Genomic DNA, 72,089 nt, shown 5'->3' on the forward strand with positions numbered 1-72,089 from the left:
ATAATGGAAGAAAAAGTGTTTGTAGACGTTGTTGGGTTTTGTTCTTAGTTTAGGGCTGAGCATTAGGGCTAGTTAAATGTTTTTTCACGTGAATGAATTTTCTTAATTTTTATAACGTGAAAACTCAGTGAGCAGGTGGTAAAATACTCCGACTATGAGCATTATATAAGGCATTGAAGGACACTGCCCACTGGAGGCAGCCTCAGTTGTATCCTCTGTCTTGAGGACGAACTTAGATTTTCAAATACAGTTGGGTTTCATATTCTATCTTTGTTGTCATTCCATGGCATCATGTCAATCTACCATAAAAATTAAAGAAAGTATCTATTGGTCAGGGAAAAAGAAAGAAAAAAATAGAGACAAAATTGCTCTATTGAGAAGATAAATCAAGTTTATGAGGGAATAAAAATACGTAGTATGTATGTGGCAAAGCTTCTTACATGAGGGCTTTCACATTCTGCTGGAGTGTGTAGACCAGCTCCAAGGAAGTCACAAGAAAAATAATTTGTTTCATACTTTTTTAAAAAAAAAGATTTTTTAAATTTATTTGACAGAGAGAGATCACAAGTAGGTAGAAAGGCAGACAGAGAGAGAGGGGGAAGCAGTCTCCCTGCTGAGCAGAGAGCCTGATAGGGGCTCGATCCCAGAACCCTGGGACCATGACCTGAGCTAAAGGCAGAGGCTTTAACCCACTAAGCCACCCAGGTGCCCTTGTTTCATACTTTTTGCAAGAGGCTTAGTTTTACAAGGATCTGACAAAAAGTGTGTGGGCAGTTGAGAAGAGATGCAAATGTAATCATCAGAGAGCTAGTTCCCAATGTTTAGTGAGCATTAGGTTGAAATTTTTCTCATTTAACTCTTAAGGGGGAGGGGCTGTAAGGAAAGTTAAAAATAGTGCCAGTGGTGGGAGGAAGTCCTCTTAGTATTTATTCAAAATTTTCAGTAATGCAGACTCAGTAAGTTCTGGAGAGCTAATGTACAGCATGGCAGCTATAGTTAATAATGCTGTATTTTTTTTTAAGATATATATATATATTTAAATTTATTTACTTGACAGACAGAAATCACAAGAAGGCACAGAGGCAGAAAGAGAGAGGAGGAAACAGACTCCCTGCAGAGCAGAGAGCCTCAATGTGGGGCTCGATCCCAGGACCCTGGGATCATGACCCGAGCCGAAGGCAGAGGCTTTAACCCGCTGAGCTACCCAGGGGCCCCAATAATGCTGTATTATTACTTGAAATTTGCTAAGAGGGCAAAACTCAAGTGTTATCTCTCTCTCTCACACACACACATACACACACACAAAGAAAATGGTCACAATGTGAGGTGATGGGATGGGAACGAGTTGGATTATGGAAACATCAAGTTGTACACCTCAGATATACATAAATTTTATTTGCATATTATATCTCATTAAAACTGAAAAAAGGGGAATATGAAAACATACAAACAAAAAACAAAAAAATAACTTATTGCGGAACTGAAAATGGCATAGATTTTCTTGTATGTTGTCTTCTAAAAGTTTCATAGTTTTGTATTTTACATTAAAGTCTATTAGCCATTTTGAATACATTTTTTAAAAGGTGGAGGAAAAAAAGAAGTGAGATTTTAAATGAAGGACAAATCCTTAAAAAAAAAAAAAAGGAAAGGAAAGACAGGACAGATAGTCAGATAGTCTTTTGTAGCTCTGGGGCTTCTTTACTTTAGGCTGGGGCCAGAACAACTGATCCCACGCTCTTGTTGGATTTCCCAGGCATGACAGGATGAGCTGCTCAGACAGCCGACTTGGCTCCATTGCTTGTTTCCCTGATGTGGACTGAAATCCAGTATAGCTGGGTTGGCTTCTTTGCAATTATTTCATTTGTGTCATAGGTTAAGTCATAATGCTCCACCTATGCTCCACCTTTTGGTCTCACTCTGGTGAGAGACACTCCCTGGCCTTCTAACATGTATCTTTTCGGGTGACATCAACTCTGGAATTTTTAAAAATTATTTTTTTTTGTTGTGGTGAAAAACCACTTATAAAATTTCCCACCTTAACCATTTCTAAGTATATAGTTGAGTAATGTACATTCACATTGTTGTATAAACAATCTCCAGAACTTCTCCATCTCACAAAACTAAAACTCTACTACTATTACATGACAACTCCCCACCCCCTGTTTTCGAGCCCCTCAGAACCACCATTCTTTCGATTTCTATGAATTTGACTATTCTAGATAATGCATACAAGTGGAATCATAAACTATTTATCTTTTGTGACTGACTTATTTCAATGAGCATAATGTCCTCGAGGTTCATCTGTGTGGTACCATGTGTCAGAATTTCCTTCCTTTTAAAGGCTGAATAATTCATTATGTGTATATGCTGTATTTTATTCCATTCATGCCTCAATGGACCCAACTCTGTATTTTTTAGGATTCAGCAGTTTGAATAGCAGTGCTTTTCTATGAATATTTCACAACTATCTTTCCCAAAGCCTTAGTTGTCTTACTATCTGAGACGTCTTTTCCTCGAAAAGTACTTGACTGATGTTAAGGAAGTATCTACTTGAAAAAGGCAAAAGGAGAGCTGAATGTTCTTTTATGGCCTTACTGGTACATTTTTTAACAGGCCCATCCAAGGACTAACTGATTCTCTGAGGGAATACACCTTATTTGACAAACTATTTGCTATTGACTAAAGCTCAGACTCTAGGAAGTGACATGTTTATTGGTAGAATTCTGTTCAGTAGCCATGCAATGCAAATGATTTCAATTTAGTAGAAAAGATGACCCAAAAGGTTGTACTTTTATTGCTGTGTGTGACATTAAGCAATGTTCTATATAATCTAGCAAATTTATTTGTTTTTTAAGATTTTATTTATTTATTTGAGAGAGAGAGAAAGAGAGTGAACAAGCCAGGGGAGAGACAGAGGAAGAAGCAGATGCCCCACCTAGCAGGGAGCCCGACATGGGGTTTGATCCCAGGGCTCTGGGATCACAACCTGAGCTGAAGGCAGACGCTTAACCAACTAAGCAACCCAGGCAACCCTAGCAATCTTACTTGGATATGTGTTCTCTAGTTCTGTTATATATTCAGTTCCTCAAATTCTCTTTGCACTGGCTTCACCATTTTGCTTGTTCTCACATTAATGAATTAAATCCTTGCCACAGGCTCATGTTATGTTTATATGGGAGCCATATTTATAACTTAAAAAAAGTTACATTTTCTATCCAGAAATGGCCAGAACAGCCAGTGTAAATTACACATTCTTTCATTTCAGTGAAGTTTTTTTGCCAAGCTATAGAGAAGCCTGATTGTGTCAGAAGAGTAGGCATGAGCCCTATACCAGGATTAGGTAGAAAATGGCTTCCCTTCCCTTCTCTTCCCATCTCTTCTTTTCTCTCTTTCCTCTTCTTCTTCTTCTCCTTTTCTTTCTTTCTTTCTTTCTTTCTTTCTTTCTTTCTTTCAAGAAAACTAGTCAACAATGCAACAACACTTGAGCCTGTGTGTCCAAGCATTTTAATCTAACATGAGGGCAAGGTACATCTATATGTTGACACTTAGACTGAATCAGAACTACTAGATATCTGTCCATCACAACTTAACTCTGCAGCATGAGCCAGGAGGCTGGGGAGGCCTCAAGGTGTGTTTCCCAAAAGTCGGGGTGGGAAGGCTGGCTAAGCTCACAGGTTTCAGGAAAGATAATAAAATAAACAAAAAGCTAAGTTTCCTTAAACTCTGCATTTCCATAGCCACCTGCAGCCAAACTTCCCTAATTTGGAGATGTGCCCCCTTTCTTGCTAAGGGTTTACTATATGACTCTGCTCTGTTTTGGCAAAGTGTAAGTGACTGTAGAAAGCAAGCCAGAGACACACTCAACCCCTTTTTCTTTCTACCTAGGGGTGTGTGTGTGTGTGTGTGTGTGTGTGTGTGTGTATTATTGCACTGCACAGCTACAGCACAGAGCATGGAATTTTAAGAACTCTAGAAATCAATTTATATGACATTTAGTGAAAAGCAACTGGCTCAATTTAAGAGCGTTTCCCCAAAGGTCAGGGAGTTCCTCTCAAGGATGGAAGTGATATCTTAGTTGCCTTCCTTTCTAATATCTGATACCTAGATGAGAGAGCAGTATGAACTATTCAGGGCTTTATTGAATTCTATAAATTTTGTTGCTTCTTTTGCCCCATGTGAGAGAGAATACTAAGATAAATGGTAATTTCTAGACTAAAATTGAAGGAAGATTAGAAAAGCAAATTATGTATTTTCAGTGGGTATTTCAATGCTTCAGTAAACTCTGTTAAAAGTCTCCCATACAGGTTAATCATTGCCACACTGCAAACTCCTCTTTGAAAAATTTAAAGAAAAAATTTAAACTATTGCCTTCCTCAGTTTTCTCTATGTGTGGGAGCTCCCCTCTGTGTAATGATCTGTTTGAATTGGACTCTAAATTCTTTAGTCAGCCAGTGTTTCATTCTAAATGGAACTAAATTTGGCTAAATGGAAAGGTTGGTGGTCTCACCCCAGGGCTACAAAGATATCTCCCTGGCATGTGATTTTTCCCTGTTTAGTCAATGGGGTGACAGATGAAGAAATTTCTCCACTGAAGTTGATGAGGCTACCACCTATTTCTGGAAAATCTTTCTTAATCCTGGTTTTACAATTTTATGAACCTCTGCTTTACATGCAATACTTGTGTTTAGGACGATTTCAATCTTTGAACAAAATTAGAACAACAACATTTGTTGTTGTTATTGTTGTTTTTTGTGGTCGTTTTATTTATTTATTTTTTAAGATTTTATTTATTTATTTGAGAAAGAGAGAGGGAGAGAATGTGAGCCAGGGGTGGGGGCAGAGAAAAAGGGAGAGGCAGGCTTCCTGTCAAGCAAGGAGCATGATGTGAGGCTCAATCCCAGGAACCCAGAATCTCATGACCTGAGCTGAAGGCAGACACTTAACCAACTGAGCCACCCAGGTGCCCCAGAGTTGTGGTGTTTTGAATTCTTACATTGATATCGTAATATTTCAGGAAGAACCCCAAGTGATCCTGTAATCCTTCCAGATGTTTTATTTTAAACCTGAAGAAAACATGGTCAGTATCAATAAATGTTTACTGATCATCACCTGGGTAGGATTCCTGTCCCTGGCACTTTAACAAATCTGTTCCAAGTGGTCTGGATTTCCAAGTTGCCCCATTATTTGGTTTGGGAGTCAGATACTTTCCCAGTGGTGTCTTCATTATTTCCTAAGTTCGAAAATTAAATTTACGATTTTTTAAAAGACATTAACTGTGAGACAGGAGTGCTTAGTAGTTTTCATCTAGGAAGTGCTTACTATGACCTAGAAACTGTGGTGAGTCGAGTGTTTTACATACATTTCCTAATTTGAATCCCCACACCGACCCACTGAATTGGGGGATGACTCTTGTGATTCCCACTTTAGAGATGAGAGCACTGAGGGTAGTGAAGACGTGCCATTTGTTCCAGGTTGCACAGCAAAGCACAGAAACGGATTGGAATCCAGTTCTGCCTGATTCCACAGCCTCCCTGCTGCACCACATCATTCGTTTTTTTTGATAGCCTCTTGTAAATTCTCATTCGGGGCCATGATATCTCAGAACTTACGTGTCATTTGATTATACATTTTAAACCTTAGGAAACCAGGTGTGCATTGTTGAGTGTTTCCCAAGTGCTGACTGACTCTGTTCTTCACGTTTTACACGTCTCTTTTGCATGGTCTGGGTTTCCAAGTTACTTCATTAACTGATTACGTTGGTCGGACATGTTTCTGAAAGAGACTTTAACAGTGAAACTTATTTTAAATTCCCAATTATTCAGGGTATTTTGTTTAAAGATGAGAACAGCTGGCAGTTTTAATTCCATAAGTGTTGAAATATTGTGGAAAAGAGAAACCCCAAACCAGCTTGCTAACAAATGGCTTAGTGAATGAATCAGCAGGATTGTGCTCTCTCTGGTTCTTTCTGGATGTTTCCTATGTGTCCCCACAATCTGGGTGTAGTGTGATGAGTTATTCTGCTGAGAAACCAGAGTTGAAAGAATAAACAGGGTTGACAGAATAAACAGAGTAAACCCTGAGTGTGGGGGGAGGTTTGCAAGTCAGCCTCCCTGACTCACATGCCCGGCCTTTTGGGAATGTGCCCAAAGCTTTCCCTTCATGAACTGGTGGAAATGGCTTAACTCAGCCAATTTGTTTGATTTCTCATTGACTAGAGCAGCAGACCTGGGGGAGCCTAGAAAGCGGGGCAGTGAACAAATGTGCAAGTGGCCATGCTGCAGAAAGAGAGGAAGAGAGTGTCACACAGCACACACACACACACACACACACACACACACACATACATACACACACATACGCACATGCGATTAGCTAACGGAAAAGAAACGGATTTATTGTTGTTGATCATTATGGCTGACACCTCAAATTAAATGGAACATTTGTCTAAAAAATTTCCATTTTATATTTGTCAAGTGATCTCCTCTGAGGAGCTGTAAAGGCACACACCACTCCATGAGAACTGAGCGATTCATTATTAAATGAACAAGTTGGATTAAGGGGGCACCAGAAAGAGAAACTGAAGAGGGAGTTGAAAAAAGTGCTGAAAAGCAAATGGAAGCACAGACCTTGTGTGCCAAAGGGGGCGGAGGGGTCACTTAGCAGTGGGCATAGCAAAGGTAGGAGCTGAGTCTATAGCAGTGCTCCTTTTTGGGACACCCTAGGGATGGGGGCGAGTTTCCTTGTGGAGAGGAGCTGCTATCTGGGAGTGAGTTCTTAAGCCTTAAGAGCCCTTGTCAGTGTGTAGCCCTGTGCTATGGACACGTTCCAGGTGATTCAAGAAAATTATAGAAGTTTCATCATTTGTGTAGCTCCACAGCTGCATTTGGGAGCCTGGTAGGTGATGTCCCAGAGGTAGGCATGAGGGAGGGTAGGGAGCTGGTGGTCAGTAACAGGGATGCCTGTGTCTCCCAGGCTGCTTTGGAGATCACCCACAGTGACACCAGCCCCCAACCATGGGCCCCCAGTGTGCACTTGTAACATGAGTTCAGACAGATATGTTGACCCCCAGGACAGCTGCAGCTTGAGTTAATAGCAAATAATTCAGCCCTTTGGTGATGCTTTCCTAGAAATCCAGCAATGTACTCTACGTGGATCCAGTCCAGGAATTCCCTTCCTATCTGAGAGAGCAAAAGTGCATCCTTTGGCGTTTGATCATCCGCAGCCATTGGATAAAGCTTCAGGCACCAGTTTCTCTACGTTTCTTTTTCTTCTTGTCCCATGTATCCTCAAGGTTCTTCTTAGAGGGCTGTTTGTGAGACTTAGTAGGGATCTCCCCCCACATTTAGGATTTTTAGCAATTGGACCTTTCCTTGTGGTGTAAGGAAGAGATTCCTGATTTCTAATCACCAAGAAACAGAGCTACAGCTGAGACACAATGACACGTGAAAGTCAAGGTTTTGGGGGAAAGGGGAGAAAGGATGGGATATGGGTCCCAATTGGCTGACTTAGGGTCCTTTTTTCCTTTTTAGGTGTATGCATTCTTTTGATCACATATCCCAAACAAGCAGGAGGCTTTCCAGGTAACATTATCTTCTTGGCACTAAGACCCAGATTATAGAGCATGATATTACTAACAAGAGCCTCTGGACCGAAGAAGGACTTTTCTGGTACAGAGCGCATGGAAATGGAGAGCAGCAACATAGGAAGGAGCTGCTCTTTGCATCTTTTAAAGGTACTCTAGTAATTTTTTCCCTACATTCTTTTTCCCTTAATAATGTGCTTCCCTCCTGAAGCTGAGCCTCCCTTTTCCACGTGAAGTCAGTATTTCCTTCTGCCTTTATGATAGCCTTAGAGACGTTCTCCTGCTGGACAGAGATGGATTTCACATTAGGAGAAGAGCACTTCAGAACACCATAGAATGGCCAGGGTTCTATTTATTTACTTTAGAGGTGGTGGCAGCTAAGGAAGAAGGTTCAAAAGATACAAAGTTGTGCATGAATTATGATGTGATATGTTCAGCTTTTAGCTCACCACTGGGCAGACCTTCAAAGTTAGTTTTCAATGGACTTTTCTCAGGGGGCCACACCATCCTTTTCCAAATGTGAGTTTGAGGATGCTTCCCATCTTACATCACTCACAAATAACTGCCAGAGGAACAAGAAACAAAAACTATACAATTTATAGTTCACCCTCTTTGATGTAAGGTGGGATGGGGGTTGCAAAGCAAGGGCTTCTGAATAGAATGTAGTTGGATTGCTATAGAAAGCAAACTCTTATTTCCTTGAGAAGAGAGCAAGCGGCATTAGCTAATTAAAAATATTAGAAAGCCTTTGCTCAGATTCAGTTGAGCTTGATTTTTGGGTCATGGTGGGGGAGGGGAAGAGGAAAGAAACCCAACAGCCTGTGCCAAGGGTTTGCTGAACATGTTTAAAAAAAAAAAAAATGCTGACGGGCATTAAATTAAGTAACAACTGAAGATTACACAAGAGTAAACATTGCTGCTAATGTTTGACTAAAAGCTAACTGAGGGCTCTAAGTGACTCCAGTTAATTTACACATCATGCCAATAACAGCCCCAGGGGAAGGGGGGGCTGCTAAAGGTGGGGGAGACTTTTATAGCCAGAAGCCACATTTTTAAATTTAGAAAAAGAAAACTAGAGCTGAAGGGACTGCTTAAGAAACTTCAGGGAAGGAGAGACAGAAAAAGAGAGAAAGGGGAATTGTGTGTCTGTGCCTGCTGGGCTTGGGGGGACGTGTAACTTTTAAATAACTCTTCTAGGAGGAGGGAGTGTGCTAGGATCAAAGAGTTAACTGTTCCTGTGGGACAGGAGTCTTAATAAATTCTACACTGTGCCAAGAGGTCCATCCATCCCAAATGAAAGAGTGTAAATTCCCCCGTGAGATCAAATAAAATTGATTTAACTTTGCAACATTTCGCTTCAAGTTAAAGTGTACAGCAAATGATGTTAAAATTATAGTCCCTGTTCAGCACAGCCTCTTCTGATATACTTTTAGATGGCTTTAAAATGGGATGTGTCGTTTATTTAGTACCATAGCAGTTGATATCCTTAGATGGGAGTTTCATCATGTGCTTTATTTTTCTGGGGCATTGGGGATGACCATAATTGCCGAACAATTCAATGGAATGGAATGGGCCAACTCAGCACTTTTTGCTACATTTTTTGCGTGATATCTAAAATCTTCTTTCTCGTTGCAGTATGTTTAGGAAAGTAAGTCATTTAACCCTCCTATTTCCTGGGCTTGAATAATTCTCTTAATAAGGCATAAAACGTTTGCCCTCTTTACATTAACATGTCATTGTGAAGGAAATAGCTTGGTTTAGAATGTCAGGGTTTAGGTCCTGTTGTCTGATGCTTGACAATCTTCAGAGGATACTCAAGGAAATCCAGCCTCTCCAGAGACCCTCTTTCTTCTCACGTTTTTGTCTTCTCTCAGGCAAAGGCAAAAATATCTGCTGTGCTAGGCCAGTCTTGAGTTTAATCTTGGAGTCTCAAAAATAAACAGTGGTAAGGTCTGGATAACATTGATGGACATTTCTGGGTTTGCCCAGATGAAACTTTAAAAATGCTAAAAGCCACCAAAATCTCGGCTCTTTCCCTTAATTGTCCTGGATTATCAGACTGGAGAAGTGGAATGGGCGGGTATGTTCCAGTACTATTAAATCTTGTGCAAACTTTACTGATACCAGCCTTTTGCCTCTGGCAGCCCATTCTGCTTTCCAGCATTCTCCAGGGACCCTCACAGCATGCCAGAAATCAAATACCCTGTCTGCTGGGGCAGCTCTGATGCTAAAGAAGCTAGAAGAAAAAACAAAAAGCAAAAAACAAAAAACAAACAAACAAACAAATGCTGTCTCATCCTTTCCACATTGTCCGTTTGACTCACTTTATGACTTTTCTTGCCAGATCCAAAACTTGATGGCCAACCTGACTAAGGTCACCAGCCCCATGGAGCTATTTTAAAAAATTAAAATCACTTGGCATTTTCAGTTCTTGTCATTTGTGAGTTTGCTCAAATATTCTGATGAGCAATTCTCAAAGACGAAGGTGGGCTAACCACAGCAAAACTGAAAGTGGCACTTCACAGTGACTAGAATCAGTAGACATTGGTTTGGTTCCTCATATACTCCAGACCTGATGTTGAAAACAAAGATGAGTCTCCCCCATGTCTACTGGGTTGGTTTGTCAAGGAAACTTAAGGGATGTCTAAGGGGGATTGGCCTTTCATGAACAACTCACTGTAATTCACAAAGCGTTTGACATGAATTGGTGATTACAGATATGGTCACACTGTATGAACGAACAGCCTGGTTATGATGATGTGGCATTTCCTGTCCTTATCGTCAACAGAAAATAGGATGTCAGGTTACAGTTATCTGGCTCTTGTGCTCTTCTACTTTGACCCCCAAAGAGTAATTTATGTAATTTCTCGAAACTCTGAATCATAAAGGCACGGAGTGGTGAATGGTGGTATAATAATGAGAAGAGCCAAAATCTATTGTGAATTGACTATGTGCACTAGTCTACTTACTATGTGTACTACTGCTCCAAATCCCATGACCTTGGTACTACTGCTCTCCCACTGCAAAGTCTAGGAAGTGAGGCCCTGGGAGGTAAGCCAAGGGTCTATAGTCATCCAGCAGTTGGCAGAGGAGGCTGGATTTAGTCACAACTGTCTACATCTAGTCTTAAGCTCCCCCAGGGGGAGGAGAAGTCATCATTGCATCTCCAGGCATCCACATGTACATGCTTATCATTTTAGTTCCACTGGAGCCCATTGTCTAAGCCATCTAGGCATGTCCCAACACTATATACTAGAGGTTGAGGAGAGATTGGATTTCCTGAAGCCACATCAAACTCCATTCTCCATGATGCCTAAAAGAAAATCCGCCTCTTTCCATCTCTTCCCACAATTTAGAACATTTTTTAAAAAGATTTTTATGCACTCAGAGAGAGAGAGCATGTGTGTGAGCACATGAGTGGATGAGGGGCAGAAGGAGAGAGAGAATCTCAACCAGATTTCATGCGCACAGAGCCCGACTCAGGGCTCAATCTCAAGATCCTGACATCATGACCCGAGCCAAAATCGAGAGTTGGATGCTTAATCGGCTGCATCACTCAGGCGCTCATACACGCACTTCATTTTTTATTTTATTTTATTTTTTAGACTTTATTTATTTATTTATTTGAGTGAGAGAGAGAGAGAGAGAGTACAAGCAGCAGGTACAGCAGGGAGAGGGAGAAGCAGACTCCCACTGAGCAGAGAGCTCAACGTGGGACTTGATCCCAGGACCCTGGGATCATGACCTGAACTGAAGGCAGATGCTTAACCGACTGAGTCACCCAGGCACCCTCATTAGAATAGAATATTTTATTGGAAAGGACTAATAGTTACACTGAGCTTACGACACATCAGAAAATATCCAAAGTACTTAACGTGTATTATTCCTTTTATTTTTAAAACTGTAGGAAATGGGTAGTGTTTTATTGCCATTTTATGTTTGAGTAAACTAAGCACAGATAGGTCAGTCATGTCACTTGCTTCAAGTTACCAAGTTAGGGGGACACAGAGATAAACTGCCTCCCAAGCAGCAGCCTGGTCCCATGGTCCATGGTCTTAACACTGCTCTCTGTCTCCAATGAGTGGAGGGCTAGCCATGAGAGTCAGGCTTCAGGCAAATACTGTGGGCCGAGTTCTAGCACAGCTGATTGTGGAATTGGCCGTTTTATCACTAATGAGAGCAGCATGGCCTGAGTCCCCACCCCTTCCAGCGGCATGTTCCAGGACAAACACCAGGGAAGGACCCACAGGGGCCCAACTTAGTCTCCCAGCAGCTGAGACGGGGGTGATTTTTAACTCTTACTTTTCTTCTCTAGGCCTTGGTTCTCCTGCCTCAGAACAAAGGCATGACAACAATGGCTTCTTTTATTAGTGGTGTTTTCCAGTTTACAAAGCAATCTCTCACACATTTCCTCATGCGATATGAGCCTCACCAAAGTTCTACAAGGTGTGATTGTGCAAGAAAGATCTTTAAGAAGCTTGAAGCTAAAAGGACATAAAACTTTGCTTTTTGATTCTGAGCCAAAACACGTTTCAACCATATCCCTAATTCTTTCTGCAGTAGAAATAATCCGTAAGAGCAAGTTTGCCTGTCATGCGGTGATTTCCATGGTAGAACATGACCCTTTTCATAAAACCTTCTCCTTGTTGCTTACAGCAGGTCCCTGTGTAGTAGTGCAGCTGGCCACAGAAGCCAGCCACGGGAACTGGTGAAGAGCACGCACGTGCTCACTCGTGTGTTCAAGCACGTGTGTAATTTGTGCTTGAATCCACTTGTCCTGGTAAGCATCTTCTAGCTGTAGGTGGGGGTGGGGGGCCAGCACTAGTTATGTTTAAAAGCACAGAGTGGAGCTGGAGCTCACAGGCTGGGCAGCAAGGACAAGCAACCATACAGAGAAGTGTGCTTCAAATAAGTCGGGCTGGGAGCCTGGGTGGCTCAGTGGGTTAAAGCCTCTGCCTTCAGCTCAGGTCATGATCTGAGGGTCCTGGGATTGAGCCCCACATTGGACTTTCTGCTCTGCAGAAAGCCTGCTTCCCCTCTCTCTCTGCATGCCTCTCTGCCTACTTGTGATGTCTCTCTCTCTCTGTCAAATAAATAAATAAATAAAATAAGTTGCGCTTTGGTTTCCACCCTTGTGATTGTACAGAAGTGTTGCTGCTTCTTAAAGAAAAGAAATGAGCAAGACCTGTTGATAGTGAGAGGGGACAGCCTGGGCACTTTTCCCAGATCTGAATCTGTGACCTGCAAGCAGGCTCTTACCACATATTCTCAGGTCATGGCTGGCCAGCTGGTAAAGTGATCCTAAGAAAAGCTAAAATCCTGTGCTCCAACCAGGTGGAGGGAAGTCTGGGGAAGGAGGGAAAGAAAATGGCAAAAAAAAAAAAAAAAAAAAGAAAGAAAGAGAAAGAAAAAAAAAACATGAGAAAGGCAAACCCACAAAGCATTCTTCTAAGAAGGCTGTAAGCTCAAGTTGACCAGCAAGGCCCCAGAAGGCCCATATGGGCAGGTTAATGTCCCTAAAATCAAGCAGGAGCCAGTAATAATGGGGTCAGGCGAGTAGAAAGTTCCAGATGCTGAGGAAGTCTGCACAGTGCACCACTAGGTGCAGCAGTCGCTCAGCATAGAGGCCTGGCTCCCCAGCTCTGGGCACACACTCTGGGGCCAGAGAGACAGACTCTGCTTCTCATAAAGCCTTGTCCTCCCTCTGGGACAGGTCCCTGGAGAATCAGGAGGGCTTTACAGTAAAATCAAGCATTATCTCTACTTACTGGTTTCTGGAGGCCGGGTTAGAAGCCGGTTGCCTGGTGATTGCCTGCAGCTGGCTTGGTCTTTGTTGGCAGGGACCAGGGCGGAGGAGGAACTGTTTCTATGTGCCCTGTGAGCCGTGACCTAGGAGTTGTGTGGCAGTTGTGAGACACAGCCGCATCTGCTGCGGTGACCGGGGCCCAGACTTGCAGCCCTGTGTGTTATCACTTACCTTCCTTTGGTGGTTTGGGTCTGCACCTCTTTAGGGGAACAAACTAAATCTGACCGGTTTCCGAGCTTGGCGGTCACTGCCAAGGGCTTGCCTGCCTGTTGCGCTGCTCTTTCTTTTTCTAAAGTAGTAGTGCCGGCTTCTATTACACTGGTTTCTATTTCTGTAAAAAACATTGTAGAACTGCTTTCCTCATCGTTCTCACTAAAAATTAATGTTCCCTTCCCTTCTGCACTGGAAGGGCTGACCCACATTCACCCGATCTGCTCCCTCTGTGAATGCTGCCAGCGCCCGGCCGGTGGCTGCCATCAGACGTTCCGCCCTGGCCAGCACATGTTTTTAAATGACTGTGCAGTACCTGTGGTTATAAAAACAAATGGACCTAGACGAGGTCCCAGCAGGCCACGAGGGATACACCCACGTTCTCTGTCCCTGCTGAGCTGGGCTCTCCCTTGGAGTCTCCTCGTCAAAACTCCACACGACCTCATGTGACTATTCTCGTACTCAGAATGCTTTATGGGGCTCCTAGACTGGAAAAGGGTGCAGAGGGAGTCTGGTTCCGAGCATGGGCTTGGGGGTCAACAATAGGCGTGGACTCCGATGCAGTCACTTACTGAGTATGTGCTCCTCTGAGTACGTTTCTTAACCTCTGTGCCTCAGTTTTCCCACTTACAAAATGGGGCAGCAGCAACATCAGTCTGTATAGGGTTCTTGGGAGGATTGTGTGAAACAATGAGTGTAAAGTACTTAGCACAGGGCCTGATAGAGGGACAGATGTTACTTTAATGTACATTTTGCTATTTGTTATTATCTCCTCGTTTTCTCCAGAAAGTAGCTGATCTTAGTGCACGTCTGCTTCTGTGTATGGGGAGGTCTGATGATTTGGAGGATGTGTAGAGGGGAGCCACTATGAAGCAAATGCCGCATTTGACTCATTACCATTATCAACCAGCAGCAGCCCCTGGTCCGCTCGCCCTGACTCCCTCACATAGGCCATACTAAGCTGGAGCCCAGGAGAAGACAGAGTACGGACGGCTCCAGAACTCTCGTGGGAAGAGACTTGGTTATTCATCATGGTGTCAACTCAGCATCACCAGGCTGGCACATTGCACATGGGAGATGGCTGGGTACTGGCAGGCGATGCCCAAGGCATCACTGGAATCTCATGGCACCGTGAACCAGAGCCTTTCCCCTACTGGTGAACATTTGTAGCCCAGGGCTTAGTAGGTACCTGTGAGAAGGCTGGTGATGAAAATGTCCATCGTTTGCTTCCAGCGCTGCAATTTGTTCCTGTAGGTCGAGCCACAGATTCAAGTGAGTCCACAGTGCCAGCCACAAACAGCAGACCTGTGTGTAGAGAGGCAGAGAGACAGACCTGGGTGTAGACGCAGTGAAACACCATTTAAATTAGTGATTGGCAAACCAGGAGCCCTCATGGCACCCACCTCGGGAAAGCTGGACTAAGTGAAGAGCCTTTCTCAATGAAGGACCAAGTTAGCCAATAAGAAGGTTCTCCATTTTAACTTTTCCTTATGCAGGTTTTTAAAACAAAAAAAGCAAAATAAACCAAAAAGATGTCATGCCCCGCTCTGTGTGGACTGCTAAATAAATGTCTAATTGATAAACCAGTAACCAGGGCATAGTAAGAGAAACAAAACAAAACAAAACAAAACTCATGAGATAAATAAGGCAACTTCTTTGTGTGACATGCAATTCAGGTATTTTGTGCTTGAGGTAGTAGCCTTTAGTGATCAACTCCAGACCAAGGCGGATTATGAAGTCTGCGTGTCTGTGGGTTTGAATTTAAGCTGACCAAATGCCCTTTTCTCCCACCTTCCTTCTCACTTGTCTCCAGGATAAGAATTGATAAGAGCTACAAATGTTCTTCCAGGACTCGCTATTAATCATACATGTTGAGGGGCCTTGACAAAGATAAAATGTTCTATATAGGTACAGCGGTAGTTCGGAGAGTTTTCTGCATCGGGTGAGACTCAGAGTTTTCCTTAAACACTGCAATCTCTTCGTCTTCCAGCTGTTCCAGGGCAGACCCGAGTTCCATGCTCTATCTTTTCAATGTGGCAAGCCTCAAGGGTAGATTAAGTTAGGCAATTTATCCCCTTTTATGTTCTGTATTCACAGACAGCACTCCGACGGGGTAACATAAAACCACAGATAGGTTTCTTTACAACCGTATTTAAGCGAACCAGGAAAGTGGCCCACGCCATGTATGTGTGGCAGCGGGAAGAGAGGGATCACGGGAGAACATGGATGTTAAAAGAAATGATGAAAATGAGAAACCTTCCTAGCTGCTCCAGACCTTACGCTTAAAGGCACATTTCTTTGGCGCCTTATATGTTTCTGAAATTTGTTCTCAGGCCTTGGATCTCCCCCAAGGTGTTGATGTTGCGTTTTGACTCAGTAGGGGCCATCCCTCCCCAGACCTTCCAGTCCTTGCCCGCAGACCACACGCTCACACTATTCAGCAGTCAGATGACAGAGAGGAAAGGTTCAGAGAGGATCATTTCTCAGAACTTGCTGGCTTATCTCCTCTCCAGTGTGTTACTGACACTGGAGATGTATAAAACCTGTAAAAATATGTTGGGACTCTGCGATGCCTGTGTGTGTGCATACCCCCCCCACACACACATGCACATACCTGTGTCATTGGCACTCCATGCCATGCGGGCCGCCCTTCCTGCTGGCTCCTCTACCTTGTCAGGCTTGCCTGGGCATGTCGGCCCGACTGAAGTCAGGCCAAGTTTCACGGGAGGAATTTCCCTGTGTCTGGAGCTGGAGTTCAGGTTTGCTGACATGGAGACTGATCTGTTGGTCGTCAGCAAAGAAAACATGGCTTTTGAAGGAGCAGCGGAGGACATTAGAAACAGCAGCAGCTAGTTGCTAGTTGCTAATGGCTGGCTTTAGTTCCATTTGGAAGCTTGAGAAATAAAAATGCTATGGAGAACATATAGGGACAGAAAACGTTCAGAGGCCCAGGGGTTGAGAGTAAGAATAAGGAGACTGATTTCAAGAAGCACATAATTTCTCAATATTAGAAATAACCTGTCTGGTTTGAGGTGGCGGTTATTTGATTGTATATGTTTGTCAAAATTCATAGAACTGTGTCCTAAAAAGGAGGAATTCTACCATATGTAAATTATAACTATTTAAAAATAATTAATTAAAGGAAGACCCCAACTCTGTCTATTAAATTGGCAAATGTTTTAAACAATGAAACAGATAATTACATATTTAGAAGAAACTTCAGGAAAAAAAGTATTATACACTGTTCAGGGGAAATGTAAAGATATTTGAATTTTTCTGGTTGGAAATGTGGCAGTGTATATCCAAAGACTTAAAGCCATGGGTAATATATTACATGATAATTCCTCTTCTAGGAATCTCTCCTTAGAAAATTTTCAAGGAGTTTAAAGATCTAGGTACAAGGATGTTTACTGCAGTGTTATAACAGAAAAAAAATTCAAAAGTAGGTTTATTTCATTATAATTCATCTGTAGGCAATAAGAATTATGTTTTCAAAAATATTTAAGACCAGAAAAATGTAAAAAATTAATGTAAAGTGAAATAAATAGGATTCAAAGCTACACATGCAACATGCTTTTACCTTCTGTTAAAAAAATGCGTTTGGTTATATATATGTATATATACAGAAGTACAAACGGAAAAAAGACTGGAAGGATTTGCACAAATAAAGTGTTAGTGTCTCTCAGGATAGTGGAATTAATGGTAATTTTAAAAATTATCTTTATTTGGTACTTCCCCAGATTTTCTGCTGAAAGAATGTATTAACTTTATGATCAGAAACATAAATATTATTTTTGTAATTTTCTTTGCTATCAAGGGCTCCCCCTGCTGCTCACCTAAAAAATTATGGCGGGTTGGCCTCCTACTGCTTATTTCTGATTTTCCTCATCTTCCAAAAAGTTCTGCTCTTGATCTTGATCTGCTCTCTACCTGTTACTTGTCTTAGGAGCAAACTCTTGGAATGGTGTGTCAAGTTCTAGTCTTTTTGTAAAAATTGCGATGTAATTCACATACATGAGTCATTGATTTGAAGTGTAAGATTGAATGTGTGCGTGTATATATGTGTTTAGTATATTCACAAAATGGTGCAACTGTTTAATATCTAATTCTCTAACATTTCCACCATTCCCAAAGAAACCTCATAACCATTACCAATGACTTCCCATCATTCCCTTGTCCAGTGCCTGGTAAACACTAAGTTACTTTCTGTGCCTATGGATTTGCCTATTTGGATATTACATTTAAATGGAATCATACTATATGCGGTCTTTTCTGTCTGGTTTCTTTCACTTAGCATAATGTTTTCAAGGTTATAATCCCTGTTGTAACATGTATCAGAACTTCATTTATTTTTTTTCAGTTTTAGTTATTTTCATCACTTTTCTTTGTGATCCAGATCATTTTTTTTGGAAAAAAAAAAAAGATTTTATTTTATTTTTTTTAGGTTTTTTAAAAATTTTTAAAAATCTTTTATAAACATATATTTTTATCCCCAGGGGTACAGGTCTGTGAATCGCCAGGTTTACACACTTCACAGCACTCACCATAGCACATACCTTCCCCAATGTCCATAACCCCAACCCCCTTCTCCCAAACCCCCTCCCCCCAGCAACCCTCAGTTTGTTTTGTGAGATTAAGAGTCACTTATGGTTTATCTCCCTCCCAGTCCCATCCTGTTTCATTTGTTCTTCTCCCACCCCCTTAACTCCCCCATGTTGCATCTCCACTTCCTCATACCAGGGAGATCATATGGTAGTTGTCTTTCTCCGATTGACTTATTTTGCTAAGCATGATACCCTCTAGTTCCATCCACGTTGTCGCAAATGGCAAGATTTCATTTCTTTTGATGGCTGCATAGTATTCCATTGTGTATATATACCATATCTTCTTGACCCATTCATCTGTTGATGGACATCTAGGTTCTTTCCATAGTTTGCTATTGTAGATATTGCTGCTATAAAAATTCGGGTGCATGTGCCCCTTCGGATCACTACGTTTGTATCTTTAGGGTAAATACCCAGTAGTGCAATTGCTGGGTCATAGGGTAGCTCTATTTTCAACTTTTTGAGGAACCTCCATGCTGTTTTCCAGAGTGGTTGCACCAGCTTGCATTCCCACCAACAGTGTAGGAGGGTTCCCCTTTCTCCGCATCCTCGCCAGCATCTGTCATTTCCTGACTTGTTGATTTTAGCCATTCTGACTGGTGTGAGGTGGCATCTCATTGTGGTTTTGATTTGTATTTCCCTGATGCCGAGTGATATGGAGCACTTTTTCATATGTCTGTTGGCCATCTGGATGTCTTCTTTGCAGAAATGTCTGTTCACGTCTTCTGCCCATTTCCTGATTGGATTATTTGTTCTTTGAGTGTTGAGTTTGTTCTTTATAGATTTTGGACACTAGCCCTTTATCTGATATGTTGTTTGCAAATATCTTCTCCCATTCTGTCAGTTGTCTTTTGATTTTGTTAACTGTTTCCTTTGCTGTGCAAAAGCTTTTGATCTTGATAAAATCCCAATAGTTCATTTTTGCCCTTGCATCCTTTGCCTTTGGTGATGTTCCTAGGAAGATGTTGCTGCAGCTGAGGTCGAAGAGGTTGCTGCCTGTGTTCTCCTCAAGGATTTTGATGGAATCCTTTCTCACACTGAGGTCCTTCATCCATTTTGAGTCTATTTTTGTGTGTGGTGTAAGGAAATGGTCCAATTTCATTTCCCAACACCATTTATTGAAGAGGCTGTCTTTTTCCCATTGGACATTCTTTCCTGCTTTGTCGAAGATTAGTTGACCAAAGTGTTGAGGGTCTATTTCTGGGCTCTCTATTCTGTTCCATTGATCTATGTGTCTGTTTTTGTGCCAGTACCATTCTGTCTTGATGATGACAGCTTTGTAATAGAGCTTGAAATCCAGAATTGTGATGCCACCAACTTTGGCTTTCTTTTTCAGTATTCCTTTGGCTATTTGAGGTCTTTTCTGGTTCCATATAAATTTTAGGACTATTTATTCCATTTCTTTGAAAAAATGGATGGTATTTTGATAGGAATTGCATTAAATGTGTTGATTGCTTTAGGTAGCATAGACATTTTCACAATATTTGTTCTTCGAATCCATGAGCATGGAACATTTTTCCATTTCTTTGTGTCTTCCTCAATTTCTTTCATGAGTACTTTATAGTTTTCTGAGTATAGATTCTGTGCCTCTTTGGTTAGGTTTATTCCTAGGTATCTTATAGTTTTGGGTGCAATTGTAAATGGGATTGACTCCTTAATTTCTCTTTCTTCTGTCTTGCTGTTGGTGTAGAGAAATGCAACTGATTTCTGTGCATTGATTTTATATCCTGACACTTTACTGAATTCCTGTATAAGTTCTAACAGTTTTGGAGTGGAGTCTTCTGGGTTTTCCACATATAGTATCCTATCATCTGTGAAGAGTGATAGTTTCACTTCTTCTTTGCCGATTTGGATGCCTTTAATTTCCTTTTGTTGTCTGATTGCTGAGGCTAGGATTTCTAGTCCTATGTTGAATAGCAGTGGTGATAATGGACATCCCTGCCGTGTTCCTGACCTTAGCGGAAAAGCTTTCAGTTTTTCTCCATTGAGAATTATATTTGCAGTGGGTTTTTCATAGATGGCTTTGATAATATTGAGGTATGTGCCCTCTATTCCTACACTTTGAAGAGTTTTGATTAGGAAGGGATGCTGTACTTTGTCAAACACTTTTTCAGCATCCATTGAGAGTATTGCATGGTTCTTGTTCTTTCTTTTATTAATGTGTTGTATCACATTGGTTGATTTGTGGATGTTGAACCAAACTTGCAGCCCTGGAATAAATCCCACTTGGTCGTGGTGAATAATCCTTTTATGTACTGTTGGATCTTATTGGCTAGTATTTTGGTGAGAATTTTCGCATCTGTGTTCATCAAGGATATTGGTCTATAGCTCTCTTTTTTGATGGGATCCTTGTCTGGTTTTGGGATCAAGGTGTGCTGGCCTCATAAAATGAGTTTGGAAGTTTTCCTTCCATTTCTATTTTTTGGAACAGTTTCAGGAGAATAGGAATTCGTTCTTCTTTAAATGTTTGGTAGAATTCCCCCGGGAAGCCGTCTGGCCCTGGGCTTTTGTTTGTTTGGAGATTTTTGATGATTGTTTCAATCTCTTTACTGGTTATGGGTCTGTTCAAGTTTTCTATTTCTTCCTGGTTCAGTTGTGGTAGTTTATATGTCTCTAGGAATGCATCCATATTGTCAAATTTGTTGGCATAGAGTTTCTCATAGTATGTTCTTATAATTGTCTGTATCTCTTTGGTATTAGTGTGATTTCTCCTCTTTCATTCATGATTTTATTTATTTGGGTCCTTCCTCTTTTCTTTTTAATAAGTCTGGCCAGGGGTTTATCAATCTTTTTAATTCTTATTAATTCTTATTAATTTAATTCTTTAATTCTTATTAATCTTTTTAATTCTTTCAAAGAACCAGCTCCTAGTTTTGTTGATTTGTTCTATTGTTTTTTTGGTTTCTATTTCATTGATTTCTGCTCTGATCTTTATGATTTCTCTTCTGCTGGGTTTAGGGTTTCTTTCTTGTTCTTTCTCCAACTCCGTTAGGTGTACGGTTAGGTTGTGTACCTGAGACCTTTCTTGTTTCTTGAGAAAGGCTTGAACTGCTATATATTTTCCTCTCAGGACTGCCTTTGTTGTGTCCCACAGATTTTGAATCATTGTGTTTTCATTATCATTTGTTTCCATGAATTTTTTCAATTCTTCTTTAATTTCCTGGTTGATCCATTCATTCTTTAGAAGGATGCTGTTTAGTCTCCGTGTATTTGGGTTCTTTCCAAATTTCCTCTTGTGATTGAGTTCTAGCTTTAGAGCATTGTGGTCTGAAAATATGCAGGGAACGATCCCAATCTTTTGATACCCGTTGAGGCCTGATTTAGGACCGAGGATGTGATCTATTCCGGAGAATGTTCCATGTGCACTAGAGAAGAATGTGTATTCTGTTGCTTTGGGATGAAATGTTCTGAATATATCTGTGATGTCCATCTGGTCCACTGTGTCATTTAAGGCCTTTATTTCCTTGTGGATCTTTTGCTTGGATGATCTGTCCATTTCAGTGAGGGGAGTGTTAAATTCCCCTACTATTATTGTATTATTATTATTGATGTGTTTCTTTGATTTTGTTATTAATTGGTTTATATAGTTGGCTGCTCCCACGTTAGGGGCATAGATATTTAAAATTATTAGATCTTCTTGTTGGACAGATCCTTTGAGTATGATATAGTGTCCTTCCTCATCTCTTATTATAGTCTTTGGCTTAAAATCTAATTGATCTGATATAAGGATTGCCACTCCTGCTTTCTTCTGATGTCCATTAGCATGGTAAATTCTTTTCCACCCCCCCCACTTTAAATCTGGAGGTGTCTTTGGGTTCAAAATGAGTTTCTTATAGGCAACATATAGATGGGTTTTGTTTTTTTATCCGTTCTGATACCTTGTGTCTTTTGATTGGGGCATTTAGCCCATTAACATTCAGGGAAACTATTGAGAGATATGAATTTAGTGACATTGTATTGCCTGTAATGTAACTGTTACTGTATATTGTCTTCATTCCTTTCTGATCTACTACTTTTAGGCTCTCTCTGCTTAGAGGACCCCTTTCAATATTTCCTGTAGAGCTGGTTTGGTGTTTGCAAATTCTTTCAGTTTTTGTTTGTCCTGGAAGCTTTTAATCTCTCCTTCTATTTTCAATGATAGCCTAGCTGGATATAGTATTCTTGGCTGCATGTTTTTCTTGTTTAGTGTTCTGAATATATCATGCCAGCTCTTTCTGGCCTGCCAGGTCTCTGTGGATAAGTCTGCTGCCAGTCTAATATTTTTACCATTGTATGTTATAGACTTCTTTTCCCGGGCTGCTTTCAGGATTTTCTCTTTGTCACTAAGACTTGTAAATTTTACTATTAGGTGATGGGGTGTGGGCCTATTCTTATTGATTTTGAGGTGGGTTCTCTGCACCTCTTGGATTTTGATGCTTGTTCCCTTTTCCATATTGGGGAAATTCTCTCCAATAATTCTCTCCAATATACCTTATGCTCCCCTCTCTCTTTCTTCTTCTGGAATCCCAATTATTCTAATGCTGTTTCTTCTTATGGTGTCACTTATCTCTCGAATTCTCCCCTCGTGGTCCAGTAGCTGTTTGTCCCTCTTTTGCTCAGCTTCTTTATTCTCTGTCATTTGGTCTTCTATATCTCTAATTCTTCCTTCTGCCTCATTTATCCTAGCAGTGAGAGCCTCCATTTTTGATTACATCTCATTAATAGGTTTTTTTATTTCAACTTGGTTAGATTTTAGTTCTTTTATTTTTCCAGAAAGGGATTTTATATCTCCCGAGAGGGTTTCTCTAATATCTTCCATGCCTTTGTCAAGCCTGGCTAGAACCTTGAGAATCGTCATTCTGAACTCTAGATCTGACATATTACCAACGTCTGTATTGATTAGGTCCCTAGCCTTTGGTACTGCTTCTTGTTCTTTTTTTTTGTGGTAAATTTTTCCGCCTTGTCATTTTGTCCAGATAAGAATATATGAAGGAGCAAGTAAAATACTAAAAGGGTGGCAAAGACCCCAGGAAAATACGCTTTAACCAAATCAGAAGAGATCCCAAATCATGGGGGGGAGACAGGGGATAAAGAGAGGTTCAGAAAAAAAAAAAAAAAAGAAAGAATTAAAAAAAGAAAACAAATAAAGAAAATATATATATATACATTAGATAAACTAGTTAAAAAACGTTAAAAAAGAAAAGGGTAAAAGTTAAAAAAAATTAGCAGAAGAAGAAAAAAATTTGAAAAAAAATTAAATTAACTGCATGACTAAAGAATCATGGGGAGAAAACTATGAGTTCTGCACTTTGCTTTCTCCTCCTCTGGAATTCCACTGCTCTCCTTGGTATTGAACCTGCACTCCTTGGTAGGTGACCTTGGTCCTGGCTGGATTTCTTGTTGATCTTCTGGGGGAGGGGACTGGTGTAGTGATTCTCAAGTGTCTTTGTCCCAGGCGGAATTGCACCGCCCTTACCAAGGGCCAAGCTGAATAATCAGCTCGGGTTCACTTTCAGGAGCTTTTGTTCCCTGAATGCTTTCTGTAGAGTTCCCGAGGACAGGAATGAAAATGGCGGCCTCCGAGTCTCTGGCCTGGAGGAGCCAAGAGCTCGGGGGCCCACTCCTCAGTGCGCCCTCAGAGAATAGTGTCCAATTACTCCAGTTTCCCTGGCCTCCAGCCGCACTCCGAGCTCACCGAGCCTGCAACTTGTTCAAGGTAACCCTGAGCGGAGAGCTCACTCCTCTGTCTCTGTAGCTGGCTTCCCCATTCTAATACCTGCAAGCTCTGTGACACTCAAACACCCTGGATCCTTCTGTGACCCTGCGGGACCTGGAGGCCATGCTGACCCCATGTGGGCTTCACCCCAGTTTAGCCTCTGGAGCGATGTCCCTCAGGGGAACAGACTTTTAAAAGTCCTGATTTAGTGCTCCGTTGCTCCGCCGCTTGCCAGGAGCCGGCCCCTCCCCCCGCGGTCTATCTTCCCATCGCTTTGGATTCACTTCTGTGCCAGCCGTACCTTTCAGAAGTGGTTGATTTTCTGTTTCTAGAATTGCTGTTCTTTTTCTCTTCGATCTCCCATTGGATTTGTAGGTGTTTGCAATTAGATAAGCTATCTAGCTGATCTCCTGCTACCTGATGTAGTCTCAGCCTGCTACTTCTCTGCCATCTTGACTCCCCCACTGTGATCCAGATATTTTAAAATGTGAAGAAGATTAACAGAACTTCATTCCTTTTATGACTGAACAATATTCCATTGTTCGAATATTTCACATTTCATTTATCTACTCATTAATAACAGACATTTGGGTTGTTTCCACTTTTTGCTATCATAATTAATTCTGCTATGAATATTCACATATAAATTTTTGTGGACATGTGTTTTTGGTGCTCTTGGGTATATACCTGGATATGGAATTGCTGAGTCATATTTACTCTGTACTTAACTTTTTTTTTTTTTTGGACAGCAAGGGAGCAGGTGCATGCATGTGCATGAGCAGTGTGGGGGAAAGGGGTATGGGGGAAGGGCAGAAGGAGAGGGAGGGAGATAATCTTAAGCAGACTTCATGCTCAGTGCAGAGCTGGAGAGGGTTCAGTCTCATGACCCTGAGATCATGACCTGAGCCAAAAAAAAGAGTCAGAGTCTTAACTGACTGAACCACGCAGGTGCCCCTGTACTTAACTTTTTGAGGAACTGTCAACTCTTTTTAAAATTGACTGTCATTTTGTATTTCCACTAGCATTGTATGAGGCTTCCAGTTTGTCCTTACCCTCACCAATACGTATATACTGTCTTTTTGATTAAAGCTATCCTAGTGGGTGTGAAGTGTTATGTTATGGTTTAGATCTGCATTTCTCTAATGACTAATGATGTTGAATATCTTTTCATGTGCTCACTGGCTTCAGTACAAGGCTTTCAAATTGGGAAATATGAGTCTTCCAACTTTGTTCTTCTTTTTCTGGTGATTTTAGTTATTCTGAGTCCCTTGAAGGTCCATATGAACTTTAGTATTAGTTTGTCAATTTTTGGAAATAAAACTTTTGGGATTTTCATAGAAATAGGGACTTTGAAATCTGTAGATTAATTCAGAGAATATTGCTATCTTAATTGTTTTAAGTTTTCCAGTGCATGAACACTGGCTATCTTTCTAGTTATTTATGTCTTCTTTAATTACTTTCAATGGTGTTTTGTGTTTGTCAGCGTACAAGTCTTACACTTATTTTTTAAAATTTATTCTAAGAATTTTATTCTCTTCGATGCTGTTGTAAATGAAATTTTCTTAATTCCATTTCCCAATTGTTCATTGCTAGAATATAGGAAAATACAATTGATGTTTCTCAATTGGTCTTATATCCTGCAAACTTGCTGAACTGGTTTATTAGCGCTAATAAATATTTGTGGATTCCTTAGAATTTTCTGTTTACAAAATCATGTCATCAGCAAATGGAGATAGATTTACTTCTTCCTTCCACCTCTGGATGACTTTTATTTCCTTTTCTTCACTAATTACCCTGGTGAGAACGTCCAATATAATCTTGAAATGTCCAGAAAGTTTTCTAGAACTGTCTAGAAAGGTCCCTTTCCTGATCTTTTAGGAAAGCTTTCAGGCTTTCAGCATTAAGTCTGATGTTCACTGTGGGCTTTTCTTAGATACTGTGTATCAAGTTGAGGAAGTTCCTTTCCCGCACGGTTTGTTGAGTATTTGAACATGATTTTTTTTTTTTTTAATCGTGTATTTGTTCAAATGCTTTTTCTGTGTCAATTGATCATGTGATTTTTGTTTTGTTTTGTTTTTCTATTAAAGTGGAGGATGACATTGATTGATTATGGTACGTTGAACCAATCTTGCACTTCAGGGATAAATTCCAGTTAGTTGCTTTGTATAATCACTTTTCTTTTTATATTGCTGAATTGACTGTGTCAGTACTCTGTTGAGAATTTTTACATATATATTCGTTGGAGATATTGGTCTATTGTTTTTTTGTTATGTCTGGTGTTGGTGTCAGGGTAACACTGATTTCATGGAATGAGTTAGGAAACATTACCTTCTCTTTTGTGGTTTTTTTGGAAGAGTCTGTGAAGGGTTGGTGTTAATTTTTCTTTAAAGTTTTGGTAGAATTTGCCACTGAAGCTATCTTGTGCTGGGCTTTACTTTTATAGAAAGTTTTTTCATTACTAACTCAATTTCTTTACTTCTTTAGGTTAGTTTTGTTTTCTATTTTTTTCTATTTTTATTTCTTTCTGAATCAGTTTCACTAGTTTGTGTCTTCCTAGAACAAAATAATTTATGTTTAATTTGTTGGCAAATTATACAAATAAACAAGCATTTATTTTATTTTCATAAGGTTTCTTTTTCATTCTTGATTTTGAAATTGGAGTCCTCTCTTTTTCTGTGGTAAGTCTAAGCTAAAGGCTCGTCAATTTTGTTGATCTTTTCAAAGAACCAACTTTTAGTTTCATTGATTTTCTCCATTTTTTCCTTTTCTATTTCATTTCCGCTCAAATATATATTATTTCTTTCTTTCCTTTTTGGAGGGTGTTATTTTTTTAATTTTTCAAATTTCTTAAAGTATAAGATTAGTTTATTGATTTGAGATCTTTTTTTCGTAATAGATATTTATGACTATAAATTTCCCTTTTAGTGCTACTTTAGCTGCATCATATAAGCTTTGATATATTTTTTAAAAAATTCATGTCAAAGTATTTTCTCACTTCTTCTTCTTCTTCACGGAAGAAATCACTTCTTCTGTGATTTCTTCTTTGACTCATTTAATACTTAAAAACATGGTGCCCAGTTTCCATATATTTGTGAATTTCCCAAATATCTTATAATCATTGATGTCAAATTTCATTTTATTATGATTGAAAAACATATTGATGGGATTTCAACCCTTGTAAATTTAGTGAGATGTGTTTTATGGCCTAACATATGGTATATCCTGAAAAACCTTCTATTTGTACTTCAGAAGAATGTGTATTCTACTGTTGTTGTGTGGAGTTTTACTTGGATTATAGTGTTCAAATTTGTATTTCCTGCTGTACTCTTATGTCTAGTTATTCTATATATTATTGAAAGTGTGTATTGAAACCTCCAACTATTATTGTTGAATTATCCATTTATTCCTTCAATTTTATTTTTGGTTCATGTATTCTGGTACTCTGTTTTTAGGTGTATACATGTTTATACATGCTGTATTTACTTTATGGATTGGTGTTTGTTAAGACAATTTTGTCTTAAAATCTATTTTTTCTGCAATTAGTATAAATAGTCCTGCCCTCTTTTGTTTACCATTTATGTGGCATATCTTTTTCCATCCTTTTACTTTCAGTCTTTTGTGTCTTTGAATCTACACAAGTGTACCTTGTGTACCCAGCATTGAATTAGGTAATTTTTTGTCCATTATGCCCATATCATCTTTTAATTTGAAGGTTTACTCATTTTTATTTAATGTAATTACTGATAAGGTATGATTTACATCTGTCAATTGATGTTTGCATTTTATGTTTCTTGTCTTCTTTATTGTTCCTCTATTCTTCCATTACTGTTTTTTGTGTGTGTGTGCTTAATAATTATTTTCTATTTATTTAGAAAAAATAAATTTAAAAAATTAAAATTTTTTAAAATTAAAAATTACTTCTGCAATTCTTTGTTATTTTTATAGCAGTTACATAGGGGATTACAATTAGCACCTTAATTTGTAACAATCTTGTTCAGATTAATACCAACTTAAATTTAATAGTATATCAAAACTTTGCTCCCCTATATAGCTCTATTCCTTATTGCCTTCTTTTGTGTCTCTATTGTCAAAAAAGTACACATTTACATGTGTATGCTCATCAACATGGATTTATAATTATTACTTAATAAACTTCTAAAAATGATTTAGGAGAAAAAAGAGAGTTATAAAGAAAAAAATGCATTTCTATTGTCTTGTGTATTTAGTTACCTCTACCAATGCCATCTATTTTCTTCCTGTGAATTTCAGTTATAAGCTAGCCTTTTATTTTAGTTTGAAGGACTCTCTTTAGTGTTGCTTCTACGAGGGCTCTGCTAGTAACAAATAATCTCAGTTGTTTATTAGAAATATCCTAATTTTCCCTTCATATTTTGAAGGATATAGAATTCTTGGATAATAAACTTTCTCCCCCATAACACTTTGAATATATAATTCCACTGCTTCTGGCTTTCATGGTTTCTGAAATCAGTTACTAATCTGATAAGATTAGAATGTCCTCCAATAGAGAATCCATTTTATCTGATGAAATGCTTCTCCCTTCTTGCTTTCAAGATTCTCTATTTATGGTTCACCAGTTTTATTATGATGTGACTAAGTGTTTCTTTGTTTTATTTCCCTTTATCCTACTTGGAGTTTGTGAGCTTCTTGAATATGAAGGTTTTTTTTTTAAATCAAATATGGGAAATTATGTCTCAGATAGTCTTTTTATTCCTTCCCCCCCCAACCCCGCTTCTGGGATTTAATTTATGCATATGTTGGTATGCTTGATGATCTCTGAGTCTGACTTTTTCTTCTTAATTCTGTTTTATTTCTATTATGGAGACTGGAAAATCTCAATAGACCTATCTTAGGGTTCACTGATTCTTTCTTCTGCTTGCTCAGAATTGGTATTGAGCTATCCCCCTGGTGAATTTTTCATTTTAATATTGTATTTTTCAGTTCCAGAATTTCTATTTAGTTTATTTTTATAATTGTTATCTCTTCATTGATATTCTCTATTTGTTGTGACACCATTCTCATACTTACCTTTAATTTTGTAGACATGATTTCCTTAGTTATTTCCCCACATATAAAATAGCTGATTTAAAGTCTATGACTACTATGTCCAATTACTGGTTGTCCTCAGGAACACTTTCTCTTGGTTATGTTTTCCCCTTGTGTGTCAGCTGTATTTTTTTTCAAAAAATTTTTTGCATGTCTTGTAATTTTGTTTTCTAAGATTATATTTATTTATTTGATAGAGAGAGAGAGAGAAAAAGAGATAACATGCACAAGTGGAGGATCGGGAGAGAGGCTAGCAGGCTCCCCACTGAGCAGGGAGCCTGATGTGGAACTCAGTCCCAGGATCCTGGGATCATCACCTGAACTGAAGGCAGATGCCCACATAATGGAGCCACTCAGGTGCCCCTGTCTTGTAATATTTTGTTGAAAATTGGATATTTTGTAAAATATAGTATGTTCACTGGAAATCAGATTCTTCTCCCTCATAAGGTTTGGTTTTGTAACTTTTCTGGACAAATTTTACAAAGTCTGTAGTTTTTGTTGTGTGTAACCACTGAAGTCTCTTCTCTGGTCAGTTAACAATCAGAAAGAGATTTTTAACCAGGAAGTCTCCCAGTATTTGCTGAGGGACTCTGTGCACATGGTGGATTACATCTTCAACACTCAGCCAGGAACTTGAGAACTCTGCATTAGCCATTATTTCCTTCTTATTACAGAGCCACAAGTTTAGTCAGAGGTGAGAAGTTAGGAACATCTCTGATAATCTCTGAGCATGTGCACAGTCATGGGCTTGTGCAGGACTCCACATATGCATCTGGCTTTCTAGATTTCCAGGAATAAGTTGGAGGTTTTCAAAGTTATCTATGGACATATCAACTTTTCCTTTAAAGTTTTATGTTTAGTCTATGGTTTGCAACAACTGTTTTCTACTACTTCAGGCAGCTGCAATATTCATTATTTACCTCTAATGGTTGTTAACAAATAGCCCTAAGAAAAAGTCTGTTTGTTTAGGTGACCTGTGAGTCAGATCAAATAAAGGCAGTCTTGTGAGTGGAGTTTTCCAGGGTATTCCTAGACAAATAGTTTCAATTCTCTGGAAGTGAATGTTTGAGGAAACTCTAGCCACTTTCTGCCCTTTCCAGTGGCTACAATGCTGCTGTTTCAACAGGACTGTGGGCTATTAGTTTTCAAGGCTACTATGTATCCGAGGAAGATTGAGAGAGAATAATGGGAAGAGGATGAGTAAAAAAGTCACAAAGCTCTCTATACTTACTGAGATTCAACCCTGTTATGGACAAAGATTCCTTAGATCACTGTAAGCTCATGGTTCATTTCTAAAGTCCTAAAAAAGTTAATTCTGACAATTTTTCCAGTTTTCTCATGGCTTTGATATAGGAGAGGATTTCGGGAGGTCTTTACTTTCCCGCTTTCTGTTGATGGCACCATACATTCTAGATGTTTAATAAAATAAATATTTATTTATTTAATTATTAAATTCTCAAAATTTCTCTTAAGCATGCCTAAATGGGTCACAGTTTTTTAAATTTCTCCTCCTCCTCTTCTTCCTCCTTCTTCTTTTAAAGATTTTGTTAATTTATTTGTCAGAGAAGGTAAGGGGGAGAGAGAGAGAGCACAGGCAAGGGAAGCAGCAGGCAGAGGAAGATGCAGCCTCTCCACTGAGCAGGGAGCCCAATGTGGTACTCGGTCCCAGGATCTTAGGATCATGACCTGAGCCAAAGGCAGACACTTAACTGACTGAGCCATCCAGGTGACCCTAAACTTTTGTTTTATTTATTTATTTAAAGATTTTATTTATTTATTTGACAGAGAGAGACAGAGAGAGAGAGAAAGAGAGAACATAAGCAGGGGGTCGTGAGAGAGGGAGAAGCAAGCTTCCCTGCCTAGCAGGGAACCTGATGTGGGCCTGGATCCCAGGACCCTGGGATCATGACCTGAGCCAAAGGCAGCCACTTAATAACTGAGCCACCCAAGCACCCAACTTCTGTTGTTTTAACAAGGACAGAGTTCGGTTTAACTTTCTTGGCAAAAGTGGTGAAAGCAGAGTCATCTGAGGCCTTAGTCATTCCCTAAACAGTACTAACTGAATGCATTGTCACGTAGACCCTGCAGTCAAAAATGCTCAGTAATATGTAGGTTTCTGTATTTGATACATTTTACATCACTTCACTTCTGCACAAAATAAGGGTGAAACAAAACAACATGGCCCTAGGGGGTGGTAATGGCATCCTGGAGTGCCTGGTGGTTCTGGAGCTGAATAAATGGAGTAGAAAAGATTATGACTCTTAGCCAACAAGTATATGAAAAGATACTCAACAGCACTAATCATAAAAGAAATACAAATCAAAACCACAATGAGATATTACTTCCTTCCTGGTAGGATGGCCTGAACAGAAAATAACATGTTGGCAAGGATATGGAAAAATGGGGACACTTCTGCACCCTTGGAGGGAATACAAAATTGTATAGTCACTGTGTAAAACAGTATTGAGGTTCCTCCAAAAAATTAAAAATAGAATCACCTAATGATTCAGCAATCCCACTTCTGGGTATATATACAAAATAATTCAAAGCAGGATCTTGAAGAGATATTTGCACATCTGTTTTCATGGCAGCATTATTCACTATGGCTAAGGGCTAGAAGCAATTCACATGTCCACTAACAGGTGGATGGATAAGGAAAATGTTGTATATACATGCAATGGAGCATTATGCAGTCTTTAAAAAGAAGGAAATTCTGTTATTCTGCAAGATCTATAAACCTGAGGATGTTATGCTTAGTGAAACAGACCAATTACAAAAGGGCAAATACTGTATGATTATACTAATATGAAGTATTTAAAATAGTCACAATCATTTAAATTAAAAAGTAGAAAGGTGGTTGTGAAGGGTGGAGGAGAGGGGAAGGAGAATTAGTGTTTAGTGAGTATAGAGTTTCACCCTTGAAAGAAAAAAACATTCTAGAGATCTGTCATGCAACAGTATAAATATACTTAATACTATTTAACTCCACACTAAAAAAAAAAAAAAAAAAAAAAAATGGTCAGCAGTTCAATAGAAGAACTACTGAAGGTGTATGTGGCAGTAAGTCATGGGATGTTGATTTTATGACAAAACTTTTAGGAAGTTTTTTAAAGTCCTTATTTTCTAAAAAAGAGATATTTTCTCTCAGTTGCTGGTGGTATTACCTGCTCTGACCATGACAAGGTACTGAGTTCCACTTAAAAACTTGGGCTGAATGGATAGGTAGCATTTTATCCTCAGTAGGTTGTTAATGCTTATATTTGCTTCAGGGTAGAGGCACTTTAGACTATATAATTTCTGGGCCTTCAGTTTTGGAGTCTGGCATAAATGTTTAGGGACAGAAGGATCCTTAGGTATCACCTGCACTGTCATGTCCCAAAAGGTGTGCTAGACGTATTAAGTGGTGCTAAAGAACTATTCTGTGAATAACTGCCTTAGGGAAATGATGGTTGAACAAAGTTAAACAGGTTTATTTACTGCTAGAGTTTTCATATACTTCAATATACTATTTTGCAAGTTTTGAAAGGAAGTTACAGCCTCTGCATTGCCCAAATTAATTGGAGAATGACCTCTTCTTCTTCTTCTTTTTTTTTTTTTAAGTTAAAAACCATGCCCTAGAAATAGTGTTCTGCAAGGTTAGGGAAACAGTGGCCTAATCAAATGCAGAAATTTGATTTACGCAGACGTTGAAGTTCAGAGAGGTTAAATCCAATTTAAATGCAGGATACCCAGTTCAAATTGAATTTCACAAAAATAAGAGTAACTATTTAGCATTTGCATGAGACATACTTATACTACAAATTCGTTATTTATCTGAAATTCACTTTTAATTAGGTATTCTACATTTTACTGCATTTTACTTGGCAGTCCTACAAATTAACTTGCCCAAAGCTAGCCAGCAAATGCATGGGAGAACTGGGGCTAAAATGGAAGCTTCCATACTCTGGTTCAGTCCTTTTATTCTCTTAGGCACGTGGTATGGTTGATGTTTTAGTGGCATTCCGGCAACTAAGGAGCTACTGTGAAATATACTGAACTATTTCACTCTTCTGGGATACTCCTTTAAAGAGTCTACTGACGTGCTAAAAGGATAATACTACAGTTGGTACTACTGTAATTTAAAAATGATAATGATGGCCAACCTTTATTAGTTGCTTACTATGTACCAGGAATTGTTCCATGAAGATTCTATCTTTTGTCATTTAAGCCTCACAACAGTCCTATGAGGTAGGGGCTAGGACTATCCCATGCTACAGATGAGGGAGCTAGGTGCAGGGGGTTAGGCAGCTCATTCAAGATCTCTCCCAGCAAGGGGTAGAGCCAAGAAAGAAAGGAACTTCTATAAAAGGGGAATTACATTATGTCATATTTCAAAGATGATCCCCATTCGTTCTGGTGGAGTGAAAATTAACTTCCTCTTTGACCAGATACTCTGGTTTGAATGAGGCTTGAATGGATTCACTTATAAGATATAAAGCCTTCAAGAGACAGGTAAATATCTTTATCACAAAAGGAAATCCACATAATACAGCTCCTCCTAAGCAAGGAAAGGCATAAAGCAGAGATCTGTGTTGTGTTGGGCTGTTTCTTTCTAGGTAAAAGTTAGAGACACAACCACAGGCTTGGAGCTGCAAATAGAAACAGGTCCTACAAATGGTAGCTGTAAATGGAGGACACACCGTATCTTACACCTCTTTCCTCCACAGAATGCAACACAGTACTTTGATTATAGAAAGAGCTCAGTAAAGATTTGTTGAGTTGAATGGGAATCAAAGAGCGTGTTTATGGGTACACAAAAGGGTCGAAGACACTCACTGATCCTTTGAGTCGGAGCCACACATTTCTAGTACCACCACCAAAGCTTTCTTTTTCCGTGTGAAAAAGGCTTTGCATAGAAGAGCAACTACAAGCTCCTTCTTTGCCACTGGAACCTGACATTCTTGTAGGTTAAGTCCCCAGCAAGCTCTCTGATTCTCTGGCTGCAAAGCTGCCTTGGAGGATTCAGAAAATGGAGGTTTCCTACCTGGTAGCCGAGTTGTGGCGCCGCAGTAGAGGCGCTTTACCAATAGCATGTCCCATCTACCCACGAAACTCCCGCGCAAGAAGATCGAGAAACGGAACTTGAAATTGCGCCAGCAAAACTTAAAGCTCCAGGGAGCTTTGGACGTGAGCTTATCAGAAATGCAAAATGGGGGGCCCCTGGGTGGCTCAGTGGGTTAATCCTCTGCCTTCGGCTCAGGTCATGATCCCAGGGTTCTGGGATCAAGCCCCACATTAGGCTCTCCGCTCCGCAGAGAACCTGCTTCCTCCTCTCTCTCTCTGCCTGCCTCTCTGCCTACTTGTGACCTGTCTCTGCCAAAGAAATAAATAAAATCTTAAAAAAAAAAGAAAGAAAGAAAGAAAGAAACGGAAAATGGACATATGTCTGCAGAAGCAGTAGGAGGTGGGAAGGTTAAAAAAAATCCCTGAAACAGTCTGTGAATCTGGGCTCTTCAGAAGCCCAGAATGGAGCGAGAACTAAAGAAACAATGAAAACTGTACAAGTTAAATTAAAAAAGAAAAGAAAAGAAATCTACCATAAAAAGCAATAGAAAAGCAGCAACACAGTCTCCCAATTCAGAACCAAAAAAGAAGAAAAAGAAAAAGAGAAAAATTGTGGATGATACTGGGCCTGATACCAAAAAAGTGAAAACTGAAGACAAAGGGGACTCTGAAGAAGGGACCCAAGCTCCTGAAGGGACAGAAAACAGTGTGGAGAAGCCAGATGATCAGGAAGAGGACAGTGAAGTGCCCAGCCTACCCCTAGGACTGACAGGTGCTTTTGAGGATACTTCATTTGCTTCTCTTACTGATCTTGTCAATGAGAACACTCTCAGGGCAATAAAAGAAATGGGTTTTACAGACATGACTGAAATACAGCATAAAAGTATCAGACCACTTCTGGAAGGCAGGGATCTTCGAGCAGCCGCAAAAACAGGCAGTGGCAAAACACTGGCATTTCTCAACCCTGCAGTCGAACTCATTTCAAGTTAAAGTTCATGCCCAGGAACGGAACTGGAGTTCTTACCCTCTCACCTGCTAGGGAACTGGCCGTGCAGACTTTCGGTGTTCTTAAGGAGTTAATGACGCACCATGTTCACACATATGGCTTGTTAATGGACAGCAGCAACAGGTCGGCTGAAGCACAGAAACTCGGTAATGGGATCAACATCATCGTGGCCACCCCAGGCCGCCTTCTAGACCACATGCAGAATACCCCAGAGTTTATGTATACAATTTGCAGTGTCTGGTTATTGATGAGGCTCATTGTATCTTGGATGTTGGGTTTGAAGAGGAATTAAAACAAATTATTAAACTTCTGCCAACATGCAAGGAAACCACGCTCTTTTCTGCCACACAAACTCGAAAAGTTGAGGACGTGGCAAGGATTTCTTTGAAAAAGGAGCCATTGTATGTTGGTGTTGATGACGATAAAGCTAATGCAACAATAGATGGTCCCGAACAGGGCTATGTTGTTTGTCCTTCAGAAAAGAGACTCCTCCTACTCTTTACATTACTTAAGAAGAACTGGAAGAAGAAACTGATGGTCTTCTTTTCATCCTGTAAGTCCGTGAAATACCACTATGAGTTGCTGAACTACATTGATTTGCCTGTCTTGGCCATTCATGGAAGGCAGAAGCAAAATAAGCATACAACCCCATTCTTCCAGTTCTGCAATGCAGATTTAGGGATATTATTATGTACTGACGTGGCAGTGAGAGGGCTGGATATTCCTGAAGTTGACTGGATTGTTCAGTATGACCCTCCAGATGACCCCAAGGAATATATTCATCGTGTGGGAAGAACAGCCAGAGGCCTAAACGGGAGAGGGCATGCCTTGCTCATTTTACATCCTGAAAAATTGGGTTTCCTTCATTACTTGAAGCAATCCAAGGTTCCATTAAGTGAATTTCAGTTTTCCTGGTCCAAAATTTCTGACGTTCAGTCTCAGCTTGAAAAATTGATTGAAAAGAACTATCCCTCATAAGTTAGCCCAGGAAGGGTATAAGTCCTACATTCGAGCATATGATTCCCACTCTCTGAAACAGATCTTCAATGTTAATAACTTAAATTTGCCTCAGGTTGCTTTTTTGTTTGGTTTCAAGGTGCCTCTTTTTGTTGATCTGAACATGAGCAGCAATGACGGCAAGCTTAAAAAGAGAGGAGGCGGTGGTGGCTTCCGCTACCGGAAAGCCAAAAAAGTAGAGAAGTCCAAAATCTTCAAACACATGAGCAAGAAGTCCTCTGACAGCTGGCAGTTCTCCCACTGAAGACACACCTTCCTTTTGTCTCGAATAGCTTTGTCCTGAAATGGATTTTTTCCCCCTTTCTCTAACAAAGGAATTATAGCTTCAGGATTAGGACTGATGGACCAGGAGTATGAGTTGATGGTTGCAAGCTCCAGGCACTGATACTTCCAGGAGATACTGCTCTTATTTGGGGATGTAAAACAGAGTTCAATTTTTCTAGGTTGTTTAAGAGCAAAACAAGGGATTTTTTGGATTTTGTTGGGCAACAGAGTATTTTAGATCTTTTGCCTCCAAATTTGTCATTGTCTTGGGGGACGGGATTTTTTTATGTTTTTATTTACAATCAAGTAATTAACATAAAATATATTACTGGTTTCAGAGGTGGAGTTAGGTGATTCATCAGTCTTCTATATATCCAGTGCTCATTACATCACGTGTCCTCCTTAATGTCCATTACCCAGGTCAGCCTGCCTCAGAAGGCAGTGACCTGGTATACTGGGGTTGGTGATGCAGAAAATTATCTCAGTGTTTTTGTTTTTGTTTTTTGTTGTTGTTTTGGTTGTTTCTTGGACTTTAGCCATAGTTCTTGACCTCCCCTGAAAATGCTACTGTGGCTAGGAAGCATGTTACATTAAAGGTGGCGTTGGTTTTTGTATACTCCAGATTTTAAAGCAGTGAGCCTTTCCTAATTTTTTTTTTAAGAACCCACAGTGTAGGTTATTTGTTATTGTTATTTGAATAAAGCACCCTTCACAGTCCTAACATTTGTTGGAAACAGTGGAACCTGAGATTTTTGAGCCTTATTTATACCAATATATGTGTAATAATCTGTTATTCTCCCTTTAATAACTTAGCAAGTATCTTTTTGCAAAAGGTACATAATGATGATACCGCTCATTCAACTTTGTTCCAAGTGGTTTGGATTTTGTTGAACTCTTTGCAGAGTATTCAGGAAGGCAGAACATTTTTTTGAGGAAAAATTGCCCCTTCCAGATCTGTGAAATGAAAATAGGTTTATGATGAAGATTGGAAATGAACAGCAGTCAAAAAGAGCCAGAAAGATGGGGGTTTCATCACATGGGGTTTTTGTTGTAGGAACTCTTGACTTCCAGAGTATTTAGTATGTCTTGTTTTATTTCCAGTGCATTTATAACTATAAAATTGTTATTACATTTTGATCAATTTGAAACAGCAAAAAAAAAAAAAAAAAAAAAAAAAGAAAGAAAAAGAAAATGGAAGTTTCCAGAAAATTGAGGTGAGGGGGAATACAAGCCTCTCAAAGCAATCACATTAAAGTTAATATGCTGAACTTCATTTATAGGAGACTTAGCTTACAGAGAAGAAGGTGGACTGAAACGTGGTGGAATGAATGTAATCTCAATTAGTCTAAGTCTCTGCGTGTGGATGTCCTCACTCAAGTGGCTTCTCTTGCTGATACCCAGCCTGTGTTTACCCATTTTCCTTGGTCTGAAAGGACCTGCTTTACTAGTTACCAAGATGGATAATTTGGATATGATGCCTATTGAATGGTTCCTGAGCTTCTCTTCCTCCCTTGAAGTGGTTTATGAATTCCCTCTTGGGCTTTTGTCCAAGTCACTTTAATTGTTACAGGGTTTTGGCCCTCAAATCTGAGAAATTTTAAATTGGTATCTAAAAATGGCAACTGAGCCCTCCATCGTCTATCTCTATGACTACAACTGATATAAATTATAGCTGTTATTTAATTTTTAATGAGTACCTATTTTGTTCCATGGACTCTCTAAACATTTTATATCTATTAACCCATTGGTCAAATAGGTACTATTATTTCCCTGGAGGAATAATCTGAGGCTCAGAGAGGTTAAGTAACTTGCCTAAAATCCTGCAGTGAGTTCATGATCTAGGAACAAAGGTGCACTAAGGAATTGAAGTAAAAATGTAGTAATTCAGACAAATGGGGGCAAAACAACCTGAATTTGTGAGACACATGCTTTAACAAATGATATTTAAAGCTAAAGGGTTTACCACCTTCTCAGACACTGAGCAACTTAAACTATGTAAGGAAAGAGAACACTTCCTCCTAGGTCTTGGAAGACATACAGATGAGTGTTATTTATAATTATCCTGTCACTCTTAAAGCATTATTTATAATTAGCATGTCAGTTACTTATAGTTGAAGAAATACTTCTAGATTATTTTAAAAGGACTTTAAGAAAAGATTTGTCTTGGGGCGCCTGGGTGGCTCAGTGGTTTGGGCTGCTGCCTTCGGCTCGGGTCATGATCTCAGGGTCCTGGGATCGAGCCCCGCATCGGGCTCTCTGCTCCGCAGGAAGCCTGCTTCCCTCTCTCTCTCTCTCTCTCTCTCTGCCTGCCTCTCTGCCTACTTGTGATCTCTGTCTGTCAAATAAATAAATAAAAATTTAAAAAAAAAAAAAGAAAAGAAAAGATTTGCCTTAAGCTATTTAAATTATACTTCTTTACATCCTTGAATTTACTCAGCAAACTTCGGGCCAGTCCCATAACTGACCAAATTAGTGGGAATGTGGACTAATGCAGTTTAATGTAAAGAATTTGTAACCATCCTTCTTTGGTTTTCTTATTAAAGTTACAGGTCTTGTTGACTGGAACTGACTGACTGGGTATCTGTGAGAGTCATTCTTTGTAATGATAATACAGTCAAAGCCTCTAAGGAACTGGATTGAGTTCTAAGAACCTGAAGGTTTCCTTTGAAGTGACCCTTTAAAAATATTAACAAGTATCAGCCTTAATATCCAACTTGTATGCCTCACTGAGTTTTCCTGAGATGAGAAGCCATTACTAGTTCTTTGTCTGGAAGTGGAAATGAAAAGCACAGAGTTGCAGTGAACTGAGAGAACACTTCTGTTTCATGTCCCCATGCCTGTTTTGGCCCAAATGACTCAGATACAGTACTACAGCTGTTTCAGCATTCTGGGGGTTTGTTTGCCGGCTCTATTGGAGACCAAAGCTTATATAAGTAATATAAAACCTCAGCATTTACAACATAAAGGCACCACAAGATCTCTCAGACGTTGAGCTTTGGTAGGATTTTATTTGGAGGAATTTTATTTTAAAATGTAATATCCTTTTCCTTTCTTTGGCAAATAGAATCAGGGAGAACTTGGATGGAACTCTGCTGCTTATGAAAAGTCTCACCCTGTTCATATAAGCAAGTCTGTCACCCTTGATCGGAAAGTAATAATTCATAAAGCTTAATGTTATTATCATCCCTCTGCCTGGAGTGATAGATATTCTTGAGGTCTTTTAAATAAAAAGTTTAAAATTGAATTTGCAACTCAAAAGATTGGTGGGTTCAAATGTTAGTTTCCTGCTGAGTAACTGTGAAAACAATTCTAAAGTAGCTAGTAGTGTGTTAGGAATGGCAGTTTTATTAAATGTCTTGATGGAGTGCAATGAAAACACGCTTTTGGTGTCTTTATGCAGACTTTCCTTCTACAAAAATAATAGTTTTCTTATAGACATTAGTGTTTGCCTTCCCTCTATTTATTTGGTTATTCTCCCCGTTCAGGTTTTCTGCAAAGTTTTCAATAAGAAGATGAGATTTGTTTTTATTAGTAGCAGACCAGGAAGATTCTCCTGTGGAAACTGATTGTACGGCCCTGCTCAGAGATTTCTGATTGCATTTCATCATCTCATTTGTAGTAAAGTCTTAACCCATCTGTTTGGTCCAAAATTAGTGCCATTGAGTATTATGTTCTTGTGGCCATACGCCTTCCAGCATCCCAGATCTTCAGTGAAGTCCTTAAAGAACCATACACACGTGGGAAGGCTCCTCTCACCCAATAGAAAACCAGCAAGTTCATTTAAAAAGGTATCTTTCAATTATGAAAACTGGCAGGCATCAAAGGACACTTGGCAGTTGAACTTTGCAAAAACATTTGCACTGGCGGCTAAAGAGGACCTTCTCTTTTGCTGGTTTCATGAAAAAATGAAGCATTTTGCAGTTTCACCTCAATTTCCTCTCTCCTTTTTCCACAAAAACAAAAGGTGATTTTTCAAGGTCCCTGTATTAGCATTATTTGACATCTTTATATGGATTTGACCCAATAACTGACCAAATCCCTCAGGATGAGAATTGAAAATTTGTTGTGATTTCTACCCCTCACTCCTAGTCCTGTCTTTTGGTCAATTGTCTCTTTTCCCAGTTCCTTTGTTTTCCCCCCTATGGGCAAAACACTGCTGCTATAAAAATAAAAACAGTGAAATCCCAGTCTTGACTGAAGTTGGGAATTCCTGCACACATTAAAAAAAAAAAAATCTTTGTTTCTCCTTGGGAAATTGGCAAAGTGAAAATTGATAGCTTAGCTCTTCTCACATTGACACTTACATTAACTGCAGGGATTGTATTTTTAAGAGACCTTAAATATAATTTGAGGAAAAACAATGCTGTCACACATAAATGTGCTGTATGTTTATCTCCATGACCTTATGTCCTGTGTGGAGATCTTTATAAATAAGACCTGGAGCATCCCTTCCTTTCTGGGCAAGGATGGAACTTTGTGAGAATGAGGGTAGTGTTCATTCAATCAAAATGTTGCCCATTCTTTCTTAGGTAATTGGAGACAGTAGAGGGTAATTGCTGGTTACCTTCTACTAACTGCCAACTGACTGGCTGATTAAGTGCATCCATGAGTTTTCTGGCAGGACATGCATAAGGCTCTTACACCAGCGGACTTTGGGTACTCTGTGCCTTAAAAGATTTGTGTAAGATATAAAATAACTCTGGATATTTTATCCATATCATTTGACACATAAGCAGTTCAATCCCACTATATAGTTTGTGTGTACAGGGTTTGTACTTAACAGAATAAAATATTTGCTTTAAAATTTTGGGGGCACCTGGGTGGCTCAGTGGATTAAGCCTTTACCTTCAGCTCAGGTTGTGATCTTGGGGTCCTGGGATCGAGTCCCGCATCGGGCTCTCTGCTCAGCAAGGAGCTCGCTTCCCCCTCTTTCTTTGCCTGCCTCTATGCCTACTTGTGATCTCTCTCTTTCTCTCTGCCAAATAAATAAATAAAATCTTTTTTTAAAAAAATCTATGCATAGGGACTGCTGGGTGGCTCAGTCAGTTAAGCATCTGCCTCCAACTCAGGTCATGATCCCTGGGTTCTCGGATTGATTCCCCCATCAGGTTCCTTGCTCAGCGGGAGCCTATTTCTCCCTGTCTGCTGCTCTCTCTGCTTGTTCTCTCTCTCTCTCTCTCTCTCTCTTTCTGACAAATAAATAAATAAAATATAAAATTCTATGCATAAATATAGGCATAACAACTGGTGAATAAGAGAAACTGCAACTCAGATTTTAAAGCTCTGACTTAACTCTCCTCTTTCCTACACATGTCTATTTTGTAGTTTTGTTTCTAAAACCCAGATCGAAAGAAAATTTAGTTGTCTTCTGCAGTTTGGGTGAAGCTTTTGGCCCTGCCTGTTTAACACACAGAGGGATTGATTTGCATTCTGCACTGAAACATACCTGTGGGGAGAATTAATCCATTCTGTTATAAAGAGAGTGGTGAGCTAGTGGAAGTAGCAGGGAGAAATCTTGGCTGTTGCTGGTGACTAGACTAAGCCACCTTGACTTACCATGATTTACTGATCCATTTCCTACCCCCACCACCACCACTTCTAGCCTCTCCCTTTTTGTAGTAGGCTAAATACTGGCGTCCCAAATATATCCAGAATAGGCCCCAAAACATATGAATCTGTTACTTTACTTGGCAGAAACTGCTTTGCAGAGGTGATTAAATTAAGGATCTTGAAAGGGGAATATTTTGCTAGATTGTCCAGGTGGTCCATCATAATCACAAGGGTCTTATAAAAAGAAGGCAGGAAGGTAAGAGACAGAAGAAGGCAGTGTAGCTGAAGAACCAGAGATTGGAGTGATGGGGCCATAAATCATGGCCATTTCTGGAAAGTGGAAGAGGCAATGAACAAATTCTCCCTTAGAGTTTCCAGAAGGTAACAGCCCTGGTAAGACTTTGATTTTAGCCCCTTAAAACTCCTTTTGGAATTTTGACCTCCAGAGTTGTAAAAGAATACATATGTGTTGTTTTAAGCCATTAAATTTGTGATTCCTTGCTACGGCAGCAACAGAAAATTGATATACCTTCCCATTCTCTTCTCATCTTCTGTTCGGAATGTCTGCTTTTGTTTCTATCTTCATTTTTGCCTCTGCTCAAATTTCTTTATTCTGTTCTCCATCCTTTTGGTGAAGGATTTACCTACTCTTCCTTTAATTAACCATCCTCCAAACAAGATATTTGCATAGCCACGAAATTTGTCAATTTTGCCCTTCAATGAGGATCTGTGGTTACAGAGCCAGAGTAGCATTTCCTAAAATGTCCCATGACATACAGGTCCTTGAATATGTAAGCAAAGGGTATATAGTGATGAAACATTGCATATCATATCCCCCTTTTAGAGACTCACACTCTTTATTAGCATGTTAATGATCCTCAGAAACTCTATAATCTTGTTTAATGCAATGTTTTCCAAATTTATTTGGCCACAGAGCTTTTTTTTTTTTTTCATACAACAACAGATATGAACATGTCTCACAAGTGGTGTTCTAGGAAACTGGCTTGGGGAAAAGCCGCTCTGGGATATACCTGGGGTCTTTGAGATACCAATATCCTTCTCCTGTGCCCTGAAACAAACATCCATTGGGCTCCAGATGTGAAGGGAAAGCCAGCCTCCATCAACCGGTGGGAGGGGTGGTAGTCGGGGCGGGGTCTCTAGGGACTTGTCCCGAATTAGATGAAAGGTATAATAAAATCAACTGATCCAACAGTTTCCCACTTGACTTCTTGGAAAATGTGTTTGGAATTCACATGGATAGACCTGACTCATATTTCATAGGTCAGCAGTGGCAAGGGGACTTAAATCCACAGACCCAGTGGATTTGCCAGACAATGGTCTGATCATGGACTATGCAAACTCTTTTAAGATGTGTGCCTATGATCCAGGGAAGATAGAATCTGTGAGACCCTCCCAATCAATGCAACCTTCCTGGTTCCTGAATCTAGGAAAGGTAGTCACTGGCCTACCCTCAGTCAAGTGTTCCCCTCTAGATCAGTTAGCACTGACTAGGTCACCTGTATAGTAGTAACATTAGCTAATATTTGTGTGGTATTTGGTTTGTGTTAGGCATTGCTCTAACTGCTCTGCACATGTTAATTCCTTCAAACCTCACAAAAATGTTATGTGAAATCCTGAAGCATGGGAGTTAAAAAATGCACGAGTCATATGGCTCAAAAATGGCAGTGTGGAGCTTTGAATCTAGGTAGGCTGGGCCCAGATACCCTTTTCTCAAACCATTGTGTTCACAAGTGGAAAGAGAGCAAACTTGGATTCGGGTGGATTTGGGTTTGACCCTAGGGGTTCCTGTGACTTTGGTCAAGTCTCTTAATCTTTCTCAACTTCTATTGGAAGTTAGTTAATAGTTAACTAGTTAATAACCTGGAAGTGGCTCTCATTGGAAAATCACGAATACCTGGTGTCAGAATTATATCGCATGCTTGCCAGTCTGTTAAAATACCTATCTCTCCCACTTCACTGACCCTCGTACCAGTCTGTTGTGGGAGAATCATGACTGTCATGGGTATCTGATTCCGGGGATTATATTCTTTCTTTTGGTAAACCATACTGAGTTTAGTTTTTCTTTCTTGAATTGTTTTCTTATTAAAAAAGTTTTTTTCCAGGGCACCTGGGTGGCTCAGTGGGTTAAGCCTCTGCCTTCAGCTCAGGTCATGATCTCAGGGTCCTGGGATCGAGCCCTACATCCGGATCTCTGCTAGGCAGGGAGCCTGCTTCCCCCTCTCTCTCTGCCTGGCTCTCTGCCTACTTGTGATCACTCTCTCTCACTGTCAAATAAATAAATAAAACCTTTTTAAAAAGTTTTTTTCCCCATTTGTTTGTATTTAAGTAGGCTCCATGCCCAGTGCGGAGCCCAGTGTGCGGCTTGAGCTCACGACTTTGAGATCAAGGCCTGAGCTGAGATCAAGAGTTAAACACTTAACCCACTGAGCCACCCGGGCACCCCACAAAGTTTTTTTTCTTATAACAAAAATAATACACACTCATTTCAGAAAAGAAAAGGAAGCAAAAGTAAGAAGAGTTTTTAAAATCACCAATAATTCTGGAAGATAATTGCTATTAACATTTTCATGATGATATTATTTCTAATGCTTTTTAAATTTATATTTTCTAAATAATGCTTTTATGCGATGTATTTTTTACTCTATATGTTTGCCTCAAATTGGTAATATTCAAAAATGCAGTTTTGTAAAAATTGCTTCTTTTCACTTGATATAATCTTGAACAACTCTTATGTACTGAATATTCTTCTACAACTGTATTTTCTTTAATGACTGCATGATGAGGTCTAACCAATTCTATATTGTTGAATAGTTATATTGTTTCCATTCTGTTTTTCCTGATTGATATTAAATAATGTTGCAATGAACATCTGTGAAATATATTTTTGATTCATGATTAACAGAATGATTCTGGGTGGCAACATTTTAGATCCCTGGAAAGCAGTTTCATTGAATTGAAAAGAGAAGAACCTGCCTTGTTCAATTTACTTTTACTGTACCAGTGCCCAGAAATATAATTAGTTGATAGCTAAATGAATACCTATCATCAAAGATGAACAGACTCTAAAGCAGTTGCTTCTTTTCCAGGTAGCTTCATGCCAGCAATCTAGCAAGTAGGATCTGCGAGAGTGCCCAGATCTCACTTGGCAGGTGACCAGTGTGGAGGCTCATAAGGCCCTAGTTCTCATTAGTTGGGTATAAATCATGACCAATGTGTCTCACATTTTGGTAGATTCTTGTCTCGTATTCCTGTCTCACATCCCGCCTTTCATCCATTTTGAATTTATTTTTGTGTATGGTGTAAGAAAGTGTTTCAGTTTCATTCTTCTGCATGTAGCTGTCCAATTTTCCCCAACACCATTCGTGGAAGACACTGTCTTTTTTCCATTAGATATTCTTTCCTGCTTTGTCAAAGATTAGTTGACCATAGAGTTGAGAATCTATTTCTGGGTTCTCTGTTTGTGTTCCATTGATCCACGTGTCTGTTTTTGTGCCAGTATCATACTGTCATGATGATGACAGCTTTGTAATTCCACTTGAAGTCTGGAATTGTGATGCCTCGAACTTCCACCACCCCAGCATTACTTTGGCTATTTGGGGTCTTTTCTGGTTCAATACAAATTTTAGAATTGTTTGTTCCAGTTCTATAAAAAAAATGCTGTTGGTATTTTGATAAGGATTTCATTGCATGTGTAAATTGCTTTGTGTGGGCTTCCGGCACTTATAACATACCCTTTAAAAATGTGTTATGATAATAAATGAAACAAGATGGGATCGAGAGGGAGACAAACCATAAGAGACTCAATCTCACAAAATACACTGAAGATTGCGGGGGGAAGGGGTAGGGAGAGGGTGGTTGGGTTATGGACATTGGGGAAGGTATGTGCTATGGTGAGTGCTGTGAAGTGTGTAAGCCTGACGATTCACAGACCGGTAGCCCTGGAGCAAATAAGACATTATATGTTAATTAAAATAAATAAATATTTAAAAATGTGTTATGACGATTAAAAAAATATTCCATATTGCTTAGGCCACTTTTCCTCAAGTCTTCTCATAAATATATATTCCTTAAGGACATCAAAAGCATTTCTTTTGTGCATTAATTTATGCACTCATTCATTCTTTCAGTAGGCATTTATTGAATGTTTTCTATTTCTCGTACTGAGCCATACAGCACATAGAGTTGTGAGCCAACAGAAAAGTTTCTGCACAGATTATAATCTGTTCATTGCAAGTGCAAAATTAATTTTTTTTACTAGGTAATGGGTATTGGAATAGGTAGCATTTCACTGGTATCACTAGTTCAGAAGAAAATTAACTTTGGAAATGTGAAAGTAGTGATGAAAAGTGAAGAATCAGATATTTAAGAATTTATTGCATGAGTCATAGCAAGTGCTCAATTATCAAAATCTTTCAAAATAGGTTATTAACTAGGACCCCTGGTATTATACTCGTTCTCTAACCTGCATGGTCTTGAGGAAGATAATCTTCATTCTTTGGAGAATGTTGAATGAGGCATGCAGGAGTAGAGGGTGGCCTAATACTCCTTTCTTCTATGTGGCCTGTGAGGGACTTTCAGTACTAAAACCAGGGAAGTCCCAAGTAAACTGGGATGACCTGGCCATCCTAAATAGAAGGGAGCTGTGAACTTCTGTGAATATTGAAGAAGAATGGTATGAAATGGGTTTGCTGTTCTCCCTGTATTTACTATGCTTTCAGAAGAAAGATGACATTTCTATGTCCTTTATGATAGTAACCTAGGATGTTCTTTCTCTTTAATAGTTACCCAGTTTTCCAATTTTTCTTTTTTACCTTTATGTCCAGCCTAGAGAGGCATCAGATACATGCAACAATGAAAGAGAACTTGCAGGTTACAAAACCAGTGGGTTCTTGACTAATGGGAGCCATGTGTCCCTGGTAGGAGAGCCACTTCCAGGGGCTCCATTAGGTGGCCAAAGCCAGGCCACAGCAGCCAGCCCCATCATGACAGCATACCCTCAAGAGTTTTTTGAACAAGAGTTTTCCAAAAACAACACCACAAAGTGCCCCCTTCATCATCTCTTTGTGATGGTCTGTGGAGTGGCTAGGGGTCGATTTGGGTAGCAAGAGGGTAATCACTTTATATTTTTGGAAGCAGAATGCATGTCTACATATTGGCAGCTAAAACACTGGCATAGGCCAGAGGGAAAAGTTTAGACTTCATGGCTTCCCTGTGCCCTTGTTTATCTAAACCAACCCCTGGGGCAATGGCTTTGGCAAATCTCTCAGTAGTTGCCTTTGAGGAAATCTACCAGAAGTCCTATTCTTGTTTTGAAATGTGGTTATCACTTGTGAAAAATGTAACAAAACACAATAAAACAAAACAATCCTTTCAGTGACCCCCAAGCTTGGTCTCTGCTCCCCCATTACTTGGTCTCTGTGCTCTTGCTGCTGTGGCTGTGTTGGGGGTGGGGCAGTGCCCTGGAACTGAGCAGCCTCTCTGTCAGGCCTTCCTTACGCAGCAAGACCCACAACCGCTTATGCAGTCTTCTTGAATGGATCTGGCTTTCTGTAAGGAGTAGCTGTTATTGCCACGGTTACGTGGAGAAAGCAACTTGGTTGAAACTGTGGTTATAAAGGGACTGACACAGGTAAATTCCATTCTGCCAGAGAGAAACATTAAAATCTGCTTAGAGATTATGTAGCAGAAATACATTTAAATGCAAATAATAAATAATCATGCTTGCTGGAAAGAGTGGAAAGATCACGACATTCAAAACCCATGGATTCCAATCTTGACTCTGCTACCACCTAGCCCTATGAGCTAAGTCAGTCCCACCAGTCAGCTCTCTGGATTTCAGTTTTTTATCTGGTGAATGATGAGGGTAGATGGTATAATCTTGCTCCAGAATGACTTAATTTGGAGGGTCATACTCATTGACTCATTCAATGATTCATCATCTTTTATTGTCATCTTCCAAATATCAATTGAGTTTAAACACTCTATTAGTTACTCCATTACTTACTTCAACTTAATCAGTGTTTATTATGCTCCAGGCACTGAGATATGGGAAGACAAAGATTCTTCCTGAATCCTTAATAAGGATTAAGTATTATGGTATTATCCTTCACAGTTACCTGTTAAATACTACTATTTTTTGTTTTTTAACAAATTTTGCTAGTCTTTTTTTTTTTTTTTTTAAAGATTTTACTTATTTATTTGACAGAGAGAGACGGAACACAAGCAGGGCAGGGGGAAGCGGGAGAAGAAGAAACAGGCTTCCTGCTGAGCAGGGAGCCCGATGTGGGCCTCGATCCCAGGACCCTGGGATCATGACCTGAGCCGAAGGCAGCCGCTTTACGGCTGAGCCATCCAGGTGCCCAAATACTACTATTTCTAAACACATTTTTAAATGTCATCACTTCCCTATGCCTCCATTTTTTAATGCTACCTTGAACTGTTTCATGTATCACTCATAATCTTTTTTATATTCTTCTTTGCATTATTAAGTATTTGTATTCCTATGTAATCTGCTTTTTTTCTTTTTCAAACCCATTAAACTTGAAGACAGATAGTGAATTTGGTCTTATTGTTTTCTGTCTCTAATGGCATTGAGGACAATGACTGAGCAGTAGGTGCAAGTTACATATTTGTATAATTACATTAACTAGTGAAATTCTAATTAATGGCTATTTCTTGCCTGTGTCCAGTTGCCCTCTGTCAACGGGGCTCTCATAGTATACTAATGACAAAATCCTCAGACTTTTTTTGAAGCTGAGGTGTTCAGCTAAAGTCAGAGTGGGGCTATTTCACAGGGATGGAGAATTACTTTTTTCCTTGAAGCCAGGGAAGCTCACATTATCAACTTCCGAAACCTAAGAAAACCTTTCATTACCATGAAGTATTCTGGATTATGGCACATGTGTTGTGATACTCCTTCCACATGAACACCAAGAATGTTCACTTCCAGCAGCTGGAGGTTTGTATTTCTCTTAAACCAGCTGTATGTCTGGATGGAGGTGAGAATTTGCTAAGGGCCACAGGATACCTTTTGAATTCCATAGTCGAAAGATCAAGGGGAGGCATTCTTACTACCTGCTAATGCAGCACAGGAAACAGATATTGATCTGGGCTTATTATGTTGCACTTCACAGCAATAACTTGATACAGACTATTTTTAATGGGTTCACTTTAAAAAGTGGTAACAATTATACTCTGTTGAGTGTTCATGTGTTGTATGAAAGTCTGCAAAGTAATATTACCTACTTTTTATGGAGTGCTTCTAGTGGGTAAGGTTCTCATTACATGTTTATTCCCGTGAATCCACACAATGAGAGTGTGGGATTGGAAGGTGGAGGGCAGAAGAGATTATCAGTGCCTTACTCATTAACAGGGGGTGGTTGAAATAGAATTAATTGGTGTAATCAGAAAGAGATCTCAAACAAAAGCATTTGTGTACAACCGTATTTGTTCCAATATTGTCTTCCAGATGATCCAGAATATCCTTTTATTACTTTTCAGAAGATTCTGATGGGAGTAATCCCTTCCTTCACCCCCAAAACCCCCCAAAGCTAAATCCTGATAGAGAACTGTAGACTCCTGGGAATACACATGTGCAATATATACAAGATATATTGGGGGATTTCTATTACTGAGTCTACAGTAATAGATCCAGGCTTGAAAAACAATCTTGCTGATGCTTAGACATCAACTAGAGTGAGGTTGTCTTTAAGATTTTATTTTTAGGCAATCTTTACACCCAGCATGGGGTGAGAACTCATGACCCCGAGATCAAGAGTTGCATGTCCTCTGACTGAGCCAGCCAGGTGTCCCACAAGATTGTCTTTAGAGAGAAATATTATAAGCCTCAAAATCTTCCAGATGTGTTCATGATAAAGCCCTATGGGTCTTTGACTCCTCCTATCAGTGACCTGAGTTGGGAAAGTACCTGGACTCAGAAGCAGGCTTATAGCAAAGTCTTTGGAGATGGAAAGGACAGAGGAGATGCCTCAGCATGATTCACCCCTCTTCAAATAATAGCTTTGAATTTACACTGAAATCAGACTTTCAACCCAAATGTGCCATTGCAGTTGGTTTACTCTTGCAAAGCAAGACTTCCTATTTTTCAGAAAACAGACTTAAAGAGGCTTAGACAAGAGATACAAGAGCTTTCTTGCACACCCATCAGTTTTTACAAAATAGCATTTTAATTATTTAAGTGCAAGTGAATCAGTAACATCTGAGCTAGATTTTCTTTAAAAAAAGGAAAAAAAAATACAACAAAAACCAAAAAACTGGATTTTGAAACCAAAGGAAAAAAGTGCTTGGTTGGCTGAAAGCAATTTAGGTTTTGTGGTAACCCCAAAGTGTTTGAAAAACAATTTACATATCCGATGAGCTCAAAATGTCTCTGGACTAGGCCTAATTCCCAGGATAAAATACACAATAAATATGGACATTTTAAGCAAGAGTCATATTGGGTTCCATTTCACAGGGTCTCAAATTTGGTAATGAAAATTTGAAAAAGACTGTCCTTATTTTTTTGCATGGTACATTTTCAAAACCATTAGCACTCTTAAAAAATTATTCAAGTAGTGAAAACATCTTACAAAGTAGAATTTTCATAGTGTCAATGTAAAATAACTTGTCAAACAATTTAATAACATTTTTGCAGTCACTTTCAACTGAGTCAATCTTAGGGAAAATTGTTTAAGGAGAATTCTGAGTATTTCGTTCTCAGAGAGCTCTGGGATTACAACACATTTTCCTGTAAAATGAGTCATCAAGATAATTTGCAGAATTTAGATTTGGTTATATTCGTAGGAGGTTCATGCCAAATTGGTTTGGTTGGTGCTTGTTAATCAATTTGTGCTGCCCTTGCATTTTGTTAGGAAGTTTGTATTTAACCAGTAGAGATGTCTTCTGGTTGACAGTTATAAATCCAGTCACCAGAGTGAGTTGGGTTTCTGACTCACCAGTGGTGAAATTTAAGTGGAAACCAAAACCCAGGAGATGTCCATTGAAAGACATTCACTGATCAATAAGAACCTATTGATTGAAACTTGCTATGAACTGACAATGTGGTTGGCAATTTGATGGTGACTAATTTAATGGACTTAAAGCTAGAAGATTTTTTTTTTTTCCTTTAAATATGTCAGTGGCATGTAAATCATGTAGCTTTTCCCTCCTGTTTCAGAGAATGGAGAGAAAGAGGCAACTTGACATTGGTTCTCAGATACTGGCAAGGTAAAGTTCTTCCTAGAGTTTTCATGTTGGTTTGGATTCTCTAACAGCACCCTGGCTTTATTAAATTTCTGTTACTTTTATGAAATCTTTATAAGGTAAGTGCAGAACCTTTTTCTTAAAGCCAGATCTTATTTTCTTTTAGAGTCTCAAAAATAGACAGTACTTAATAAATGCTTGTCAAATTGAATTGGTTTTATATAATTAGGCATACTTTTACATTGGAATGATGTACCTCATACATTCCTGTATTTTTTCATTCCAGTATATCTGTTCCTGATGATGTGATGAATGAAACAGGCAAGTTCCTATTTTTATACTGGTCACTCTATAAGGTGCTGTGGACTTAGAGATAATAAAATAAATCCTGGACCTCAAGAAGCTTATAATGTAGCGGGAAGACAGATATAGAAACAAGTAATTATAGTTCATAATATGGGGTGTGTGTCAGAGGCTACAGTTACCTACCCCAACATCTGCTTTCCTGGTTCTCCTTAGAAATTAATCCCAGTTTATATCTGGGCACATGATCATCAAGAACAACCAGGTCTATTTCTCAACTTGCTCTGCTGCTAGGTATGGTCTGGGGAGATGTAAATGGAGACATATGGATTTTCCAAGAGGATTGCTTAAAGGAAGCCAACTTAGCAGGAAGGACTGCTTTTTTTCACAGTTGCCTTTACTCTTTTTTTCTGGCCTGAAACTCCAGCAGCTATCTGGAAACATTAAGTGAACTTAAACATGGAAGTTGGGTGCTAGAATGGTTAGAAAGACAGTTGGTCTCTGATGATAACATGAATCAGCTTTACAAACTCTGGACTGCTTATTCCTCATTTGTTTGTTTTATTTTTAACATGAGAAATACGTTTCTATCTTGTTTAACCCACTGTTAATCTGAGAGTTTTTTATTTATATAGTCAAGTAAATAGCTAACAGATACAAGATATATTGGGGGATTTCTATAAAGTAATATGGGAGTCCAGAGCAGAGGGACCTCACTGTAGGCAGAGACAGAAAAGTCTCTCCAGAGAAGGAAGGAAATCCTTGAATGAATACTGAGGAAGAAATGTCAGATTGTTAAGAGGACAAAGTTGGGGAGGGCAGAGATGATATTCTAGGTAAAGGGAAGAATCCTGGATGGCAAAATAGTGGTCAAAATGGGGGCCTAGTCGGGAAGGGGAGTGTCATATTCCTAGGGTAAATTAATTACAAAAGGTCAAAAGAAAAAATTCCTGGGCTTGCCAGGTGCTACATCCCTCTCTATCCCCACATCCTCCAAGTCAATTGTCTTTAGTATCAAAATATGGAAGAAACTTTAAGATGTCATGAACACTCTCTTGTGTCCTGATATATCTAGGTGCTCTTTAAAGCAAATAAACAAGGTCAATAAAGTGTGTGCAGAATGCTTGTTCTGAATGAGATCTTGTGACATATACTGGTGAAAAGACCATAGAGGAGATTAAAAATTAATCCAATCATTTTTGCTCTTAGAGGACTTCCATTCTAAGGGTGATGACAACAACAATCTGTAATGAAACAGTAAAGAAAGCACATGTAATGAAACAGTAAACAAAGGAAGATGGCCAGGAGGATTAGGGAGGTGCGTGCATACTGAAGGGAGGTGCCTATTGTCCACAAAGTTCCAGTTGGGAACTTTGGTGTTGCTGTGTTTAAAATCCCATCCACCCAATGGGAAGGCTGCAAGCTTTTTCCCATTGAGGATGATATTTGCTGTGGGTCTTTCACAGATAGATTTTATGAAGTTCAGGAATGTTCCCTCTATCCCTGTACTTTGAAGCATTTTAATCAGGAACGGATGCTGGATTTTGTCAAATGCTTTTTCTGCATCAATTGAGAGGACCATATGAGGGGATGTGGAGAAAGGGGAACCCTCTTACACTGTTGGTGGGAATGCAAGTTGGTGCAGCCACTTTGGAGAACAGTGTGGAGATTCCTCAAGAAATTAAAAATAGAGCTTTCCTATGACCCTGCAATTGCACTACTGGGTATTTACCCCAAAGATACAGATGTAGTGAAAAGAAGGGCCATCTGTACCCCAATGTTTATAGCAGCAATGGCCATGGTCGCCAAACTGTGGGAAGAATCAAGATGCCCTTCAATGGACGGATGGATAAGGAAGATGTGGTCCATATACACTATGGAGTATTATGCCTCCATCAGAAAGGATGAGTACCCAACTTTTGCAGCAACATGGACGGGACTGGAAGAGATTATGCTGAGTGAAATAAGTCAAGCAGAGAGAGTCAATTATGGTTTCATAATATTTGTGGTTTCACTTATTTGTGGAGCATAACAAATAGCATGGAGGACAAGGGGAGATGGAGAGGAGAAAGGAGTTGAGGGACATTGGAAGGGGAGGTGAACAATGAGAGACTATGGACTCTGAAAAACAATCTGAGGGTTTTGAAGGGTTGGAGGATGGGAGGTTGGGGGAACCAGTGGTGGGTATTGGAGAGGACACAGATTGCATAGAGCTCTGGGTGTGGTGCAAAAACAATGAATACTGTTACGCTGAAAAAAAAAAAAAAACCCATCCACTCATAAGAATATGTGGGCTTTCTGGGGATCTGGGAGCAAAAATTGGGGAAGCAGTTAGGTGGGTTGTGAGAACTTTTAAGAGCACCCAGTAACATGGATGGTGGCCTGGCCCCCAGGGGAATCAACAGGTAGGTGTTGAAGGCCTATTTTGTGAAAAAAACCTATGTTGGAGAGACTTTTTCATAGATAGAAAATGCTATTTCTAAGAAGGAGGTGGTGTTTTATGCAACAGAAGTGCAGAAAGACATTGAGAGAAATCAAGTTTAGAGTGTGGAACAAACATATTCAAGCAGGGCATGACTTGAGACCGCTTGGAGTGGTCTGAGTAATCATGAAGTCATCTGGCCATATCTCCCCAAAATACTCCTGATGCTTGCTTTTCTTGGTGGGGAATGTTGCAGACTCAACAGGGAACAAGGTCAGAAGAAAAAAAAAAAACAGTGACATTTGCAGCCTATTATAAGATGAATTTGGGTAATTGGTATGTGGAAAGAGAAACCCAAGCATAGAGAAAACAGGGCATCTGTGCAGGGGTTGGGATACTAATTTAAGGAGGTGGCTTACCTGAAAGCTTGTAGTAAATGAAATAAAAATTAGCATTTTCTTTAATCACTGGAGAAATGGTGGAGAAAGAGATGATAAAAGGTGAACATCTGCTGTACTTCATATACTAGAATATATCACAGCTTGCTTAGGAAAGTGGGATTCTCCAGATCTGCATAGAGCAGGGTGGGGGAGAAGGGAAGAAAATGAAATTAAATATACCAACATAACAGTTCCAGAACAGTCTCATCTCCCAAGAAATAAATGACATTTGGAGTCTCTCTACTCTTGCAGAAATAATAGGTTAAGAGATTTGTTTTAGAGAAATATCTCATATGAATGAATTGCTCTAGGAAAGACAGAGATTCAGAGCATAATTTCAAAAAGGAGATGGGGCTTCAGTGGGGCCTTTTTGGTGTCCACAGTGTCCATGTGTTTTGGGCAGTTATCCGAACTAATACTGTATTGACCTGGGCCTGGGATCCTTAGCTTAGAACACAGTCTAGGATTTATCATAAAATGTCCTTGTTTGTAAGAGTACAGATGCCAGCACATGATCTTTTATAGGCAGGCACCCACCTCCAATTTGTCTAAGGAAGTTAATACCCACAGGTCTTCAAGTCAGGGAGAAACACCATTGGCATTTTGCTGTTGCCCTGGCTATCATTTGTCTATGAATATAGCATAGCATGTCATGGGGTCTGGAACAAATATGCCTCTGGATATCTGCCTAGAGTCTGCCAATTATTAACTGGGTAACCTGTGCAAGTCAGTTAGCTTTTCTGGGCCTCAGTTTCCTCCTTTTCACAATTGCCTACGTTAAAGGGTGTGTGTGTGTGTTGGTAGGTTTGAGAGTATTTCTAGTTGATTCGGGAAGGTTTCTTGTATGTTAAAAATACTATTATATTGTCTTCTAGAAAGAGTTCAGTTTTTTTTTCAGGCTTTTCTGCCTTTTATTTATTAATGATATTTTTGACATATAGGCATTTTAATTCTTTATGTAGTCAAGTGAATCCATTTTCACTTTTTTGATCCATACAATTGCTTTCGCTTAGAAAGTTCTTCTCATCCCAACAGGCACACTTGTATGCAAACTTCATGACCTCATTTTTACCTTTGTTTGTAATCCATAGAAGCTGTTTTTTTTTTTTTTTTTTTTTAACATGAAGTGAAATTCTAGGTAGGTTTTTTTAATCTGATGATTCAACCAATTTTCTCAATACTTATTTGTTGAGTAATTTATTATTTCTCAAATAATGTATGTGTCCTTGCCAGCTGTTAGATTCTTATATAATATAGTTTGTTTTTAGCCTGATGATTCTTGACCAAACTGCATTGTTTAACTAAAGTTGTACTATATTTTAATACTAGGGCATGTAAGTCTCTTGGATTATTTTACCTTTTCAAAATCTTCCTACCTGCTTTTTTCTTATTTATATATCCAAATAAACTTTAAGTCATTTTCTTTTTAGGGAAATTTCTACTAGAAAAAAAAAAGAAATAATTTAAAAATATTCAGTCTCTCACATAAAGACCTGGTCTTTCCTTACATCATCACCATTTTCTTTGTATGGGCATGCCCATTTTCAGATTAGCTGGTCCACAGGTATTTTACATTGTTCACTATAAAAACCTGCAAAACTATTTCACTTTTGTGCATGTATAAATGCAAGCATGGGAGTACACACAAAAACATGCACACAAAGGAAGTTTAGCCTCTGAAATAAGCTGCTGCTCTTTTCTATTTGTTTGTTTTTGTTTTTGTTAGAGAGATAGAGAGAGAGAGAGCAAGAGAGGAGGCTAGGAGCTGGGGGTAGGGTGAGAGGGGCAGACGGACGGGGAGAGAGAGAGAATCCCAAGCAGCCTTCACACCCAGCAGGGAGCCCAATTCAGAGCTTGATCTCATGACCCAGAGATCACGACATGACCTGAAATCAAGAGTGGGACACTTACAGTGAGCCACCCAGGAGCCCTAAACTGCTGTTTTTTTAAAGACTTGGCCTCCCCTCCAATTATAGAGAGCATTCCTCTAATATTTGTTGTAGATGATATTTTAATTTCAACATCCTTGACCATTTGCAATGGCAACAGTGAATCCCAAACTTTGCTAATAGATGACTTCAATACCCCTTCAATTAAGGAATAAATAGTCAGGTGCCCATTTCATGAGTGGCAGCCTTTTAATTTGGTAGAAACAACATAATGGACTGAAAGAATTAGTAAGTATTCATTGCTTCATTAGTAAGTATTCATTTAAGGGTGCCTGGTAAGTACCATCCTCTGCCTGACTTACAAACCAACTGATAAAGAAAACACAAGTCAGCAGGTAGAGCACTTTATTACAGACAGGGACTAGCGTGAAGATAGAACTCAGTATGAGAGCCCAAATGAGCCCTTCAACCATAGCTTCCCACTGGTTCAGCTATAGAAAAAAGGTCTTTTTTTCCAGAGGCTTCTGATAGATTGTCTCAACCCAGCAAAGGGAGTGGGAGAATAGCTATCACCCTCAACCCAAGTAACTCTCTTCCCCTGCATTGGGATAGGAAAGGGGGTGTTTGTGAGAAAAAATCTTCCCTTGTGAAAACCGGGAGGGGAAAGATGTATTTTCTCTAAAAAATCAAGAATAGGGGCAAGAACTATAGCTCTGTGTAATCTCAGCTTGAGAAATAGGCTTGACGTCCCCCCCCCATCTTTTTTTGCTTTCTTCTTCAACTCTTTATATATCACTCCATTCTGTTTTGCTTGCATGCTTTCTTTTTTTAAAATTTAATTTAGTTTAATTTTTTTTCAGTGTTCCAAAATTCATTGTTTATGCCCCACACCCAGTGCTCCATGCAATATGTGCCCTCCATAATACCCACCATCAGGCTCACCCAACCCCTTATCCCCCCCTCCAAAACCCTCGGTTTGTTTCTCAGAGTCCACAGTCTCTCATGGTTTGTCTCCCCCTCTGATTTCCCCCATCTCACTTCTCCTCTTCGTCTCCCAATATCTTCCATGTTGTTCCTTGTGCTCCACAAGTAAGTGAAACCATATGGTAATTGACTCTCTCTGCTTGACATATTTCACTCAGCATAATCTCTTCCAGTCCCTTTGGTGTTAATACAAAAGTTGGATATTCATCCTTTGTGATGGAGGCATAATACTCCATTGTATATATGGACCATATCTTCTTTATCTATTCATCCATTGAAGGGCATCTTGGTTCTTTCCACAGTTTGGCGACTATGGCTAATTGCTGCTATGAACATTGGGGTATAGGTGGCTTTTTTCACTACATCTGCATCATTGGTCTCATTGTTTGTTTTCTCAGCAAGTCTTTTTGTGTCCACCTTGTACCAGGCATAAAACTAAAAGTTCCTATTTTCTTGGCATTTGCTATCTGCGGGAGGAAATGAAGACCACAAACAAAACAAAGAGAAGTGTTAGATGGTAAGAAGCCATGAAAAGTAAAACAGGGTTATGGGGCAGAATCGGGGGTTGGGGAGAGCTTGAATCTGGATGAGTCTCCAAGGAGGTCACATTGAGCTGAAGCTCCAATGATAAGGAGAAAGAATCAGCAATCTGAAGTTCTGGAAGGAGAAGGCTCCCAGAAGAGGGAGCATCTCATTTCCCCAGGCAAGAATGGCTTCAAATTGTCCCTGAACCTACTTTTTTGTGTTCTTGTGAATCAGCCTCAATGGCACAGAGACAGGGTTTGGAGGGTCTCTGATAGGACACCATGACCCTCAGAGGCCAGTATGCACTGTAATTGGGCATGATATTTCCATTATAACAAGCATCATTGCTTTAAATCTTTACTTGTTTAAACACCATGTGATTGAAATTATTACTTTTGTTCTTCATACATTCTTATGAGTGAGAGCAAATCCACTTGATCAGAAGCGGTGGGAAAGATTTAAAACTGAGACTACAATCTAATCTCTTAACACCCTTAACATCTATGATGGGTGGTATTGGACAAATGCCTCTGTAGCAGCCATGAGCAGATAATCCTTGCACCATATGTGCTGGGCACTTGGGATACAAAAGTCAACAGGACAAACTTGGTCCCTGCCCTAAGCAAGAGTTTTATGGGGATGGAAGATGTTAATAAAGAAAACGTGGATTCTTCCTGGTTAGGATCATTTCTAGGTATTTTATTATGTGTAGCTTTGGTAAGTGGAATTATTTCCACCATTTTGTATTTTCAGAGGTTTTTATGAGTTGTCACAGTTTGCAAGGGCTACCATAACAAAATGCCACAGGCTGGATGGCTTAAACAACAGATTTGTTTTCTAATAATTCTGGAGGCTAAGAGTTCAAGATTGAGGTATCAGCAGGTTGGTTACTTGAGGCGTCTCTTCTTGGACTGTAGAGGTCTTCATGCTGTCTTCACATGGTCTTTCCTTAGTGCACATGCATGTCTCTCCTGTGTCCAAATTGCCTCTTCGATAAGAACACCAATTGGATTGGGTTAGGATATACCCAAGTGACCTCATTTTGACTTAATCACTTCTTTAAAGGCCCTATTTCTAAATATTCTCACATTCTGAGGAATTAGGGGTAGAACTCAGCAAATGAATTTGGGGGGATACAGCTCAACCTGTAACACTTGTAAATAGGAAGTCTATTTATTTGTATATATTTAGGAAGTATTCAGCTACTTTATTGAACCCTTTTACTTTTCTAAAATGATATGATTATTTTCCTTTTGGGTTCTCTGGGCATAAAGTCATACCATCTGTAAAAGTGGAAAAATTTTCTCTTTAAGTACCAAAACTTTTGTTTGTTTAGTATCTAGTTGTATTGGCCAGAACTTTCAGAACATTGATAAATAATTGTCATGGAGAATATATTTTTTAAAATTGATTTTACTTTATTTAATTTATTTTTATATTTAATCCCATTTTAATGTTACTATGACTAATTAACTAGTTGACATGATTTTTGAAAGGGTATAGAAATGTAGATAATCAGATTGCATGCCATTGATACTCTATGAAAATTGGATTCAGGCTTCATCGATTTGACTCAGAGTTCCTCTCCTTTTGAGTTTGAGGACTGGTTCATGATTACATTTAGGTAAACTACTGCTTGGTAATTTCTCTCACTTCCGGCTATTCTGTTCTACATTTGGGGAGTTATTGAGCCAGTCTTCATTTGAGTCTGAATTCTCAAGAAGGAACCCACCAGGGTTTTGGCTGGTGACAGTAAATGGCAGAGAGAGCAAGAGACTCACTGCTGTGTTGTATAATTGATAGAGACATCTTTTCTGGTCCAGAGCCTTTGACCATGTGGAGATATGCTATGACAGCAGTATGTTAGAGCCTGCTAATCAACAATATTAACATTTGTAAGAGGGGACACAGCCTTTGGCCTTTTTCTTGGGGAAAGAAGATCTCAGTCTTGTTGCTAAAATAATCCAGACTTTACTTCTCAAGTCCCCAGAAAAAGCTAGCCAAAAGTGGGATCTGCTCCACTGGGATCCAGATTCTAGGCACTGAGTTAGTATATACGCCTGCCTTCTCTTCGTCTTCCAGGGAAATTCTGTTTTCTCCTTTGATAGAAGTTCGCAAATGCTTGTGTTTTAGCGGAAGCCTTGTAATGATCACTTCCCTGAATGTAAAACTGATTTTAATGTTAGCATTTCCCCTTTACTATTAATTTAACAAATATTTATTGAACTCCTGTTGTGTTTCATGTATAGCTGTAGAGACTGAGAATATTGAGATGAATAAAATAAACAAAAATTCTTGCCTCTATGGAGCTTTCATTTCAGTCGGGACAGAACCGTTACTAAGGAAAGACATATAGTACATTAGGAGGTGACAAGCGCTGCAGAGATGGAAGAGCAGAGAGTGGAAACAAGAAGTGCTGAGGTAGGTTGGAACTGCAGTGAGTGATTAGCAAAGGCTAAGGTGACACTGAGTGTGAGTGAATAATCAGGGAGGAAGTGTTAGAGACAGAAGGAACAGCAAGTGCAAAGGCCTTAAGGTGGAAATACGCCTGATATGTTTTATGAATAGGCAGAAAACTAAATGTTGCTGTGAGAGGGAGAATGATAGGAGATGATGTAAGAGAGAAAATAAGGGGCTAGATTGTGTAAGATCTTGCATGTCATTGGCTTTTCTTCAAAGTAAAATGAGGAGTCATCGAAAAAACTTTGAACAGAGAAGTGGCATGATCTGTTATATTTTAACAGGATCACTCTGGCTCCTGTGTTGAGAATCGGTTGTGAAGAAGGAAGGAATCAGGCAGATTAGTTAGAAGACTTACAGTTACACCAACAAGACATGATGATGACATGGACCAGGATGATAGGTAGAGGGAATGGGAAGTGAACAGATTCTGAATATGCATTGAAGACAGGGTAAAATTGTGTGTGTGGCAAAAGATAAAGACAAGAATTGATGACTTCACGGTTTTTGGTTTGAAAAACTGAGTAAGTAGAATTGCCATTATGAATATGGCATTGAGGGAGGAGAAGTTTATTGGGGAATGTGAGGGATACTTAATCTTGAGGTATCTAATAGGCATCCAAATAGAGATGCTGAGCAGGCAATTTGATTTGGATCTGGAGTTCAGGGAGAAGTTTCACCCTAAAGATATCAATATGGATATTGTTAACATATGGTAAACCATGGCAATATATGATCACATGAAAGGTATGAGTATAGGAAGAGTAGACTAAGGACCCAAGAACTCAGCCCTGGTGTACTACAATCTTTGAAACTTGAGAGAAGGATGAAGAACCAATGGTTGATAAGAAGCAATTCCTGTAATAGGAATAAAACAATGGAATGTAATAAACTGGAAGACAAAGAAAAGTCCCCTGCCCCACAAATTCCTTTATATTTATTTCATTAGAAATTACTCTATTGATTAAATCACCAGGAATTTTCAGCACAAGATTGAACATCTTAATGACCACCTAGGTTTGGGCTCTGGGGCTTGTTCTGTCTCTCCCAGTCCTTAAAGGGGTTTAGAGGGAGAGACATCATTAACAGAGACCAAATCAGATAGTTGCAGGTCCTCCTTTCCCAGTCATTGGACAAGCTGCTCAATTCTTCTCCAGAGCAGGAAAGTGCTAGTACTTCAGAAAAATCTAATAAAGAATTTGGCAATGCAATGTAAGATCTCTCTTAAAAATTTAGATCAACAGTATTGGTTGAAACTTATTTGCTTCTGATCTAAATCATTTTGCAATTTACCTCTTTTTGGTGTGTATGTAATTCTAACAAATAACCTCACTCCCTGTGCAGACATGAATGATGGAATAATTGACTATGTAGAATGCGGCAGATGGGTCATATAAGAATGGGTTTTGCAAAAGGATTTAGCAAAAAAGGAAGTCACTAGTGACTTTGACCAATTTTATTAGAGTGATATAGGTGAAAGTGAAAGCCTGGAGCAAGCTTGAGAGAGAATAGGAGTGAAATTAGAAAACTAGTATGAATAATTCTTTCAAAGAATTTAGTTAAAGAAATAGAACAGGAGCTAAAAGGGGAAATGGAGTCTAGAAAGGGAATCTTAAAATCCTTTACAAAAATCAACTCTACTAAAGTATAATTGCAAGTAATAAAATGTACCCATTTTGAATGTTCATTTTGATGAGTTCTGACAAACTTATATGCCCATGAAACCACACCATAACTGAGACAGACAACATTTATGTCATCCCTTAAAGTTCCCTTGTGCTGCTTTCCATGCAGTCCCTCCATTGCTGACCCAGGCAACCACAAATTTGTTTTTTGTCACTGTAGATTATAGTTGCCTTCTAGAGCAGTTCATTTAAATGGAATCATACAGTATATATTTTTATGTGTCTGAATTTTTTCAGTCAATAGTAGTCTTTTTTAGATTCATCCATATTGTTGAGCATATCATAGTTCATTCCTTTTATTTCTAAATGATGTTCTTGTTTTTATATACCATAATTTGTCCACTCACCTGGTGATGGATAGTTATATTAGTTGCAGTGTTGGACTATTATGAATTTAGATGCTATGAATACTTTGTGTGTAAGTGTTTGTGTGGACCTATGTTTTCATATTTACAAATAAAATACTTTAAAAATGGAGTTGCTGAGCACATCTGGGTGGCTCAGTTGACTAAGAGGCTGCCTTTGGCTTGGGTCATGATCCTCAAATCCCGGGATTGAGTCCCACTGCGGGGGTCGGGGGGAGGTGGTCCTTGCCCAGTAGGAACTCTGCTTCTCCCTCTGACCTTCCCCTCTTCATGCTCTCTCTCTCTCATTATCTCTCTTTCAAATGAATAAATAAATAAATCTTTTTAAAAAAATGGAGTTGCTGGATGAAATGGTGTCTGCACAACTTTGTAAGAAACTGCCAACTTGTTTTCTAAAGTGACTGTACAATTCAAAATTTTTTTTGTTTTTCAGATTTCACAGATAAATGAGATATGGTATTTGTCTTTCTCTGTCTGACTCATTTTACTTAACATAATGCATCCAAGGTCCATCCATTGCTGAAAATGGCAAGATTTCCTTTTTTTATGGCTGAATAATACTCATATATAGCTCACATTTTATATATCTCACACCTATATCTCTCATATATATTATATATGTATATGTATATACACATTTTATATTTGTCACATATTTATCTCTCATATATTATAATATAAATTTTCTTTATCCATTCATCCAGTGGTAAATAACTAGGTTGTTTCCATATCTTGGCTATTGTAAATAATTTTGCAATGAATACGGGGTATACATACCCTTTCAAGTTAGTGTTTTCATTTTATTTGGGTAAATACACAGAAGTATCATATGGTAGTTCTCTTTTTAACTTTTCTGAAGAAACTTCATACTGTTTTTCATGGTGGCTGCTCCAATTTACATTCCCACTGACAGTGCACAAGTGTTCCATTTTCTCATTATTTCATGTAACTTTTGATAATAGCCATTCTAACAGGTGCAAAGTTAAATCTCATTGTGGTTTTGATTTGCAGCTTCCTATTGATTAGTGATGTTGAGCACCCTGTCATTACCTATTGGCTATCTATATGTCTTCTTTGGAAAAATGTCTATTCAGATCCTCTGCCCATTTTCAATTGGATTGCTTCTTTATTTTTGCTGTTGAGTTATGTGTTCTTTATATATTTTGGTTATGAATCCTTTATTAGATATATAATTTGCAAAAAAGAAAAAGATATATAATTTGCCAATTTTTTCTCCCATTCTGTAAGTTGCCTTTTCATTTTGTTGATGAGTTACCTTTGCTGTACAGGATCTTTTTGGTTTGGTATAGTCCCACTTGTTTATTTTTGGATTTGACACCAAAAGCAAAGATAACAAAGGCAACTTTTGACTTTGTTTATTTTCTTTATTTTGTGTTGGTTTTATACTTTGGTGGTTTTAGTTCTCATATTTATTTTTTATTTCTTCCTCTTATTTTGTATTTAATTTTCTCTTCTTTCTCTTTCTTCCTAATGTGGGAGTAGGATACTTGAATTTTTTTAGATTTTTTTCCTTAATAAAAGCACTTAAAGTTACAGATTTCATTCTAGGTACTGTTAACTGCATTCCACAAATTTTGATATGTTGTTTTCATTATTTCCAATTTGAAAAAAATCTGATTTCTATTTTGAATTTTTTGAATCCTGTGCTGTTTAAAGTGTATTGTTCAATTTTTTTTAATATGGAGACTTTCCAGATATCTTTTGTTCTTGAGATCTTTTAAATGCCTTTGTATTCAGAGAACATATTCTGTATTATTTTAGTCTTTAAAATTTTTAAAAAACTTGTTCTGTGGCCCAGAATATAGTATACCTTATTGAATATTCCACATGTCTTTTAAAAAACTAATGTCTATTCTGTTATAATTGTCTATTCTTCCAAAAATATCAATTAGGTCAAAATATTAGTGTTGCTTAAGTCTTCCATATCCTTACTGATTTTCAGTCTTCTTTTTCTATTACTATGAGAGCAGTTTTGAAATCTCTATAATTGTGGTTTTTGTCAGTTTTCCCTATCAGTTCTATTAGTTTTTGCTTTATGTATATATTGAAGTTCTTTTATTGGGTGCATATACATTTAAGATTGCAATGCCTTCATGGTGAATTGACCCTTTTGTCATTTGTTATTATTTGACTTTTGCCTGAAGAATCTCCATTTACATTTTTTGTAAAGTAGGTCTACTCTTGATGAATTTTCTGAACTTTATTTTGTCTCAAAAAAAATTCTTATTTCACTTTCATTTTGAAGGCAGTTTTTATTACACATTGAATTATAGGAATTATGGATTTTTTTGTCCTTTTAAAAAATATAATTCCAACCATGAGAGACTATGGACTCTGAAAAACAATCTGAGGGTTTTGAAGGGACGGGGGGTGGGAGGTTGGGGTACCAGGTGGTGGGTATTATAGAGGGCACGGATTGCATGGAGCACGGGGTGTGGTGCAAAAATAATGAATACTGTTATGCTGGAAAAAAAAATATATATATATATAATTCCACTGTCTTCTGGCTTGGATAGTTCCTAATGAGAATTTGTTTATTTGTTCCTCTGTGTATAAGGTTTTGTTTCTTTGGCTGCATATAAGATGCTCTCTTTATCACTGATTTTTTAACAGTTTTATTATTATGTGCCTGTGTGTGGTGTGTGTGCATGTGTGTATTTATTATGTTTGGGATTTATTGCATTTCTTCAGCCAGTAGGTTTAGGGTTTTGGTCAAATTTGGAAAAAAAATCAGCCATTATTATTCTCATTTTTTCTGAGACTGCAATGACATAGATATTAGACTTCTTTTACTACCCCAGAGGACACTGAGGCTCTGGTAATTTTATGTTCAGTCTCAAATCTCTTAGTGTTTTGTTTTGTGTAAATTCTATTATTATGCTTTCTAATTTACTTACCTTTTCTTTTGCACAGTCTAATCTGGTGTTTAACACATTTAATAAAATTTTCATTACAAATATTATATATATACTTTTATCTGTAGATATTACCTTCAGTTCATTTTAATAGCTTTCATTTCTCTCCTTATTTTGTTCAAGTTTTTCTGCAAATATTTGTATATAATCATAACAGTTGCTTTAGGACTTGGCTACTAGGTCCATCATCCCTGTTGTCTCTGGGTTGATGTCAATTCTGATACCCCCCCTTGATTATCTGTCACATTTCCTGCCTCTTGGTATATCCAGTAATTTTTTTATTGAGTGTTGGACATTGTGGTGCTAATTGAGGGTCTGGATTTTGTTGTCCTCTTCTGAAGTGTTGAGCTTTGTTTTAGCAAACACTTAAGGTTATTGCAGATCAATATGCTCCTGTTGAAACCCGTTTTTAAACCTTACTTAAGCAGGTATAGTGTAGACTGTAAAATTGCTTTTAATTATTTTTAAGTGAATTTTGATTTTCCAGGCCTCCTATTTTCTCTGTTCTTTTTCTTAAACTCATTAGATAAATGTCAAAACTCAGGATCTTCTCTCAGTGCTCTAAACTTTTATTTCATACTTTCCATCACATTTTTCTTTACATTGAGTTCTGGGAGATTTCCTGAGCTTAATCTTTCAGCTCATTAATTTTCTGTTTGTCAGTATTTATTTTGCTATTCAGCTAATCTCTTTCTTCAAAGATTATATTTTTTCATTTTTAAGATCTCTAACTAGTTATTTCACATACTAGCTTTTTCTTATTTGATAGATATATCTTCTCTCATTTCTTTGAGAATATTAATTATACTTCTATATACTTTTTTATTTTATTAACTGTGTAGCCTCAAATGTAACCTTTACTTTTATTGGGTTTGGTAATTTTATCAAGGTGTTTATGATTCTGGGTTGATACTTCTTTCAGATTCCCTTATTTTTATATGGACACCGTTGTGTATTATAGTTACTTTCAGTTATTATAGGGGAGAAGTAATTTGTTCAACTGGGCAGATGTGCCAGAGGCTCATATTCTGGATTAAATCTTACTCCAAAATATTGCTAAACTTCTGTGGAACTTTTCTAGCTTTTGGACCTACACATTCATATTTCTTAGAAGCAAAAGTCAGCTGCTTATCTTGTCTCAAGTAAGGGATGAATGGGTAGATAGAGAAAAAACCATTGTTTTTGATGTGGTGGGTGTAGTGACCAGCTAACTCATTCCCTAAACTCTGTTCTTCATGCACATCACTTCTGCATTTGGAATCTCCTATATACACTTTCAACCAGGCAAAGTCCTCACATGTGTAATTACATAGTAGTGTTTACTTCTGTTAATCTTTTTTTTGTTTCTATCATTAAAGGACATTTTAACAAATTTATCCTACTGACAAAATTTTCTTTTTTTTTCTTTCATTACTTTTTTTTTAATGTATTTTTTAAATTTATTTTCAGCATAACAGTACTCATTGTTTTTGCACCACATCCAGTGCTCCATGCAATACGTGCCCTCCCTAATACCCACCACAATACGTGCCCCCCCTAATCCCCACCACCTTGTTCTCCCCACCTCCCATCCCCTGCTCCTTCAAGACCCTCAGGTTGTTTTTCAGAGTCCATAGTCTCTCATGGTTCACCTCCCCTTCCAATTTCCCCCAACTCCCTTCTCCTAACTCCCCATGTCCTCCATGCTATTTGTTATGCTCCACAAATAAGTGAAAACATATGATAATTGACTCTCTCTGTTTGACTTATTTCACTCAGCATAATCTCTTCCAGTCCCATCCATGTTGCTACAAAAGTTGGGTATTCATCCTTTCTGATAGAGGCGTAATACTCCATAGTGTATATGGACCACATCTTCCTTATCCATTCGTCCATTGAAGGGCATCTTGGTTCTTTCTACATTTTGGCAACTATGGCCATTACTGCTATAAACATTGGGATGCAGATGGCCCTTCTTTTCACTACATCTGTATCTTTGGGGTAAATACCCAGTAGTGCAATTGCAGGGTCATAGGGAAGCTCTATTTTTAATTTCTTGAGGAATCTCCACACTGTTCTCCAAAGAGGCTGCACCAACTTGCATTCCCACCAACAGTGTAAGAGGGTTCCCCTTTCTCCACATCCTCTCCAACACATGTTTTTTCCTGTCTTGCTAAGTTTGGCCATTCTAACTGGTGTAAGGTGGTATCTCAATGTGTTTTTAATTTGAGTCTCTCTGATGGCTAGTGATGATGGACATTTTTTCATGTGTCTGAAAGCTATTCTGACACAATTTTCTTGTGTTCTGGAGTAATTATTAAGCTTTTCTTAAATTTTTTTCTGTTCTTTCATGATCAATATTTTAATCTTTTCTTTATTTTGTTATGTCATCTTCAGATTTATTTGATTACTTTTCTGTTTTTTTAGCAAAATTTGTCATAGTTTATTATTATTAATTTGCTTTATATTTCAGTTTTAGCTGTATTTCATAAGTATGGTTTATAAGCTTATTTCCTAAATTATTTTCTAAGTTACTTACTATGAAACTTTGACCCTTAAGTCAAAGAGAAAATGAGAAGGCTTTGTAATTTCTAATTACTAAGGTTTTAAAAAAGCTTTTGTTTTCTTTCTGGAAGTCTCAGCAAATATCTTGTGATATATCATTGATTCAGATTAAGTTTGTACTTGTACATACCAGATTATGTATTCATATTTGTGCTAGTTATTATGGTCAGGGTTATGAGAAAGAAGATTATCTGGTCTTTCATAAAACATGTGACTAATAATGGGGGACAGGTGGTTTCCCAAAGACTATATCTGGAGTGGTCCTTGAATGGGGAAAAAGAGGAATGGATTCTAGAAGGCAATGAAAGCACATGGTTATACACAAACAATGAATCATGGAACACTTCCTCAAAAACTAATAAGGTACTGTATGGTGACTAACATAACATAATAAAAAAAAATCCACTAGAATAGACATCCATTTTCCTTCCTTATTTTATTAGGAACATCATAATGAAAAGTTAATGGCTGCTGTATTATCTTACAAACCCTACTAATGATATAGAAATCAATAACAAAGCCAACAATTATATATTTGTATATCAGTTAAAACTCATTTGTTTCTTCTACTGTCCATTTGACATAGTTAAGTCTGTATCTTTGTTTTTATGTTGCAGAATTGGAAACTGAGACTTATAAAAATGGATTAACTTCTCTGTTGTTCTGCACTTAATTTTCTTGGGATAACCAAGATAGTATGCTTTCCAACTGCAAATTCAACTAAACACCATACTTCTTCTTTACCTATACTCCAGTAAGTTTTTCTCATTTTAAAATTGGCATATAATTTTGGTGCCAATTACCCTATTTTGAATTGCTACCAAAAAACCCTATCATTTCTACTTATGATTACTTTTTCTTAGGAGTAAATTACATATAATCTTAACCTCATAATTCTGGTTAGGTTGATGTCAGTAAATAGTATGATGCCCATTTCAATACCATATTTGAAAATGCTCTTGCATTATTTATAGATTTTATGTTATTCTCTATAATATAAGTTTAATGATTTAAAATTTTATTGTCTTTTTAACCAATTTATAAAGGTTGTATTTACTAAAATAGTGCTGTCTGTAATCTCACAATTTGGCAACAGTATTCATTCTTTAAAATTTTGACTCCCTATATGTCCACTGTGTAGTAGGGGCAAGAATTTTTTTAGTTGAAACTTCCAAGCAAGTTACATGCTTCGTTTTTATTACTTTGATGTTACAGTGATAAGGACATTTTCATTAAGGAATAGATGCTTTAATTCTATTCTTTAGTACTTAATTTCATTTCCTGAGGTCAGATACATTGCCATACACAGTAGTTAGGACTTCCAGTAGCTTGAGACACTGTGTTTTGCAGTTGGTGTAAAGATATGGTTCATTCATTATAAAGATTCATGGTTTGATACTCATGTTTTAGCCATAATTATTTAGTTTGACCATAATTATTTAGTTTTCTTTTTAATGGGTCCTAGCTAACCCCCCCCCCACCAAAATCTTGGAAATAATTCCTGTTTTATCATACACATCCTGATCTTGTGGGACTCTCTTTTTCTTCTCAGAAATAATAGAATATATTTCATTTGATCTGATCATAAAATTGATATTTGGCGTATCACAAAGCTATAAAATCTCTAATAATATGGAGTTGTCTCATACTCCATATTTTTATCTTATTTTATTTTTTATTTCTTCATCTTACATGTAAAAAGAGCAACATGATATACTAGAAAGATCACTGCCTTTGGGATTGGAGGTTTCTAGCTCTAGTATAAGCGCTAGCAAGAGGTAGCTGTGAAATATTTAGTTGGATACTTGGTTTCTCTGAGATTGTTCTCTCATATATTTACAGGAATACAATTATTTGCCTGACCTTAAAGAGTAATTGAGAGAGTCACTAGAGATAATATATAAATGAGATGCTTTGGGAACTGCCAATTCCCAGTGCAATGCAAAGTGGTGACTGTGTTAGCTTTGTGTATACATATGTGCTTTAGGCAAAGCTCCACCAACCCAACTAGGAAGGGAGAAGGGGAGAGAATACATGAAAGAGAGCTCCTTTCCTTAATGAAATTCTTTTCATCTGATGTTTAATTTGGCACGTTGAGACATGCCCTATTTTTATACTGTGGGGGATAGCATTATCCTGGCTATGTTGTATTCATTTTCTGTATTTTCACTCCTGCTTCCATAGAGTGAGGTTTTAAATTCTCAAATGCTTATGCATGATTCTGATACTCTTTCAAATAGTAGTGCATCTTCTTGATATTTTAATTGTGATTGTTACAAATATAATACAATTTCTTATGCTGATTTTTGAAGCATTTTAAATATTTTTCCTTTTCTGGTTATATTTTTATATTTGTGATTAATTTCAACAAGCATATCAATTATTTCAGTCAAATACATCACTCAGAAGATTCATTTAGATTAATTATCTGAATAACTTTGTTATGGAAACATTTATATAACACTTATAGCATAAGTAACTAGCGGGTACTGAGAAAAGAAGTCAAATAAGATAGTCTTTAGGCAACTTTATATTTAAATCAGGAAAATGGAAACTCATACAACTCTAACAGAATGTGATAAGAGCTGACTGTACGGATATAAAGAGTAGAGTGCTCTAGCTTGGCCTGGACACCAATGTACTTTTTTTTTTTTTTTAAATTTGATGGCCAAAGGAAGGATGAAAAGACCTGCTATTTTAACACATCAAATAATTCTTCTATCTATCTAGAGAAGACACAAATTGGTGGCTGTAGGCCAGATTTGGCTTACATATATATTTGTTTTGGCTCATAGAATTTTTAATTTAAATATTTTAAAAAATTTGAACCAACGTGAAAACAGTTAGATGAAGCCATCTGGTCCTGGGCCTTTATTTGTTGGGAGTTATTTGATTACTCATATATTTTAATTGCTGATAACATTCTGTTCAAAATTTCTATTTATTTCTGCTTCAGTTTTGGTGGATTTTGTTTCTAGGAATGTATCCATTTCTTCTGGGTTGTCTGGTTTGTTGGCATATAATTTTTTATAACATTCTCTTGTAAGAATGTTGTTTGTATTTCTGGAGTATTGGTTATTATTTTTCCTCTTTGCTTTGTGATCTTATTTGAGTCCTCTCTCTTTCTCTCTCTGTCTTTTCTTTCTTTGATGAATCTGGCTAGAGGCTTATCAATTTCGTTAATTTTTTCAAAATCCAGCTTATTTCATTGATCTGTTCTATTGGTGTTTTAGTTTTGCTATCATTGATTTCTGCTCTAAGTTTTATTATTCCCCCCACCCCCATCAAATAAATAGATAAATAAAATCTTTTAAATAAATAAGTAAGTAAATTCTCTAATAGGTATATTATTCATATCCATGTTACTTTGGTCTGTTGCTGTGATTTAGTTCTATTCTTTCATTTGGGATGTATTCCTCGGTCTCCTCATTTTGTCAGACTCTCTGTGTCTTTTTTTTGTTTTATGAAAGTCAGCTGCATCTCCTGCTCTCAAAAGTAATGGCCTTGTGAAGAAGAGGTCCTGTGGAGCCCTGTGGTGCAGTGTCCTCTGTTCCACAGAACCTGGTGTCTCAGAGGGTGTCTCCTGTGTGTGTTGTGTGTGCCCTCCTGTTATAGCTAAGCCACATTTTTCTTCAGTCATCTGCAGAGTCTCCCTTTCCCTGTAGACAGTGTTTGGTGGGCTGTGGTGCACAGTATTAAGAAAGTGTGTGGCAGCCTGCTTGGGAAATGAGACTGCAGCTGCATTTATAGGTACTGGGGCCGTCTAGGTGGGGCACACAGTTTTGACAACGTGCACCCCCGCTTCCATCGGTCTGCTGCCACTGCCTTTATCACCACTGTCATGACCAAGGCCTCAGAAAGTATGCTGGTCAGGAGACACAGTGTTGGCAAGGTTTGTGTTGTTCAGGAGAGGACCCACAGAGCTGGGACTTAGGCAAGTTTGACTGGAAGGGCTCCATCTGCCAAAGTGGATGGGGTGCCTGACTAAGCAAGCTAGGTAGTGAATGTTTGTCCTAAGCTGGTTCCTGCAGGTAATCATATGTTTATGCTGAGGGATGGGAGAGGGAAATGAGACCTATCAGTTCCTTTGTTCCTGGAGGGGTCTTCCTGAAATCCCTGTTCCTCGCAGACATGCTCTGAGATGAGAAAATAGCTCTCCTTTCCAGTCTTTCAAGCTGCTGCTTCTACAGTATATATCCCTGAGCTGTTTGTCCTGCTGTCTCTTTAAGCGCAGGAACTCAGCTTCCTATTGTCCCCAGGCTCTCCCAGAACCTAGCTTCTGGTTTTTAAAATTTCAGACTTTAAGTCCCTCTGATGATAAGAAATTCAGCCCCTCTCTTTTAAAGCCAAATGTTCTGGGGATTCCTCTTCCCTGTGTGGGCTTCCCAGTGTGATAGTCGGCTTCTTGCCCTTCTTGCTGTGTACAGCTTCTCTCCTCCCCTCTCCCCCAGTTGTGGTCCCTTTCATTTCCTC

General features: G+C 38.6%; 1 long non-coding RNA gene and 1 pseudogene across 1 annotated transcript; one reads left to right on the forward strand and one right to left on the reverse strand.

Moving 5' to 3' along the window:
* Positions 1 to 4,920: 4,920 nt before the first annotated feature.
* LOC116574441 lies at positions 4,921 to 13,460 on the reverse strand. Its single transcript, XR_004279313.1, has 4 exons — positions 13,351 to 13,460; positions 12,842 to 12,928; positions 5,610 to 5,782; positions 4,921 to 5,230 (listed from the first exon to the last, which is right to left on the reverse strand). It is a non-coding gene; the product is annotated as an uncharacterized LOC116574441 (long non-coding RNA).
* A 20,571-nt stretch (positions 13,461 to 34,031) lies between these two features.
* On the forward strand, positions 34,032 to 36,271 carry LOC116574319 (annotated as a pseudogene).
* The last annotated feature ends 35,818 nt before the right edge of the window (positions 36,272 to 72,089 follow it).

The sequence above is a fragment of the Mustela erminea genome, chromosome 15, assembly GCF_009829155.1.
Source record: "Mustela erminea isolate mMusErm1 chromosome 15, mMusErm1.Pri, whole genome shotgun sequence".
Classification (NCBI taxonomy): Eukaryota; Metazoa; Chordata; class Mammalia; order Carnivora; family Mustelidae; genus Mustela; species Mustela erminea.